Source organism: Rhinolophus hipposideros (assembly GCF_964194185.1).
Source record: "Rhinolophus hipposideros genome assembly, chromosome: 14".
NCBI classification, from domain to species: domain Eukaryota; kingdom Metazoa; phylum Chordata; class Mammalia; order Chiroptera; family Rhinolophidae; genus Rhinolophus; species Rhinolophus hipposideros.
In genome coordinates this window covers 5,273,365-5,334,997 of record NC_138060.1, presented here as the reverse complement: position 1 = coordinate 5,334,997, position 61,633 = coordinate 5,273,365, and the positions used below count along the sequence as shown (strand labels likewise).

General features: G+C 39.7%; 2 protein-coding genes across 2 annotated transcripts; one reads left to right on the top strand and one right to left on the bottom strand.

Moving 5' to 3' along the window:
- Nucleotides 1–2,603: 2,603 nt before the first annotated feature.
- On the top strand, nucleotides 2,604–21,990 carry ARL6IP5 (ARF like GTPase 6 interacting protein 5). Its single transcript, XM_081071554.1, has 3 exons — nucleotides 2,604–3,185; nucleotides 18,088–18,305; nucleotides 20,384–21,990. The coding sequence occupies exons 1-3, from the start codon at nucleotides 3,010–3,012 to the stop codon at nucleotides 20,554–20,556; spliced, it is 567 nt and encodes a 188-aa protein (XP_080927680.1). The 5' UTR covers nucleotides 2,604–3,009; the 3' UTR covers nucleotides 20,557–21,990.
- Nucleotides 21,991–24,031: 2,041 nt separating this feature from the next.
- On the bottom strand, nucleotides 24,032–35,181 carry LMOD3 (leiomodin 3). The gene is made up of 4 exons (XM_081072260.1): nucleotides 35,025–35,181; nucleotides 34,253–34,577; nucleotides 30,635–32,026; nucleotides 24,032–24,460 (listed from the first exon to the last, which is right to left on the bottom strand). Exons 2-4 carry the CDS (start codon nucleotides 34,544–34,546, stop codon nucleotides 24,434–24,436), a joined length of 1,713 nt encoding a protein of 570 aa, XP_080928386.1. The 5' UTR covers nucleotides 34,547–34,577; nucleotides 35,025–35,181; the 3' UTR covers nucleotides 24,032–24,433.
- Nucleotides 35,182–61,633: the final 26,452 nt, after the last annotated feature.

The window sequence follows — 61,633 nt, the reverse complement described above, 5'->3', positions numbered from 1 at the left end:
TTGTTAGTTTCAGGGAGCCCAGCCCACCATCCCTTGGTGGGAACCAGCAACCTTGTGGTTGAGAGCACGCGCTCCAACCAACTGAGCCATCTGGCCATCGGAGAGCTCAGCGGCGTCTCATTGACTCAATTCTAGTTGTGGAGGGCGCAGCTTGCTGGCCCATGTGGGAATCGAACCGGCAGCCCTGTTGCCCAGAGCTCACTCTGTAACCGACTGAGCCACCCATCCGCCCCAGATAACTATAGTTTAATATGAACTACTGTGTGATAGACAGAGAAGAACCTAGCAAGGCCCATTTGATCAGTCTTCTCTGTGTACCTTTGTTAACGATGGCCCAGAAACATTTGTTTACTAAACATTTGCTTTTCCATCTCCATGTGAATTGCCTTCTTCCCTTTTGAAGTCCCAAACCATTAACCCCCTTTCTCCTTAACTCAATATGGCATATATGCCTTGATTGCGGTCCCATATTCTTATGGAACCCCTGTATGTACATATGTAATTAAATTTGGTTGTTTTCTCCTGTTTATCTGTCTCATGTCAATTTGATTATTAGACCAGCCAGAAGCACTAAGAGAATGAGAAGGAGGAATTTTCTCCTCCCCCACATGACAAAGGTAGAAATGTACAGTGAAAAAAAAGTCCCATAATCCAACCAAAGAGGGAAGCATAGTTAATATTTTGAGAATTAGGGAAAAGAGGATCATGCTCTATACTACTATATCTGTGTTTTTTTTCATTTCTTTCTTTATTTTTAAACTTCTATGGAGGTTTACACAAAAATTAAAAATACACTGAACAAATGTTTATTGGATGTCCATTGCCTGTGATCAATGAGTAATCATATTATTAATAACACACACTTGACAGCTTATGGTCATGCAGCACTGAGTAATTTGAAGGTAAAAGTTCATGATCACAGTTCCTAATGTTCACTGATCTCACCAACAAGAGGGGGCCCTGCTGGGGCTTCTACACTGGTCTTGACCAAGATCATTTACTCAGCTCGCCCACAGAGCGGCTTCATGAAACTTGTAAAGCTCAGGGAATTCTCCCACACCCTCTGACTTCCTATAACTGAACACCAAGGCCTGGCACCTCTCTAGATAGCATTCCTCTCACTGTTTTGTATTTAAGTTAGTGTTTCCACTTCACTGCAAGATCCTTGAAGTCAGGGCAAGGCTAAATTATTCTCAACTTTTTTTTTTTTTTTAATCTCTCACAATGCTTTCACAGAGCCTTGAAAGGACTCAAAATACCAGTTGCCATAATACTGAAAAATTTCAACCTTTCCTCCCCATCAAGTCTACTCAGATATACCCACAACAATAAAAATTGCAACAAGATAGAGAAAAGTCAGTGGATGTTCATTATGAAAGTATAGAAAACAAATCAGGTTAAAGCACTACGTTGTAATACATATGTAATACTATGTTATCAGATGAATCATGGGCTGTACTAGTATTAATTACATTAACAGTAATATCTAACTGTGAGCAATTACTGTATACTAAGCATTCCCCATCCACTCTTCAACTATATGGCTGATGATCTGATTATATCCACTTTACACAGGAAGAAACTGAGGCTGGAGTAGATTAACTAATTTCTTCAAAGTCACCATCAAGAAATAGAGGAGCTTGGACTCTAATTTTGCTCTCCCTGACAGTAAATCTCATTTTTCCAGAATCAAGAAAATGTGAGCGCTCGGGAATTTTTTCACATTTTAAACTTTATTCACACCAATGACAGGAGTATTTTCTTAGTGTCACTTTAAGGTCTTTAACTGACTCTGAATCATCAGAGAAAATTAAATCATGTCTTCTAGACTTCGAATTAGGTATATTTTATTGCTTTTTTTCTCTTTTTTTGAAAATTGGTGATCCGAGCAGAGTGAATTCAGTTTCTTAAAAACAGTACCACTTGCAGGTTTTAGAGACTGCTATCTTAGATACCAGCATCTTAGAATTTATCTACCATACTATGCAATTAACTAAAATATTTTTTCTCATGCATTTGAGATAAAAGGAGGTTTTTGTATCAACCAGCCCCTTAACTGAAAAAAATAAGTCCCTTTGGAAGCCTTAAAAGGGAATTTACAATTAAATTGTTTGGGCTGGGATACAAAGCTATCATATTATCTTTTAAAGTACTGTGCTCCCTTAGTGAAAGTGGTCCCCAAATATTAGGATAAAACTAAGAAAGCTCTTTTGGAGTGGAATCCCTGTTTCTGCCCGGAAAATACTGGGGGCAGAACAAGTAGTTGACTGCAGACCATTGTTTGCTTTGAAATGTAAAGCCCAGAATAGGGCTGAAGTGACCAGAGTGACACTTTATCAGAATGGCACAATAGTGCAATAATTTTGCCCATAGAGAATAGAGGAGAACGAAGAAGAGAAGTAAACCCTTCCATTCTACACATTCTTCGTTCTGATTTTGCCAATCTGATTTCACTCCTAGTGATTCATGGTGAAACAGAGAAAACACAAGAATTACATTCAGATGTGTAGAGGTGAGTAACGACTTAGTTTTCCAAACCAGCTCATCCTCCAGTAACACTATAGTTGCCTTCCATTCCATTTCACTTAGATTGGCATCTGAACAGCTGCAAAAATTTTCCACAAGGTCTAGAACATATCACCAGGGTAAACACTCAAAGGTGGTATTTTAAAGGCAGCTGTTTGTATTTGGCCTGCCAGAGATTGCCATTTCGCAGCAGGCAGGGGATTTCCGCTGGTTTCTTTCTGTCATTTCATCTCTTTTTTGCATTCTGCCTCTTGCTCTGTCGCCGGGCCCCAGCTTTCCGGTAGCGAACCGCTTAGAGCCAATGAGGAAGTGAAGAAGAGAAAAGACGCCCTCCCGCTTCCAATTTCCTTTGCTCCGCTGCCTGCCAACCGCAGAGCCGACCGAGCGCGGCCGCTGTCACCTCCAACCCAGCTCAGCTGATCGGTTGCCGCCGCCGCCGCCGCCAGATTCCAGAGGCGCAGAGCGAGCCGCCGAGAGAGCAGCATGGATGTGAATATCGCCCCGCTCCGAGCCTGGGACGATTTCTTCCCGGGCTCTGACCGCTTCTCCCGGCCGGACTTCAGGGACATTTCGAAATGGAACAACCGCGTGGTGAGCAACCTGCTCTATTATCAGACCAACTACCTGGTGGTGGCTGCCATGATGATTTCTGTCGTGGGGTAAGTGGGGTCCGCCTCCCGGGCACGGAGCGGGGTCGGGTACAAGACCGCGGCCCGCAGCGGCGCTGCCCACGCCCCGCGCCCGCCCGGCAGCTGCGAGCGGCCCGGCCGCCCGAGACGCGTTCGCAGGGCGAGGCCGCAGCCGCCGGCGACGGGAGGGGCGCCGGGCGGAGAGGAAACGCTGCCGACCTCGGCGGACAACGGCCTTCGGTTCCTCCGCTCCGACTCGGCTCCTGCTCGGGGACGCTTTGAATACACGGGGCAGGAGTGCCGCACCCTCGTCCTGGGCTGGCGGGGGCGGGGGCTCTGCCTGCGGGGCTGGCCGTGGGGGGGGGGGGGCGAGAGGCGACGCGCGCCCGCCGCCAGGCCGGCCCCTTCCCCGTCTGGACTCCCCAGCCCCTTCAGTGCCGGGTCTGACGGCTAAAAGCTGCGCGGTGCGCGGTGCCCCACGGGCCGTGCGGACGCCGCCGTGCGGGCCGCCTGGCCCCGGGCCTCGCCTGCGGGCGGCGCCCCGCGCTCCGACCGGCCGCGGGGCGCGGGTCTGCGTGTAACTCGCCGCGTGCAGCCAAAGGGCCAGCGCCTTCGGGCTGCGCCGTGCGGGTCGCGTCCGACGCCTCCAGCTCGGGGGAAGGAGCCGGCCGAGCCGCGGGGAGGAGCACGCCCCGCCCGGAGGCTGCGGGCCAGGGCTCGGGCCGCCGCGCCGCCGGGGGGCCACCTGCACCGCGGGCCCGGGCGGCCCGGGACGGCACGCAGTCCCCACGGCGGCGCCTAGCCCACAGCCCGGGCCGCTCGGGGTGTCGGCCCCTCCTGGTCCCCTTTCCAAATGGAAAGACGTTGTTTGGCAGTGACATTGGTGAAAGGGAATGTGAAAAATAGCCGTGTTTAGTTTTTATTCGTAATTTTAAAACTTTACAAAAGATACAGGCCAGTAGCAAATGGCTTTGAAAACTATGTACAAGATGCGAGACTTCCTTTATACATCAGTAAAAATATAACGCATGACCTTCGACCGTCTTTGTGTCTGCAGTCTGTATTTTTTCCTCCACAAATTGCCCTTTTCTTTCTTTACAATCTAACAATAATAAAGGCAGCATTTTTGTGAGTGTCCTGTGTGCCGCATACTCTTGTTCTTACCCGTATTCCCTCACACAACCCAAGGAGGTGAATTATTGTTGTTATCATTACGGTACTATTGTTAAACCTGAGGCTTGGGGACCTTAGATGACTTGCCCAAAGTCACAGGTTCAGACTTGTCCTCTTAACTACTATACCATCTTCTCTGTGAGCTCTGAGACTTAGGATTATAGTCCCTTAAAGCTGGAAGAAACAAAATGTCTCCAGGGTCAGGAAGCTTAGTGGATTCCGGAACATTTCTCAGTGTCCAGGGGACTTGCCTCTTTGAGACGCCAGCAGACGGGTGGCTTGGGGCCGTGCTGGCAGCCGTGTCTCTGGGTCCTCCACTAGCATGGGGCAGTGCCTCCTGATGCCTTGGTGGAGTGTGCATGGAAACGTGGCCTGGGTGTAGACTGGGGTGGGCACTGTGTTCAGAGGGTGTTCTCTTACGGCTCTGCCCCTGCTGGGGAGGACAGGCCTAGGGCATGCTTGGGGGCTCTAGGCTCAGCTTGGAACGCAACTCTGTGTGTGGAAAATCCGCGTCACTGAGGATAGGGAACCTGCTCTTCCAGATTGCAGGAAGGGAGAGGGAAGGCCAAGAACACACCATCTAGCTCCAAAAACACTGGAAAGGGCAGCGCATACCAACACGAAAATTAAGAGGGATTAGGGTATCAGTACATCTGTGTGTGGGGCCTGACCAGGCAGGGGCTGGTAAAGCGTGGTTTACCGGGCACACGACTGCAGCTCGGTAAGGCCTCTATGGCCCTTAGGTCACCTCTGAGTAAGTCTCTTAGTTAATAGCCCTGTTGAACACAGTTGCCATATCTTCTGACTCTTCAGTTGGTGTAACGTAATGGTTAAGAGTTCAGGCACCAGGGCCACATTAAGTAAATTTTGAATCCCAACTGCCAGTCACTAGCCGTGTGACCTAGACACTGGAACCACCCTGAGGCTCAGCTTCCTTATTTGTGAAATGAGACTAATTGTAGTACCTGCCTGATTGGGCTTCTGTAAAGATTCTCTGTGTTAATATAGGCAAGGCTCTGAGAACAGTGTCTGGCTCCTAGATCTTTCTCTGTAAATGTTACTTATTATTTTTATCAATATTGGTGTTATCATGAGATTATTGAGAACTATAGATAGCATTTTTATCCCAGCAGCTCTATCTACCCAAGCCCCAGTCCTTACTTTACCTCCTCCTGCTTCTACAAGATTCAACCTTTGGTACCATCTCTTTGAGGAAACATTTGCCTTTTGTCCCTTGTTCCCTTGTATTAATTCGGTCCCACACCTGTGCCTGTATCTTTCGTGGTACTTACCTCACAGGCTTTTAAGTTTCCTCCACTCTGGACTATAGACTTCTTGAGGCCAGAAACTAGGTTTTTTTGTGTGTTTTTTTTCCCTTCTTGTTGTAATTATCGTTATTGTTATTCTCTGTATCACTGAAGCCTACTACTATATAGCAGATGCTTAGTTGGTGAATGCAAAAGAATTAATAAATGAACATAAGGCTTCAACATGATCATAGGGGCAACTTTTCACCTAATTCACGGAACAAATTATTCTGAAGCACACAGCAGCATGCCAGTACATAACAACATGCTCCTAAATTGCTCCTAACTGGGCCATTGCCGATGGCTCTGGCTGCATGCTGGTCAGGATAACTCTAGTGTAAAAATTCAATTTAAAAAAGTTTACAATTCAGACTAATTCATATCTCCCTTGTAGAATTTTGCTGAAATATTCTCCTGCAAGATTTCTCAACCTTGGCACTATTGACATTGTGGCTCATGTAATTCTGTCTTGTGGGGGCTGTCGTGTGTTGTAGGATGTTCAGCAAGATCCCTGCTCTCAACTTACTAAATGTCAGTAGCATCCTCCCCTTAAGTTGTGACAATCAAAAATGTCTCCAGGCATTGTCACATGTCCCCTGGGAATCACAGTCACCCATGAGTGAGAACCGCTACTCTACTGCCAAGAAAATTGTGGTGATCCCTCAACATCGTCTTCATGAAATGCAAGTTGCTTTCTAACAAGTTACAAAAAGTGTTCTTGGCAATTACAGAGCCAAGCAGTGTGACTTTAGCTCCTGGCTCCTGACTTTTCAAACATAAGAATGGAGTAGATTTGAAGCTTTTCATAGCTTTGACCATTTTGCTTAATTTATTAAATTTGTTATGCTGTCATTCTTTTATTACTCTGCTGGGAAGACTACTGGTCCTTTTATTTTTTGACAGAATTCTGGTATTTGCTTTTACTAGCTTTGTGCTTAAAAGTTCACTTGCTCTTGAGTTCCACCGCTATAAAATAGGAATTAAATGACTTAATTAATATAAAGCACATTAAGGTTTAGCAAATGACAACATTCACATGTTAGATGTTGTTAGTATATTAAATCCTAGGTTACAGATGTATTTAAATTTTCACAACTTGTGTATTTTCTTAGGCAGAAGTATTAGGTGATGGATACACTTTAGTGGTTTTGTCATAATTGCAATTTGTATTTCTTATAAAACTTTGTTTCCTTTGAAGTCTTGAGTTCTCTTTTGAGATTCAGGTATCACTTCAGCAGAGACTGAATGACTTAAAAGGAATAACATGAATAACAACAGTGGGGAATGTGTGTTTTGCTGAAAATGGCTTGCGACCTTTAAATTAAGAAAGGAAAGTTATCTAAGACTGAAGAGGACATGGTTTACCTTCTCCATCCTTGACATGCGACATCGCGGCACTAGATGTCCTTTTTGCATCACATATAGTGCTAGAATTCTGTGCCTGTATTTTTAAAGTGAAAAGCCAAGGTAATAGCCAGTCGCACTTGGAATTTAAGCACTAGCATGTGGTGCATTCTAATTGTGGATAAGAACTTCTATGTGCTTAATGGAATGCCAAAAGATTTGAGCTGGAGAAATTTATCCGAAGTGTCTGGAAACAGAGCAGCAGCCTCTTTCAACCTGGGAGCTAGTTAGGAATGCAGAATCTCAGCCCCTAAACCTACTGGGTCAGAATCTGCATTCTACCAAGATTCACAAATTCAAGTATAAGTCTGGTCTAGTTCAAAGGAAACACCGACAAAATTTAAATAAATGTACCAATACACCCAGGTGTCATCTTCAGAGATTCTAATATAAAGATGGGTGGATCCAGGTATCTGTAATCTTATCTTATATCGTGATATGTGCTACCAAGCTGAAGTTGTGAAGTACTGATCCCTTCTAACTCCCGAACTTTCACAAATGTAGAGGCTTACGATCACGTGGCTAATTGGAATCAAAGCTGCTAATAGTGGCTTCTTTTAATGATATGAAGTGAAATACTTTTTCCATTAAATCATATTGCAAATATTCTAAAGCTCCCCATTTCAACTGAATAGCTGACTCTCATAACATCTATATTATTTGCCTGTCTTATTCTCCCTCCCTACCATGAGAACTCACATTTTCTGGCATGGTATCAGAAGTAACAACCACACTCAGAATTTTGAAACATATGAATACCTCCACCTCATCTCCAGTTAGAAAGGGACATTTATTCTCAATTGTGTACATTCATGCCTCCCCTTTAAGAAAATTGCTAGATGAAGGAGCCCATATTTTCTTATTATAGAAAGTACCACATCACCTTGTGGCCTGTTACCAGAGCGTGGAAACTAGAGTTGCCACTTTATGCTTTTAGTTGTTTAAAATGTGAAGGACTTTCTGGAAGTCCGGTAATTCTCCTTGGAAAAGAACATAGCTGTAATCTTTTCAAAATGAGCGCTGTCTCATAATATGTTCCAGGACTATGGCTACTAGCATCTGATATGAAGAAATGGTTACGTTGTTTTTTTATGCCACAAGATGTAAAACCAAGATTCTAGTTGGTAGAGGAAGAATTCAAGAGAGCCCAGGGATGCTCAGAATGGGAATGTATTAAAACATTGGCGTATGAAATTAATTGCAGCCTGTTTTTGTTAAAACCTAGTGGAAATGTTTTTGAGATCAAGCAGTGTGGACGCCAATTCTACAATATTACGCTTATTTGTGATGCTTCATTCGTTCACTCTACATAGTATAGGAAGCTTTACCGACTTCTCAGTGATTGTGCCACGAGATCCAGTGGAGAATAAGACAGCTGTGATTCCCGCCTTCATTGCAGTCAGCCTAGAGGGCAGTGAGACAACACTGAACACATAAGAATTCTCAGACAAGTATGGCAAGTATACGGGAATATACACCTACATTAACATAGAGTGTTTTCAATCTGACTCATTTGATCTCCCCTGTACATCATGATTCCAAATTCCAAAACACTCAGGTGTCGAGAAGGCAAGAGTCATGTAGTATGTAGACAGAGGAAAGGGTTATTAAGTTTTACTTATTCTCATTTTTCTACTCAGTTGAAGAAATATTTACTGAGCACCTACTTTGTGCCAGAAACTGCGTAAGCCATGAGGATACAGGCAGAAGTACAAGTGCAGCCAGCCTCCCCAAAGCCTCCCAGAATTCATCTCTTCCTGCTCTCCCATTCCCCTATATTTGTGGAGCATGTGACATGCTGGCATATGACTTCCTCTGGTGGATTGTGTGTTTCTTCTGAGTACAGAACTTTAAGAGGTCTCTTAACACTCAATATAATTTTAATCTCAAAAGTGGTCATCTAATAAGGACAGTCATCCATTAAATCATCTTCTGACCCTATTTATGTAACCTCATTCTTCTTGTCTTCTCCTCACAGACTTTTTTTTTTATTATTGGGGAAGGGGAACAGGACTTTATTGGGGAACGGTGTGTACTTCCAGGCCTTTTTTCCAAGTCCAGTCGTTGTCCTTTCAATCTTAGTTGTGGAGGGTGCCGTTCAGCTTCAAGTTGTTGTCCTTTCAGTCTTAGTTGTGGAGGGTGCAGCTCAGCTCCAGATCCAGTTGCTATTGCTAGTTTCAGGGGGCGCAGCCCACCATCCCTTGCGGGAGTCGAACCGGCAAACTTGTGGTTGAGAGGACGCGCTCCAATCAACTGAGCCATCCGGGAGCTCAGCAGCAGCTCAGCTCAAGGTGCCCTGTTCAGTTTTGGTTGCAGGGGACACTGCCCACCATCCCTTGCGGGACTCGAGGAGTTGAACTGGCAACCTTGTGGTTGAGAGCCCACTGGCCCATGTCCTCACACACTTTTTAAAAAATGTTCCCTGCCACTGTCAACCTGAGGTTGGTAGTTTCTGTCCCCTTTTCCTACGTAAGGATTTACAGTCCTTTGGAGTGCAAAATAAGTGAGCATATTTTAGATTCCTGGCCCCTTTCTTAGAGAGTGAAAGCTCTCAGTCAACTAACTTATTAGGGGCAGAGACCTCTGTGTAGGAAATGCAGTTTTAAAAGATGAACTTGACCTATCCACTTAACACCAAATTGAGCAGCACTGTTGGAAATTTCTTATTATCCTTTGGGACAAATGAATTCTACCTTTTATCACTCAGCTTCAGAATATTTACCTATAATATCCTCCCCTTTCTCTTGCAATGAGCTTGGCTTCTTGTTTTAAGGAACACTTTCATGCCCGTGATTTTAAACAAAATCTGCGGGCTGCTTCTCCCTTCTACAGGCACTTATCATAAGTATGTAAGATTTCCTGGCTCTGCCTCCCATGGAACATGTGCTTACGGAGATATCTGGAAGGCAGAAAGCCTATCTAAAGTGGAAAACTGAAGCTTTGGTTCCTACTTCTAATCCTACTGCCAATCCACTTCGGATCCTTTCAGTGCAGCTTCTCCTTGTCTCAGAGGAACAAAAGGAAATGCAGAAATTTGGTGTTACTGGGCAGTAAATAGACAGGAAAGGGCCGTCTAGGAAGGGCATTTATGTATCACCAGGCTTATTAGCATATGTCCAACTCCTATCTTCTCTCCGCAGCTCAGTAAGAACTTGCCATGTGACAATTTAATTTACTAAAAGCATTCAGAAAGAACAGTTTGTAAACAAATATCTTTCCACTTCAGTTTTAAAGCATTTGTTGTGAGAGTAAACATGTGTTTCTAATAGTTGAAGGAAATAATGACTGTACATGAGAGTTCGTTATACCATTCTCTCTGCATTTGTACATGTTAGAAATTTGCCATAATAAAAAGCGTTTGTTGCAGTCTAATCAAAGCCATGTACACTGACTGTTATTTGCATCTCTACTGCTGTGGGGAATATGAGATATATGACTTCTAACCCAAGTCCAACCTGTTGTTTGTTAAAAATAAAACAAGCAATTAGCTTGATACATCCAAAAGAAAACATGGAGGTTCATAAGGTGTTTTACTATGAAAACTTCTACCATGGCAATGGCTGCCAACAGAGTGGATTATTTGGATGAGAGTGTCTAGTTTGTGCCAATTACATAGGGTGCAATGAATTTCAGTACACAGCAAATATGTAGTAAATACCATGGGACTTCCCAATTCATTTGGGTAGGAAAATATCAAGGTTAGGTTTCTGTGACAAGTGAGACAGGCTTCTGTTCCCCCATAACTACTGTGAGACAGATCCTATTTACTCAAAACTGATTTGTATATTTACATTTATACTTTACAGTCAGAAATAGTTCTTACCAGGACAAAAGCCAGTTTGGGGAACCCGAAATAACCAGAAGACTGTTGGGGTTCTCTGAGGTATCAAAGAGCAAGAGGAGTATGAATCTCCCTCTGTCCCACTCACTCTCCCTCCTGGCCCCCAGCCTGCTCTAGTGACGAAACTTACAAATCCCATTGATCATATCATAATAATGATGTCTTACATTTGTATAGGAGTTTAGATGATTTTTTCCTACTTTTGCTTTTCTATTTGTTTCTTTCATCACAGCTCTTTGAAGGCACAAAGACAATTTCTTCAGGAATATTTGGTGTCCAATGAGAATAATAGTGATTTGTCCAATATAAATCTCATGTCACTTAATTTGTGGCCACAGAAAGTTGCTGGGCTTATTTAAATAACATAAAAATATGTTAGATTCTTACTTAGCTTTTTCCCTTCCTTTCAACAAACGTTTATTGAATACTTGCACTGTGCTAGCTGCTGGGGAGAAAATATGATCCCTGCCCTCATGGAGCTTAATCTCCAGTGGGAGACAAAGATATTCATCCAGCACTCATTCAAATAAATGTAAAACTGCCCCAGGGGTAAATGCTATGACTGCAGAGGCATGTGGTGGTATGAGCTGATCAGCAAGACTGAGAAAAGGCTGAGGGAGCAGACATTTGAGGGAGGTAGGAGTGAATCAGGGAAAGAGAACAGCTTGTGCACAGGCCTGCGATGGCTAGAGGCAGGCTGAGTCCTAGAGATTGTTATAATAGAAGGCCCAGTGGATGGAATGCAGAATCAGGAGGAGGTGGTGTGAGAAAGCCTGCAGGCAGAGGGCTGCTACACTTAGGGCTCTCTCATACTAATTATTCAAAGCACCTTATCTCACTCCTAGCACTGCAGCCTGAGCCAAACTGCTGGCGTGGTAAATAAAGCGTGGCTAGCATTTCAGGCCCCACTTGCCCCTCAGCGTTCTCCTCGGCTTCGGTACAAACGTACAAACGACACAACAGTAAGCAGTGAATTTGGCTACAGAGGTAGGCAGGGGCCAGACCCTACAGGGCCTGGGAGGATGTGTGAGGCGTTCTGTTTTTATCCTAAGAGCAATGGGAAGCAAGAAAATGGATGGGTGGCTTCCTATTTGCAGTCATTCCTCTGGTTGTTGAAGGACCGCAGAAAAACATCACCAATTTAGAAAGGTCCACTGTGAGTAAATGAGTAAATTGTTCCCCAATTTCTCGGTGAGTCAGGCTTCTTCAGGAACCAACTGCAAAAATAGCTTTTTGAGTTAGAACACTGGAACTCAGTATAAAAGCCGCTTCTACCATTTAGGAAATATTTCACTGCCTCTCTGGTGCTTGCTGGCATTGCAACATAAAAGGAGTTACCAGACGTGTGCTTGACTTGATCTGGGTTTTGGTAAACTTCCCAACTCTGCAGCAGGTGGCCTTGGGACAAATTTATTAACTTGTCTATTCCTTAGCTTGTTTTTTTTGTAGAATGAGGTAGGTTTTCATGGTTAATCCCCCACCTTCCCCCCCCCCCAGCTCTAAAATTCTGTAATCACAGAATTTTCTGTAACCAAATTCTGTAAGAAATTCTGTAACCAAAATGTTTCTTCCCTTCAGCTGCTTGTACTGGAACCATCACTATAGTTAGCTGAATCACGTTGGCAATTGTAAGGCATGTGTCCACACCCACTAAAAGCCACCTTCTTACAGAGAGAAACGAAAATGCTAAGGGATGTCCCAGAATGATCCTTAGTTGCTTATCTCAACTAAAGAATTGGGTTAGAATGGTTGGGGGTGAGGGAGAAATTCTCATCTGTGTAATGGGACTGAATGGATTCATCTTTAAAAAAATTTTTTTTATTGGGGGAACAGTGTGTTTCTCCAGGGCCCATCAGCTCCAAGTCATTGTCCTTCAATCTAGTTGTGGAGGGCACAGCTCAGCTCCAAGTCCAGTTGCCATTTTCCATCTTATTTGCAGGGGGTGCAGCCCAACATCCCATGTGGTAATTGAACCAGCAACCTTGTTTTTAAGAGCGCGGCCACCCCTCTGGAAGCTCAGCAAGAAGCTCACTGTCTTCAATCTAGTTGTAGAGGGTGTAGCTCACTGGCCCATGTGGGAATTGAACTGGCAATCCTGTTGGTCAGAGCTCACACTCTAACCAACTGAGCTATCCAGCCGACCTACAGGTTTCTGTGATGGGATTCTAAACCTTTTGACAACCATCAGTGATTCCATTAGCATTTTCAACTATCACATTTATTTATTTATTTATTTATTTATTTATTTATTTATTTATTTATTTGAATATTTATTTGAATATTTATTTGGATATTTATATGTGTAGGTGTATATTTTTATTTTTGATCTCACAATAGAAAAACATACTTAATGTTTTTCATTTGTGAAACTATTTCCACCAAGGACAGAAAATTACGTTGTCATGTTCCCTCTCTCTCCGCTGCTCTCCCTCTCTCCTTTCCTTCTCTCCCTCTCCCTCTCTCTAGTATGTATGTATTTTTTTGCTCCAAGTGCAGGCAGGTGCCATGGCATTGGAGTGGCATGCATTTACCATTTCTTAGAATGGACTTGCCCATAAGCAGAATAAGGAAAGAATCATTTCTGCTCTCAGTAACTTGGTTCATTTTTTCCAGCTTAGAACTTGCTTACTTTCTAATTATAGATTGTGGCTGGGTGTGTTGTAAACTAAAACCAGTTCTATAGGATTCTTTGCTCTGTTCTTTTCCCTTGAAAATGAGCAATAGGAACAGGTAAAAAGCAAATCTGGAATTGCTTGACTTGGGCCTGGATTTTTCATTGTTTTTTGTCCTCGGCTTTATTTAGACATTCAACCCAGATGTCTGCTTTCCTTGTCCATCGGAAAATAGAAAAAGCTTGGCATGCATTTTATTATATGATCACTTCATGAATTATTTTAATAGGTATTCTAGAAAGAACCAAGTAGGATACCTTTGACACTTTGCTACCAACCAAGCACATCCTACTTACATTTTGTTCAAAGGTATTTCCTTAAATTTGAATCCTTCACTCTAGTTCTTTGAGTTAATGTTGGTCTTTGCTTTTCTTTACAGCTCAGAAATATTTGGATGGGTTATAAGTCAACGGTCAAGGCTATGTAAAAGAGGTTGTTTTTTTCAGGCACTTTTCCCACTTTCATTTGTTCATTTTTAAATATCCAACTAATATGTGACTCAAAAAAACCCCACAATACATGAAAATAGAAATAAGCAAATGGGAGTAAACTACCCTTGATTCTACTACCCAGTATAACTATTGTAGTCTTTGGTATAATTTCTCTCAGATTCTTTCTGGTGCTAGGAATGAGAAGTACTCATCTGTGAGAGTTTTAGGGTCTCTCCACTTAATCTCCCCACAGACTGCTAAAGAAGGTTTGTTTTTGTCCTTTCCAATTCTTCCCTTCCCCAGGTCTATAAGGAAATTTTTCTCTTTCTCAAAGCAGTTCTGGGGTTAAATCAGGAGGTAGAGTATAATCTATAAAAAATTGTAAAAAGAAAACAAAAAACTACAGAGAGACTAACTAGACCTGGGTAATAAAGAACTGGAGAGAAGGAGGACGGACAGAAGAGCACACGGGCTGATCTTGGGAAAGCTTGGGGAGTGGGTCTTACACGTTGGCGCCAGAGCTTCTGGAGAATGGGCAGAGAAGCCAAGGTTTGAGTGAGAATAGGAACAGGTTCACTGTGGTGTATGAATTGAAATGGCATTAATGTAATTGGAGAGGTGATGGAAGTAAAGATGGGCCGTTGTAGTTGGCCTGTGCCAAGCCTGGGGTTGTGGGGCTAGGGAGCCATTGATTTTATATTTTTATATTTTTTCTTTATATATGGTCATTTCATTTCTTATTACAAAACAATACACTAATTGTAAAAATTTCTACTTCTGAGCTGTATAGCATATGTGATAAATCTACCTAATGGAGAGAATGTTTTATAATTGCTTTTACCCACTCAATATATTATTGTCTTCCCATATTATTAAACATACCTCAACTTTCAAAAAAAATCACTGTATGTACCACCATCTAGTAAACTCTTGGTCATATAGGTTATTTCTAGAAGTTTTTAATCATAAATACTACTCATGTGAATACCTTTACAACTCAATCTTTGCAATTTTATTTATTTCCCTTAGACTCTGTTCTGAGGAGGGGGTTTATTGCCGTGAAGGGTTTAAGTATTTTCAATCAAGAGTTTTTTGTTTGTTTGTTTGTTTGTTTGTTTTAAGGATTTTATTGGGGAAGGAGAACAGGACTTTATTGGGGAACAGTGTGTACTTCCAGGAGTTTTTTCCAAGTCAAGTTGTTGTCCTTTCAGTCTTAGTTGTGGAAGTTGCAACTCAGCTCCAGGTCCAGTTGCCATTGCTAGTTTCAGGGGGCGCAGCCCACCATCCCTTGTGGGAGTTGAGGAATCAAACTGACAACCTTGTGGTTGAGAGGACGCGCTCCAAACAACTGAGCCATCCGGGAGCTCAGTGGCAGCTCAGCTCAAGGTGCTGTGTTCAATCTTAGTTGCAGGGGGCGGAGCCCACCATCCCTTGTAGGACTCCAGGAATTGAACTGGCAACCTTGGGGCTGAGAGCCCACTGGCCCATGTGGGAATCTAACCGACAGCCTTACGAGTTAGGAGCATGGTGCTCCAACCGCCTGAGCCACCAGGCCGGCCCCCTGCAAGAGTTTTGAATGAAATAAGCACTTAATATTGTAGGGTTTAATTTTAAATTATGTACTATTACTCTTGCCACTGTTTAATGCCATGCATTTTAATAGAAATTTTTAACTTTTTAAAAGCAGTTTGACAATATCCTTGATTTCACCCATGAAGGTGTACAATACTTTCACTCCTATTTGAAACTATTCAAAAGTAGCTTTTGTGTTTCAGGAGGCAGAATCAGAGCTAATATTTAAAGGGATTTTTTTAATTAAATTTATTGGGGTGACAATTGTTAGTAAATTTACATAGATTTCAGGTGTACAATTCTGTATTACATCATCTATAAATCCCATTGTGTGTTCACCACCCAGAGTCAGTTCTCCTTCCATCACCATATATTTGATCCCCCTTACCCTCATCTCCCACCCTCCACCCCCTTACCCTCTGGTAACCACTAAATTACTGTCTGTGTCTATGAGTTTTTGTTTCTCATTTGTTTGTCTTGTTCTTTTGTTGTTTTTGGTTTATATACCACATATCAGTGAAATCATAGGGTTCTCTACTTTTTCTGTCTGACTTATTTCACTTAGCATTATACTCTCAAGATCCATCCATGTTGTCACAAATGCTCCTATATCATCTTTTAAAGGGATTTTTTAAAAAGAGAATCTTAGTATCCTACTTATGAATCCCAACATGAGTACGAGGTCCGACAATTAAATTCGCGAACTTGTTGCAACAATTTTGCTAACCTTTTTTGATACCAGAGGGATTATTCATTATGAATTTGTACCAACTGGACAAACAGTTAACCAAGTGTACTATTTGGAAGTGCTGAAAAGGCTGCGTGAAACAGACGACCTGAACTTTTCACCAACAATTCATGGCTCTTGCATCACGACAATGCACCAGCTCACATTTCCACTGTCTGTGAAGGAATTTTTAGCCAGTAAACGAATAACTGTATTGGAACACCCTCCCTACTCACCTGATCTGGCCCCCAGTGACTTCTTTCTTTACCTGAAGATAAACGAAATATTGAAAGGGAGACATTTGATGACATTCAGGACATCAAGGGTAATGTGATGACAGCTCTGATGGCCATTCCAGAAAAAGAGTTCCCAAATTGCTTTGAAGGGTGGACTAGGTGCTGGCATCAGTGCATAGCTTCCCAAGGGGAGTAGTTCGAAGGTGACCATAGTGACATTCAGCAGTGAGGTGTGTAGCACTTTTTCTAGGATGAGTTCAGGAGTTTAATTGTCCGACCTCGTATGAGTCTTTCATCTGTTGCATTTCAGAGACAGTAAGCTCTTGGCATCACCTTCACTTAGCCTGTCTTCCCTGTCCCTCATTTCCAAATCAGTCATGTTGATGCTCAGAGCGTGTTGAAAACACACTGACCCTCTTTGCCCTTCCCAAGTAAAATGCGCATTAGCCTCTCTTGAGGGTAAAAAGTGAGTAATTCGTTGTACTTGCTGACCTCAAATGTCTTGTGAAGGGTTTTGTATACACAGTGGGTAGGAGTGGAGGTGGGGGCTATAATACCCAGTCATTCTTATTTATGAAATACTTGGTCTAAATTTCTTCTTCATCATGTGTTTCCCCCACTATCAACAGTAGAGTAACCTTTGGCTCATGTACCAGTGAATCTGGAAGCTCAATGCTTGGAAACCTCAGTTGGCAACCCATCTCCTAACAATACTCTGGGCCCTTTTAAAGAATTATAATGGACTCTCTATGCCAGGAGTCATAAACTAAAATGTCTCTGAGGCTACGCCAGTTATGTAAGAGAGAGATGCAGGCCAGCTATGAGAAAAACAACGATTAACGACAGCTCACTGGGGCCTCTGTGTCAGAATGCAGATAGTGATGGGGACTGGGGCATTTGTTCTCTCTGAATGAGAAGGTGTCCCAGCCAGTTGCTGACATGTGAGAAAGTAGGTCTACTGTTAGATTTCTTGTTTCCAGGAAAAACGAGAAATCCAAAGTTTAACAGATTTTTTTAAAACACATTGGAATTCAAGTAAAAGTTTTTTTAAAACACTGTACATTTCAAACATAAATTTGACTGTAGACTGGATCTGCCCCAAGGAGATCATCGTGTGACCTCTTCTTTATATTCATCTATCATGGCATTTTCTATAAGGGTTTAAATAACCCCTTAGAGCTCAGGAAATACCATCTAATGTGTACTACAGCCCAGGATGAATGGCAGCTAAACACAGCCCCTCCAAGCAAGTGTGTGTCTTACATTTTCAAAGTCTTCAGATTGTGGGTCTCCAATGAGATGGACTGACAAATTTGGTAGAAGTCCAACTGTCTAGGAGTAAATCTTAGCTCCATCATTTTTTCACCACTGCACCTAAATTTCTTCATTTGAGAAATGAATGAGTAGTATCTACCACTTCAGATTTTGAAGATTAAATGAAGCAGTTTAGATAAAATGCTCAGTAAGTACTCAACACTCATTTTTACTCCTCTCCACTTCCTCATCTTCCCCTTCCTGCTGCTACTACCATTGACCTAGTCTCCGTCTTTTTTTCCCTCCATATTTCAGATTCCTGAGCCCCTTCAACATGATCCTCGGAGGCATCGTGGTGGTGCTGGTGTTCACGGGGTTTGTGTGGGCAGCCCACAATAAGGACGTGCTCCGCCGGCTGAAGAAGCAGTATCCCACGGCCTTCGTCATGGTGGTCATGCTGGCCAGCTACTTCCTCATCTCTCTGTTTGGAGGGCTCATGGTCTTTGTGTTCGGCATCACTTTTCCTTTGCTGCGTAAGTGAACCTGCGTGGACTTTTCTGACATCATAAAAAACATAGGAGCGAATTACATAACCTGCTTCTTATGTGTGTTGGCATGTCTGCAAAATTATTGGAATTTTCTGAGCTAGCAGATCAAGGCCTAAGAGTCCGTTAATTCCACAACTATGCAGTGGGCACCCGCTCGGTGCCACACACTCTTCTGGGGACACCACAGTAAACAGAAGAAAGGCAAATCCCAGTTCCCACGGCAGGAGAAGGGCACAGCCTGCACTGAACTCCAGATTTGTCTGCTGTTACTGTCTGTTCTCAGGCTTGAAGTGGCTGACACAGAAATGAGTGTGTTTCATTTGGAAGTGGACTACTTACTCTCTACTTAGTTGGAAGGTCATCGTTAGTGTCTAACGTTTTATGAGCTTATAGAGATAATTGACCCAGGATACAGAGAGCAAGTCCTCTAATTCTGTGAAGAGAACTAGATATTTTCTAAGTTTTATGTACGTTGTCTACAGAGATCCCAAACACGTGAAGCTTGAAATAGGGAACAGATAAAATTCCAGTCTCATCAGCAGAAATCTGATTAAAATTCTAATGTATTAAGTGACAGGAACATTCTTTAGCTTTTAATAGCCTTTTTCATGTGTGCATTATTCCACTAAATGAAACCCATTGCTTGTTTGGGTTGTGAGATTAAGCCCAGAATATTTACAGATGAGTCCCACACCATGTTAAATAAAATATTTGAATCAGCAAATTCAGACTTTTTGAATTATTCTTCAAGTGTTCCTTATGTGCTGGAGACTTGACATTTCAATTACTGTACTTGTACGCACACCTCGTTAACTTCAGTGCCTTTCCGCATCAGAGCCTGAGAGGCCAGTGTGATGAAATGTATCGTGGGTAGAAAGTCAAGGGTCTTGATGTCTATTCCTAGACCTGCCGGAAACCAGCCATGGAATTTGGACCAGGTATCGTATATGAGCTGTAGTTCACTCATCTCTAGAACAAGGAAATTAGACAAGATCAATGATTCCCAGACTTTGATGATTGTGACAATCATCCAGGATGCTTTTTAAAAATATAAATTTCCCAGCCATGTTTCTTGGATCTCTTAATTCTGTGCGTTGACGGTGCTGCCCAAACACCCTGTATTTTTAGAAATCTCTTCATATGTTTCTAATGGCCAGTCTAGGTGGGGAGCCTCCAGATAGAATGCACATTAGTGTTTCTAAAAATGAGGGTCCCAGATCACCTGTATCAGAATCATCTGGAGTGTTGAAATTTCACATTCTGGAGTCCTACCGCAGCCTTAACAGTCTGAATTTGGGGGTGGGGGTGGAGACTGGGAATTTGTCTGTTTAACAGGCTTCCAGATGATTTGTATGTACACGGAGGTTTGAAAAGCCCTGGTGGAGATCACTTGAGGTGCCTGTTTAAAATACAGATTCCCAAGCCCATGAAAGCTCTGGTCTAGACAAGGGCCAGGGAATCTGTTTCTTAACCAGCAAACTTGGATAATTCTCAGTGATGAAGCAAAATTGGGGAACACGAGGGTACATCAAATCTATGAAACCTTTCGTTTTTACCTACAAATCTATATCCAGCACTTCAGAAAACTGCCTGTTAGGTGGACTTCACCTCCTAGGAGCATGGACTTCAGCACGTGCTTCCGGTACAGATAATCTCTGAATTGAGCCTGGGTTCCTTTCTGGAAACTGTGTGTAAGGTTGATTTTGATGCAGGTTGGACTCATGTTGATTCCCTTTGAATATCAGGGCATTTAGGTAGCAGCTGAAAGATAGCGATATCAGTGTGGGATAGAAAGAGTATGGTTGCCAGATAGGGTCCTTCCTGCTGAATACAATGCTTTTCTTTACACAGAAAGAAAACTGGATGTATGACTTGATGAAGAGCATTATATAAAATGTATATGAAGTCCAAAGATCCATTTGAGGATTTGGACCAATGAGGGAACCACATTGGACTATAGCTAACTGAGGCAGTTTACTGAAAGTGTGGGCAGAGAGTGTGTAATGTTACGTGGAGCAAGATAACTGTTGCTTTGCTGCTAACTGTGCTTCACTTCTCTGTAGTGATGTTTATCCACGCGTCGTTGAGACTTCGGAACCTCAAGAACAAACTGGAGAATAAAATGGAGGGAATTGGTTTGAAGAGGACGCCGATGGGCATCGTCCTGGATGCCCTTGAACAGCAGGAAGAAAGCATCGGCAAACTCACTGAGTACATCAGTAAAGTGAAGGAATAAATATAGTGAACCTGGTGATGGGGCCGCAGGAGAAAGTGAACTGCAGTTTGCCTTGTCCAGACCTACTTTCTGTTTGTATTTTTGAAATTGGAGGTGCACGTACCAGACAGCAATCTCTGGCAGCATGCACGTGTAGGCCAAACTGTTAACATATCTGATGTTACAGAAGAAAGCCTCAGAAACCGAAAGAAACTACCCTCCTAGTATGTCTGCAGTTTCCACTGTGTTTATGAAAACTGATAGGAAATGGGCACACATATCTTTAGGGGAATAAAGACAATAAAAGAATTGTGAATTATATAGCAGCAATACTGTTGTCTTACAAGAAAAAAGTAATTGTAAAGTGTCAAGGCAATGTGAATGAATGGAAAAGACTGTTAAAGTAGATGATGTCACACATTAGCCTGTTTAATCCTCCTCCAAAGGTATTCCCCAGGATTATAGTATGTGGGCTATAAGTTAGTTTAGTTTTTATTATTCTTGTAAAAATCAAAGATGATCTCTGTCACTTTGCCTCCTGTTTGACATGCAGTGGAAACTGGATAAACCAGTTATTTATATTTTGTTTACAAATATAAAGATAGCTGTTTAGGACAATATTTTGTCAAATTTTTGTAAATTTTTGAAATGCTAGTAATGTGTTTTCGCTAGCAGGTATTTGTTGCAAAATGAATGTCATCTTCCTTAAGGAGGTTGCAGTTATGTAACCTGTATTCTTTGCAGTCTTGTTTAAACAAACAAACAAACAAACAAACAAAATAAAAGAAGTTCTGTTTATATTGCACATTTTTTGTGCTTATAATGACAAAAAGGTGTCCAAGATAATGTTTCCTATATTTTTTCATTGTTTAGTTTTTAACTGGAATATTTGGAAAGAAGAAAATGAATGTGCATTTTATTAATTCTTTAGGGGCACAAGAGGACAATAATAACTGATCTTTTGAAATCTGAAAAGCATGATGACCAAGCAAAAAGACTTTTAAAAATGAGAATAAATATGGGAGTGATCACTGGCTTCTGCATAAATATTTTAGATAGCAGCTGTTACAACCATATGTTTTTATAGACATTAGAGTTAAGATAGCATGTGTTTATATATTCTGTTACTTCCTTTCATTTCCCATGTATTTAGAAATAGATTATTCAAAGTGTTTTGCTTGCCAATTGAGTGGTTTCATAGATAAATAGAAAACATTTAGGTTTCCTTACATTGAATTATGAAGACAATTGGAGCAATACTTCTTGAAGGGACTCTGTCATATGTTCTAAAATAAGAAGCAACAGCACATGCTGCTCCTGATTTTTATTGCATTTTAATTTCTCAGCCAATCAGCAGCCTTCATCTCTAGCACAGTGATATCATGATGACTTCGTAGTCATGGTCTAGGAATTGTACCCTCACCTGAATATGAAGAATAAAATTTATCAAAGGTTTTTTTTTTGTGAGACTTCTTTTAATGCACTTTTGTGTTAAATATCTGAGAAACTCAGTGACAACTCTATAAACAATGAGGATATACTATACAGCAAATGCTCAGCTTGTGTTTCAAATACTGTTTAATAAAACGTTACAACTTTATTAATTTGCAGACAGAATAAAAGTAAATTCCAGTGGGATTTTTTTTTTTTTAACCTGACGTGGGTTTATACACATTTTAGCCCCGTCCATTTTACATATGGTGATTTCTGCTGACTAAACACAATAAACTTGGAGAAAGTGACAACTGGAATTTAAAAAATATATTCATTATAATTACTAAGTCAGTGGTCAATTCTGGAAGGATAACAATAGAAAAATGTAGCATGTAAATGCTATAAATTATCACATTGTTTTCTATTTTTATAACATTTTATATAACTCATAAAACAGTGCTTATACAAAAGTTCACACAAAGTTGCTAGAGAGTGTGCAATTTCCAAGAATGTCCTGGGTATTTGTTTCATTCATTTTTCTAAGGATGCACTCATACCATTGGTAAAATGCAGATAGTATGTGATATTTCATTATCTTTGGGAAAACTTTGATTTTCATTATTTTGTTTCGTCACAGTATTAACGCAGATAATCCACTTTGCGTGGGGTCTGCTATCACTAGGATGTCAGAAAAATATTAAGGCTGGATCTATATGAGACAGGTATCTCCAAGAGGCAGTAATAGCCCTTTGGCCCCCACACCCACTTCATAGCGTCTGTCTAAACAGGCAGGGTGAGAGCTCAATGACCTCCAATCAGGTCTCAAGAACACCTCTCAATGGAACAAGAAGCAAACACTTGGGGGAAAATCATTACACTTTAAAAACAGAATCTTCAATTAGGATATGTTTTTGGTGGAAATGGGTGGATAGAAAAAGCATAATGTGAACGACTTCGCCTGACTCTTGATAAAACCTGTGTTTTGAGACAATAAGCTTTGAATTTAGATCATCTTTTCTTTTTGTACATCTAAGATTAAAGTCTTCTTTCAGGACCATTAGCTCTTTGAAATTCCTGACTTTATTAATACTGTGGCTATATGAGAAAAATGCATAAAGGCTTTCCAGAATTTCAACCACTAACATGCATTAAGCTTATAAACATAGTGAGAGTGCTTTGTCCTATCAGAGTTTAGTCTTTAGATTTAGAATATGCTAGAAACTTCAAAATTTTTATTTATTGCAGTCCTTTCTTAACTATCCTGCTTTATATGCAAGGATGTTTTACAGAAATAGTAAGAGGAGAAAACGAAGCTATCAGCTGTTGGCTCTTCTAAAATTAGTTGATAAATAACTGTAACTTTGGATGCTTTTGTACACACTGAATTTTCTTTAAAAAATAGAAACACCGTATTTCTTTACCATTGCTTGTCCTTCTAAAAAAAAAAACGTATTGTTTAAGGGCTCTAGGAACTTGGAAGGAGGAAAGAACACTGGGCTTGAAGTAGTCTGGAAGGTTTTTGTGGAGCATTGAAACCTGCCCTGGGCTTTGAAGATGGGGCAGGACTTTCATTAATGGAGAGCGGGAGGGAAGGCTCTCAGGCATTCCCTGGAGAGTTGGCAAGAGCAAAGGCTCGAGGAGTGCCTGAGGATGTGTCATCAAGAGGAGCATAAGGGGTGTGTGGCACATAAGACTTAGTACATGGGGGCCTTGAATGCCAGGATAAGCAATTCTAGTTTAATCCCGCAGCAAGTTTCATTTAGAAGAATTTTGAAGAGAGCAAGAGGTCAAATTAGATTCACAGACTAAGCTTAAAAACAAACAAAATAGTTAGCTAAAACCAAAAGCTGCTCAGTAACTCTTATTTATATATATATATATGTATATATGTGTATATATATGTATATATGTGTATATATATGTATATATATGTATATATTCTTCCATTTCAACGCATCAAAAGGGCTTGGAGGTCAGTTTACCCTTCACATTTCCATAGAGAGAAACAATATTTGTTTCTTTTAAGATACTGTATGGTGAATTACAGCACAGGAGATGGAAAGAGAGAAAAATGGAAGTAGAATTGTTAACGCTTCCATAGCAATTATTGTTATTTAGCAGAAGAAAGCAATAATAAAGCAAAAGTTTATAAAAAAAAATTTTTTTTAACTTCTGTGCTAGAAACATGACTCTAAATTTCACCTAAGTCACTCAAACTGACTGGAAGTAGAAAATGTTGACACTGAATATTAATATTTTATCCCCTTCCTCCTTCCTTTTCAACCTAGGTTTTGTCACGGGCCAAGCATTCCGCCTTTTACAAAATACTCCTATCAGATATTAACTAGCATTGTTCCCAGTTCCACCACCCGGATCCAGAAGTATGGGGCTGATGTAGTCTCCAAGCTGTAATCCAAGAGTCATTATTTCAATTCCTTGTTCTTCTAGATTATTCTGTCATCTCTTACTCCAGTTCTTTTGGCAGTTGCACCTGTGATTTAAGTATTTGAAGAAAAGGGGAAATATTAATTCTGAAAATTCAAGAACTTTATAGCAAAACGACAACATTTACATGTCTCAGAGGATGCAGAGTGAATTAGAAGTTCTGGCCAGACAGCCCCCTAAATCATGATAAAACAACAACAAGCACAGCTGCCATTCGGCATTTGCTGATCTAGGGCCTGAGCCAATGGCTTTGAGCACGTGGTGAAACATATAGAAACAAGAAGGCAGGTGCTGCAGTTGCCTGGGTTCAACTACTGGGACGAGCACCTACTAGTTGGGTGGTGTTGGGCATTGGTTTGTCAGGCGCAAAGTGACAATAGTGACATTTAACTCACAAGCTACGTCCAGGATTCAGTAATATAATGCAAGTTAGTAATTCACGTTAACACTTATTTGTAAAGTATTTTCTCATTTCATCCTACAACAGCCTTGTAAAGAGGATACAGGCTCAGACAGGATAAGTAGTTTGCTTAAGGTCACACAGCTATGAAGTGGCAGAGCGCGATTTGGACCTATGCGTAGGTCTCAGTACTGCTTTCAGTACTCATGCCTTAACCACCCAAAATACCACCACAGGAACATAAAATGCATGTTCTTTTGACAACTGGTCTTTCCTCTTTGAAGCACATTCCTACTTTGATGCTCACTAAAATTTAAAAACAAAATGTTGTTTAGAGAGCCCTCAGGGACAAAAGGGTAGCATAAGTTTGACTATACATGACCTTGTAGCTTTGTTTCACAGGAACAACCTAAGGCAAGTTCTCAAAGGATTTCAAGTGGTGTTATCTTAGGAGGGTGACTCATCCATTACATACACACCCTCTTCCAGAGGACACTAGGGTTTATATAACAATGACTAGGAATGTTTCTCCTGTTGCCCGTGCCCACCTGCTAATGTGATGGACCGTTTTGGCCATCTGCTAAGGCCCCTCTTGCAGCCAGTTTTCTGCCCACCACCGTTGGCTAGAAAGGTCTCCCAACATCCTGCCTACCAGAGACGCCCCTTGATCTGTTGCTGCTGCCTGCATAACCTTGAAACCAAGGTACCTTTTTGTGTGTCTGACCCTCTCCTTCGCCCTCTCCCTGCCAGGCTTTCAGAAGGGGGCAGCGTGACTGCACCTTGGTCAGACTCACTCATGGGAAAGAAGAGAAAATTGCAGAAGGACAGGATCTACAGAACCCAGTTAAAGAGAAAAAAGATCTTATAAATGAGACGAAGGCTCAATAGTCTTACATTTTGTAATCAGAACAACTGCTCATGCATCATGGAGTCTTTTGGCTAATAAGGCTGTTCGTGATATTATGATACTGAAGTCTTTCCAAAGGAGAAATTTAGCAGTGTCTTTAGGTAACTGGCTGGAAGCACGATTGATAAACATAGACGAGCCCAAAGTGAAACTGAGTGAATGTTAGAATAGTTACCTTGTTTGACTGGCCCAGAAGCTTGCGTGTCACACACATGCAGCTGTCCTCAGAATTAAACAGTTGCTGTAGATGGGATTTTTATCTCAGTGAAAAGTATTAATGCTCATTGGGGATGGTAGGCAGCGGACAGACCACAGAATTTTTAAAGATGGAAGGAAATCGTACATTTGCCTTGAGGATTAAGCCTGTACAAGCCTAATGTCTTTGTTTTGGGCTATTATCATATTGATTTGAAGCTATTAGCTCATAGTCATTACCCAATTAGTTCAGTTTGTTAGATAAGACAGAGACTTTTAAAACACAACAGAAAACAAGAGCAACACAAACTAAAAAATTCTACAGGAGCCAAATAAGTAATGGAAATGAGTGAAGCAGGCCAGGTGGTAAGCAGTAGGGTACGGTGGGGAGTGAGAAAAACGAGAGTACAGGACCTATCTCAAGGAAGAAGCCAGTGCAGTTCCAGCTGATTTGTGCCATTCAAATGCAAGCACTGTGGTCAGATCTCATGTTTTGAGCGGTACCAGATATATGGATTTTTAATGGGATTTTTTAAATGTTTTAAAATTTTATATAATAATACGCATGCCAAAAAAAAAAAAAAAAGCAGGCTTTCAGATCTGGCCTATAGTCCACCAGTTTTCAATATCTGGCCTACAGCATACATCTCTTTTAAATTGAATTAAATAGGCAGCTTCTTGCAGGAGATAGCATTTGAGCCAAGCAAATATACAGATTTTCCTTTATTCTTTGGTGGCAACTTCATTTCAGGGATCTTGGGCCAGAAGCATGTGGTAGGGAGAGAATAAACATTAAAAATGAAAAAATACAATTTAAAAATATAAACTGACTGTTCAATGAGATACACTCTAGAAAATACAAAAATAATATTTCTAAATCCATGAGAGAAAAATAGCTAATCTTTTATTTTTTTAAAAATTTTCTAAGAATGAATAGTTTCTATATACATTTTGGCATTTAATAGTATAGTTGGAAACATCACTTTTAAAAAGTCACGATTTCAAATTGTATTTTAATTTTAACTGCATATTTGAAAATACAGGAATTCAGAGGGCATCTCTGTCCTCCAAAGCAAGATGGGGAACCCCAAAAACCTTTAGTTTCACCTCTCCAAATGAGCACTGTTGTGACTCATTTGACTGGTCCGAAATATTCCTTTTTGCTAGGATTTTGTGATATCATCATTGAGGGCATTTACAGCATTTCACTGAGTCTAAGATGCACATTTGGTGATGTTTCGTAGCCCTGAGATCCGAAAGCATCTTATAGCTTAAGAGAAAGCATCTTATAGCTTATAGCTGAGATCTTAAAAGCATCTTTTACAGGAGTTGGCTGCATGTGCAAGCAGACACATCGCTGCCTGTCTTAGCGTTTGTGTCTCCCTTGAGCTACAGGCCCCATTGGTACCACACATGTGCAGATGCGTGGCCATTTCAAATATTTTTTAAAGAATGGTACTGCAAATGAGGCAAAACAGGATGGGTATGTAAGAATTCTTTTCTATAAGTACCATTTCTGAACTTCTGTAAGTCTAAGATAATTTTAGAATAAAAAAAAGATGTCAGGCTGGTCCTGTGGCTCAGGCGGTTGGAGCTCCATGCTCCTAACTCCGAAGGCTGCCTGTTCGATTCCCACATGGGCCAGTGGGCTCTCAACCACAAGGTTGCGGGGTCAACTCCTCGAATCCCACAAGGGATGGTGGGCTGCGCCCCCTGCAACTAGCAACGGCAACTGGACCTGGAGCTGAGCTGCGCCCTCCACAACTAAGACTGAAAGGACAACAACTTTACTTGGAAAAAGGTATGGAAGTACACACTGTTCCCCAATAAAGTCCTGTTCCCCTTCCCCAATAAAAATCCTTAAGAAAAAAATGTCAAAGTCTTTTAAAAGATTACACCGTGATACAGCAGTAAAGCAGAAATGTATTGTGTATGCAGCAAGTCAGGACAGCCGAGCAGTGGGAGCCACATGACATTAGCGGAGTGAGTTTTCATCCATGCAACCTGCATTTTCATTTTCTCACAGAGCATTTTAACAGGACCACGCGGATAAAGTTGTGTGACACTTTGTATCTGAGATACATGCAGGTGCCTATTGCAGGCCAAGCCAAGGAACTGCAAGCAGGAGAAATTGCCAATCCCTGGGGACAGATAAAAGAGACATTGCAAAGCAGAGGCTCATATGCAAGAACATCATTCAAGGTTAGTTCAGAGGGAACTTTGAAGCATGTTTTTCTTTCTTAGTGGACATTAAAAAATACAACATGGATAACATTTTAGAATTGATTGCAAATGTAATGCAGTATTTAGTAGGACGGTGCATTTTGCAATTACCATCATGAATTTATTTTAATGTCTTTTGCTTTAGGATCTGGACTCAAAATTAAAGTGTTCTCAGTCGAGTAAAAGGCAGAATGTCTTGACTATGAAGATTATAAAACCTACACTCCAAGTAAACTCCATGACGTTGAGACTGTACCTGTTCTATTCACTGCGGTCTCCCCGAGCCCTCTGATGGTACCTGACACGTGGAGTACTACATCAATATTGTTGCATTGCAATATTGTACTCATTGCAATGAGTAATTGAATGGATGGAGCGAACAGACTAGGAAAAGCAGATTTGCTCAGCAGAGCATTCCCACAGGGCAGGGAGTTGGGTCAGATGACCATTTCACCTTCGTCTCGTTTACTCTGAATCCACATGCTCCCTTTAATGTGGATTTTTAAAAAGTTCTCTTCATTATTTTCAGACTAATGTTATTTTCTGACTGTATAGCTAGGGAGGCAGCTTGGATATGCTTTACCGATGATGGCTGGTTACAGAAGTGAGAGAGCTAGTTTCTCTCAAAACAACACCCTCATCCACCCCTACGGAGGTCTCACTGCCCAGAGAAGAGCAGGTGCAGGAAGTCTTGATGGTGTGCCCGAGGGCAGGCAAAGAATTCTCTCCTGACCTCATGTGGCTTCTAGTATGCTCACCATGGCTCCTGCCCCAGCAAGAGTCAGAGTCCCCCTAAGTCACAGACAATGTCATCCTTGAGGTAGAAGAATGGAATGTTGTCCATTCTGTATTACTAGGAGATGGAATAAAGGACCTACATATACGAGGTGTGATCAAACAATACGGTGAACTCTGCTGCCCAGTTTCATCCAACGGAAAGGCAAGGGATCCTTGATTAATTGTACTTTTTGACCTTGATGAAATTGTTCAAGCTGAGATTGTACCCAGGAACACTATGGAGAACTCTGAATATTATAAGGGCTTATTACAGTATTTAAGAAACGACGTGTGTAGAATACAGCCTGAGAAATGGGCAAATGGTTTCATCCTCCATCATGACAACTCCCTGTGTCACACATCACTTCCAGTATGGTAATTTCTGTCAAATAAAAATGTTATGGTGTGTCTTCATCACTTTATTCACCGGTTCTAGCGCCGTGCAGCTTCTGGCTCTTCCCCATAGTCAAAATGACCATGAAAGGTAAATGTTTTGAATTGATTCCAGACATTGAGGCAGCCACAACAGCGCAACTAAAGACACTCACGAAAGAGGACTTCCAGAACTGCTTCAGAAAGTGGCAAGAACAATGGGATAAATTTGAAGTGGGAGGGGGATTAATGGCAATGTATCTTTTACTGTAATAATTTTTTTAAATTTAAACATTCACCATATTTTTTATCTCACCGTGTGTGTGTGTGTGTGTGTGTGTGTGTGTGTGTGTGAATAAGTCACAAATATCTTATTTTGTAATACATAGCTCTTGAAGCAGAAAAAGAAAAAACTTACATGGAAATTTGTAAAACATCTTGAAAAAATTGTAACTATGACAAAATAATATATTAACTATTTTGTCAATGTAATGTCGACTAAATTACACACTAGATTTTAAAATAATAGTTAATTATCAACCACCTGTGTCCTTTGGACACACACCTTTCATCCTCTATAAATACTATCATAGTAATTACAAATTAAATTTATTTCTGTAACTTAATGTGCAAGAAGTAGGACATTTTCATATATGAGGGCAGTAATAGTTAATTGCAGTAAATTTTAAAACGGAAATAGTAAAATAATTTGAAACTTCATTGATTTGTAGAGACACTAACCTGAAGTTTACCATTTGTCTACCTGCCTAAATGCAATTGCAGGTTGTCTCTCTTTATCTACTAAAAACGAACCAGCTGTTTTTAAGCGTTTGGAGAGCTCAGTTTATCTACAAATGACTGGCCAAATTAGGCTTCCTTCTTACTTATTCCTACAGCAGCTTCCGCAGGGTCTCTGACTGTCAGCTTCGAGTCCCTCACCCTGGACTCAGAACTGAATTTCAATGTCAACTCTAGAGCTTCCGACCTGTATCTCCTAGATATATTATTTAACTTCTCTAAGGCTCTTTCCTTTCAATGAAATGGCGAGAATAATAATACCTACCTTATGGGTTTGTTAGGATGATTATATGAATTAATTCCTGAATCTGGCTTACAGTAAGTGCTTAGTAACTGTTAGATGTTAGTATTATTGTTACAGATGTTGCACCTACATAGATGTATGTCCTTGGGGATAACCAGTAACTTAGGTCTACTGGTAACGCTGATGGGCTTCCTCCAGTTAGTCACACTTAGTGAGAATCTGTTGGTGTTAAAATGAGCAGGGAATAGAGTTAGGATACAGTCATTGTAGTGCTTGTTCACCATTTCTCCCTCCTTCTACTTACAGGTTTAAGAAAGGCAACGTTGCTGTGACGAATGTCGTTTAAAAGCTGATCTCGGGGAGTGATTTCCACCAACGGGGGTGGCCTATTTTTCGGCACTGGTTTCAGTGTTTTAATCACATCTTTGAGGTTGGTTTTCTCGGGTGCTTCTTTGGCTTCTTCTGGCATCCGAGATTTATGCTGGGTCCTCTTCAGCTTCACCGTCCGGAAGGAGTCAGGGTTAGTTCTATGCTGAGGAGGCTGCGATGGCTTTTTCATCACGTCATGTCGCCGACTGAAGGGGACTGGCTGGGGGCTGGGAGGATGAGGAGGTTGGAGGAACTCCTGCATTCTGGGATCTGGCATTGGCCCTCCCAACAGCTCCCACATTCCAGGTGGCAGCCCCAACCCATTCTCCAACATGGCTATTAACCTTTGCTGCTCTTTGAATTGCTGCTGTTTCTGTTCATCTTGCCTTTTCTGCCTTTGTTTATCTTGATTCCTGGTGAGCAGATTGGTTACCACCATTCTGGGACCCGGAAGCTCAAAATGGTAGCCCATCTTCAGGAGAGTGCTGTTCGCCTTCAAAAGTCTGGCTATTTCCATTTCGGCCTGGTGGCCCAACATGTGCCTTTGATTGTGAAACCGAAGTTCAGTGAGTGTCTCGTTAAATTGGAGACACCTCATGATGGCTACAATTCCTTTACCTGTGATGAAATTGGACTCGATGTTGAGTGTGGTAATACTCCTATTTTCACGCAACATGATAGCCAAGGCAAATGCTACGTTTTCATCTGCACCCACATTTGCTAAACTGAAGGTTTTGATGTGTTTGTTTTTCTTCATTGCATTGACAAAGTCCAGTAACATTTCTTTGGGGATGTTTTCAATGTTGTTCAGGTTGAGTTCCTTCATGCCAGGATCATTTTGTCTAACTCGCCTCAAGCTCCCATCCAGGTCTGTTTGGTTTCCTGAAGGCCTTGCACTCACTTTCAAAAAGCTGGTATCTAGAGCTAACTTCTTAGGATCTAATTTTGATATTTTTTTCTCACTTTTTTCTTGGGCCTCTTGTCTGTCTTTCTGTTCTTCAAATGCTTTATTAGTTACCTGAGGGCAGTTGTTCTCACCATTTCTGATTTGCTCCTTTACTTTGCCTTTTTCTTCTCTTTTTGTTTTTTCATCACTCCCTTCACTGTCATCTTCTTCTTCATCATCTTCATCTTCTTCGTCTTCATCTTCGTCACCTTCATCTTCTTCATCTTCATTATTATCCTCGTTATCTGTTTCTTGGACATTGTTGTTGCCCTTTGATTCTCTTTTATTTGCAGCAATTTCATTATTGAGCTTTTCTTTTAAATAGTGGGACACCTTTTTATTGTCTTTATCTATTTCTTCATATTCTTCTTGAGCGTTTTCCTAAAAGAGAGGTTTCTGATGGTTAGAATACATACCAGTGAAGAAATATGAAGCAGAGCAATATCTACTGGAGATAATCAAAAGATTCATTATTAAGAAAAAAGTAAGTAAATAAACTATATGTATAGTATTTCATTTGTGTAAGTGTATATGTATAAACACATATACACAAACACATATACAATATACAAAAGTTTATAAGTGTACAGAAAAAATAGTGTTGTATTGTTTACCAAATTAGTAGCTATCTCTTAGGAAGATAAGTTTTATATTATCATTAAGATAACTGAGGAGGGGGAAGCATTTGGGGAAGCAAGTGTAACATTCACTTGTTACAGTATACAATTCTAGAATGCTTGAGGTTTTTTTTTTAAAAAAAAGTTTAAAACACATATTAGTTTTGTAAGCAAATACAACCAAAATAAAGATAATTTTTTTAAATAGACACATATATAAACACACATTTTTGGGCTGTGTTTACCTCCTCTCATACATTAAAATGAAACCTAGTTAATTTTGTGTTCAGACTCTGTATTGTTTTTAAAAATGCTGTACAAGTTCAGAAGCAATTAACAATGATTTGTTTTGAAAATGTTATGGAGTTATCTACCTATACATTGAAGTCTTTGTTTTGAATATTACTGAATAGGCATCTTTGTATTCAGTAGCCCTGGATTACACAATAGTTTTCTTATAGCCATAACCAAAATTCACATTCCCCAGATGCTGGCTAATCTAGTATAATGTATGCATAGAGTTTCCCTAAAAACATAATATATTGTGGGGAAAATGAGAGCAGCTTAATATTTTGGAATATACCAAAACACTTGACTTTGATTTTTGTCTCCTCAGCTCTGTGAAAACTGCCGTGTCTACTGCAGGACAGGTTCACTCGTTCCAGTTTCTTTTGAAGGAAGGTATCTAAGAGGTAGAGCCAGCTGGATTATGAAGAGATTTAGAAACAACTGTTTAGTCTAAGAATGAAAATGGTAGTTTTTAAATCAGCAGTGTTTATTGGTTGCTGCCCATCAATTAGTACACGTTCTTATACAATATATATATCTGAAAGGTGTCATTTTGAAATCTGGTGTAGTAGTTTGAGACATGGGTTTATCCAAATAAGAACTTGATTTTATTGAACATAACATATTGTAGGTTGGAAGTGACAGTTGTCAACACCTTAACCAGCTAAACCTTCACCACTGCATTTCTCATCTTTTCCAGCAGGGGGAGACAGCCATCAAGCTGTTGTTTCAATGATACCAAGAGAAGGAAAACTGAAAAGCACTCAATCGATTTTCTTTTTCTGAAATTGTTCATATAGAACTGGCTTTTACTCCAATTGTAAAATGTCTGCAAATTGTACCTTAAACTCTAACCTGATTAAGCCATCAATTTACTTTTTTGAATTTAGTACATGTTTAAACTCTCCTGACCATGAGACCAATTTATAACTGTTCTAATTACAGCTGGTGTGATAATAATGTGACAAGATATATCTATATCACCAGGCATAACTAAGAGACTTTACCTGGGGGGGAATCTCTGTCTTTTTTTTGCTAAGTAATTTTTAAGCGGAACATCAGAAAAGATTATGCTAATGTACAATAAGTTTATAGATTTAACCACAATTCTACTTTTCATATGAAAACATTTAAGAAAGAACTATCTTTAAAACAACTTAATAGCTATTAATTTCTAAACTCATCGCTGATATCCAATGCACTGTACGAGTATTGGATATTTTTGGTTATTTGACTTGGTTTAATTGTAGCATAAGTGGATGGACTTTAGGGGGACTGTGACACCCTTGAAATTGTATATGAAATATTGAGTATGTATATATGTGTCGGAAGAAAAGGGTACAGAGCTTTCATCAGCTTCGTGAAGGGTTCTGTGAGCCAAAATAGTTAAAGACAACTGTGTCTGCCTTATGATTTAGTTCATTAAATATTATGTCTATAGAATACAGGCTTTTCTACACAGCAACCTATAGCAATTTTTAAAAAGGAGGTATTTACAAGAAATTACCAACTTTCCCCTCACAGCTATACCATGTAAGTATTTCAGGAAGTTCCAATCTGGAGTAGGATTAAATATTATGATTTAATCTTTAAGTGGCAACAAAACAACTCAAGACATGAAATTTTGAGAAGTGACAGTTACAACATGGACACCTGCCATCCCAGGCAGCCATTTCTCCATTGTACACAAATCCCTGGTTACCTCAGATGGCACAAAGGTGACAGGAACACGTTCATCTTCCAGCATGCGTCTGGATGCCTTTTGCCAATACATATAATCGACAAGAGATTTATGGTTGAAGTTTCCTGTGGGTGGTTTGTCGGTTTGATCTTTTTGAATCATTCCCACTGGAAGCCTGGGGTCAGGAGCCATGACTTCCATTTCTGATTGTAGTTCTTCCAGCTCTTCCGGTGACAAGTTGGCCAAGATTTTATCTTCATCAAGCTCTTCATCAAAGCGTTCTTCTTGATCTGAATTCCTGCTGTACTCTGACATGATTATTTTTCTATATTTTTTTCCTATCTTACTAGAAAAGGAGAAATAATCAAAGATGATTAAAAAAAAATACTCAAGAAGTTTTCCCAGGTAACAAGCATTCCAATCAATACCACTATGAGAGATTTTTTTTCCCCCTAAGAACCTCAGTGGTGCTTTCTGATCAGTGAAGAGTGACTGCAGCTAAGCTGATGCCATGTCTATATTAAGCAGGGCTTGGCTGGATAGGGTCAATTTATGGAACTACTATGCTGCTCTCTTTTCGGCAACTTGAGTCAGCTGTGCAAATCCATCTGACATTTCAGTACAGCTGCTTACGTTTGCCAGTATCAGGTCTACAGAATCACTGCAAGAATAAATGAGTTCCCTTCCCATATGCTCTGACACTGTCACACAGAAACTCACACAGAGCTTACACACATATCCCAGTACACAGGGGAGAGTATTTCTTTTTATGTAAACGATTAAAGTAACTTACAGTATTTCAGAAGGAAAATCCAACCAGCGGCTTGGATTCTACTGAAGTGAAAAATTCATTTGAAGGAACTTGACTCTTCACTACAATGTGACTCTGGAAGCAAAGAAACCTGCACACAGCACAGCTGAGGTCTGGCTGTGTTACTCAACTGCGGTGTAAGCTGAACCTTTGCAAGATGTCCTTATTTGCATCTAGTTCCTGTGATCTAACAGATGCGGACAACAAGCACTTGAATTTCCACTATGAGTAGGGAGTTGAACATTTTAAATAATTTGTTTTTCGTATTAAGTATCCATTAAGCCAGGATAAATTTAAATGGATCTAAGCTGAAATGTAAAAAAACCCTCAAACATTAAAGTACCAGAAGAAAGCGTGAGATTTTTCCATAACTTCAGAGTATGGCAATATTTTTCAAATGTTAATGTTTATCAAAATGACAAATGTACATTTCCTTTGACCTAGCCATTCCACTTTTAGAATTTTTTATTCTATTCTTTTTAGTATTAAATATGTTTAGAGTTTTTTTGTCCATGTTTTTATTCTACAGATATATTCCCTCATTGGTGAAATGACAGGTTTATGAGATTATTTAGTAGAGCAAAGTGAAAAACAGTGTGTTCTGTATGCTATTATTTGTGTGATAAAAGGTAAATAGAATATATGTATATGAACAAATTTTACCAACATAATGCATCCTTGGAAAGATACACAAGAAACCAATAACCTTAGATACTGTTGGAGAGAGGAATGGGTTGTTGATAAGGCTGGGAAAAAGACTTTGTTACTGTATACCCTTTTATAATTGCCAAAATTTGAACTTGGTGAATATAATGCTTTAAAAAATATACACATTTATTATGCGAAAATTAGTATAGCAGAGGGAAGTACACACACACAAAAATAAAATTTTCCCCTTATCTCACTATCAGTATTGACATTTTGATTTATAATTGCAGTCATTTCTTCTAGGAGTATGAACTCAATAATCTTTTGTCATCTGTTTTTCTTTTTTCTTACAAAATCAGGGTTGTTTTTTTTTAAAGGTCAGTGTATATTCTGCCACTACATATAGTAGGATCCTTTATATAAATGTACCATAATTTATGTAACCAATCCCCAGTTGTTGGATATTTGGACTGTTTTCAATTCTCACAAGCACAAAGAGTTCTTTAGTAAACATCCCTATAGCTAAATATTTGTACACATACAAGGTTGTTTCCTGGAAATAAATTGGATCCATAAGTGACATTTCTGGGTTGAAGAATTAGAACAAATGAAAGGCTTTTCTGTCTGTATGGCTAAGCGACCCACTTAATGTTATTGCAACCCATCATATATATATATATATATATATATATACACACACATACATGTATATGTATATATATACATATGTATATATATACATATATATAAAATTATTTGCAAATTGTCTACATGCTACTATTCCAATATTATACACAATTTACAAATATTTATAGTATATAAAATATATTTAATGTTATGTAATCAAATAATGTATTCTTAAATATACTTATAATATTAATATTTATACATAAAATTTATAATTTTTGGCATATGTTTTATTTTATATATACACACACACACATATATAATGAAGAATAGGTAAAAAAAAATCAAATGAGGCAAGTTTTAAATGTATGTTTTAATATTTTATTCCTACTCCTGTGGTTTATCTTGAACTCCCCAAGGTGGTGAGGTTTTTCATATACAGAGGGTGCCAAAAAAATGTATACACATTTTAAGAAAGGAAACAAAAGATGAATACAAATCACATTTGACTTCTGTAATTACAAGAGGTGTTCAAAGTGGTTACCATCAGTGTCCAGACACTTCTGATTACGGTAAAAACTACTGCTTGAGCAACATTGACCAAAGTGTCCACTTGTATACATTTTTTTGGCACCCCCAGTATATGGCTAAATTATTCCCAATAAAGGTATTATAAATTTATGTGAATAAAGTAAAGAGCACAGGTAGATAGTGGCAACTTACCATTTAACACCTGTTAGGTCTTCCTTACATCCCTGTAAAAGGGAAGTAAAAGCTTAGCCTCAGTGGGTAGGGAGGTTTGGAAACCACTTTGTTGACCACTAATTTGCAGGCAATTATTTCATAGACTTAGTTTCCAGGACGGTGGTCTAAAAAGACTAGACCAAAAAGAGTTTTGTGTTCAAGGTGGACTGGGAAATGTTATATTCTGCATTTGTCTTTAGAGATTTGTAAAGTTCATGACCTTTTAGATACTCTGAGAAATCATACTGGAAAGAAACCCATTTGTTTAGTCCAATATTTCCCAACCTTATTTAGTTAACTCATGCTTTTTTTCTTTCAAAAGTCACTTATTAATATCTTGTGCAATTAACTTTCCAAAATCTATACTTTGGGAAATGCTGATGTATTATGTTGGAGCAAATAAAATTGCGGTTTTTGCAATCATTTTTAAACTATTAAACCACAATTACTTTTGCACCAACCTAATAACTATAACAGGAAGATCTGGAATCAGTCTACTGGATTTAAGTCCCAGCTCCACTCCTTAGTGATATTGGGCAACTTAATTATCCAAGTTTCTTCCTCATATCAAAGGGATCTGGGAATAATACCCTATGCAATTACAGGGAAAACTAAATGAGTGTGGGGACAAAGCCCCCAAAAAAACAGTTTCCAGGCTCTCGGCCTCACATAGAAAGGTGCTGGCTCGGGTAGTAAATGGCCATCAACTGTGATCAGATGGCCAGCAGCTGTGGCTAGTTGGCCGTCAGCTGTAACCCGTAGGCCATTGGCCACTAATATAACGGCTGTGGCTACGCTAGCAGAAGAAGGAATGAGGGCTAGCAAGAAGATGGTGGCTGGCAAGCGCGGACTGCTGTTAGGCAGATTATGTAGATCCTGCTTCCTGTGTCTCCAGCCCAGCTGCCAGCGAGAATATGTTGGTTTTACTCCCCTACTTATGGCTCCATGGGTGTTCCTTTTTGGCCTTACCGTGTCCTGCGTTCTTGGGCGGGGAGTGGGAGCTGAGACTCTGCACGACAAATGGCGCAGCGAGCAGGGTCCCCTGCGTGACAATGAGGTTATATATAGACATATATGTAAATTAAGTAATATGATGCATGACACAGAGTAAGCCCTCAATAAATGATAAATATTACTATTCTTGTATTTCAGGGATAACAATAGAAACATTGTGAGGACAGAGTCCCAGAGAGCAGTTTCCAGGTTCTCGGCTTCACAAGGGAAGGTGCTGACTTGGGTAGTAGATGGCCATCAGCTGTGACTAGTTGGCTGTCAGCTGTTACCAGTTAGCCATTGGCCACTAATATAACTGCCGTGTCTACGCTAGGGGATTGGTTGGTTGGTTGGCACAGAAGCGGACGGTGGATTGCTCTCCGTGTGGCTCCTGCTTCCTGTGTCTCCAACCCAGCCGCCAGCGAGAATATAGTGGTATGACTCCCCTATCTATGGCTCCGTTGTTGTTCCTTTTTGGCCTCACCATATCCTGAGTTCTGGGGGAGCGGGAGCTGAGTCCCTGCATGACAAACATCTAAAGAACAAAGGCAATTATAAAATGTAATACATTTTCTAAATCGCTTCCACAATAGAAACCATTATATTAATGGCAATAAACAAAAGGGCTTTAAAACATCATGTTGCTTTAAAAAAAAAACAATTCTGAGACTTTTAGGTGAAATTGTTCATAAAGAAAATAGAAAAATCACCATTTACATGTAAATATGAAGCTCTCCCCAGAAAATGATCTGAATTGTTGCTTGTGAGCTTTCAGATTCAAATTCCATTCTGATGAATTCCACTTGCTTTAATACGACCAAATGTTTTTGATGATCAAACAGATTTAGGAATATCTGTAAGAGGCACTCCTTCTGCTCACTTCCATCTAGCTGAATCAGTTTACGAAGTGGGCACATCTCTTCAGCTGTTTCCACTGTGCATTTTATCCACATGCTGACAGGGAGGGTTTTGCTGGTGTAATTAGCCTCATGTGACACACAGATGATTTAGTTGGGCTGTCTCTTAATGATTTTCTGCTGCTGCCACCTCAGCAGCTTCTCACATCAGAAGCTATGATACCAAAAGAAAGTAGCTAGCTGGAGGATAATTGATTCAATGCTATAGGCAGATAGGGCATCACAGATCTGAGTGGCTGGCGGAGGTTATTAAGTGCATGAACACACTGGCCCCTGCCCAGAAGCTACTGAATTGAACTCTCAGGTCTGGGTACAGTAATCTATTTTTGGAAGCTATCCAAGTGATTCTTTTTCTCCCCCCTTCTTCCACCTCTCCCACCCCCCTTACTCCGGTTCAAGCCATTGTTTCTCAGTCTAGTAGTGTAGGATACAGCACCCTAGCCCATGCTGGTATCATGAGCCTTGTGCTTCCCCAGGCTGAGGCAGTCAGTTGCAGGTTGGCCAGTCACAGCAGCTCATGGCAGCACATGGTAGCCCATGGCAGCCTGCGGCAGCTCACAGCAGCCCAGCTCCAGGGAGAGCCATTGTTCACAGTCTTAGCTGTAGATGGTGCAGCTCACTGGCCCATGTGGGAATTGAACTGGTGACCTCGGCGTTAGGAGTATGGCACTCCAATCACCTGAGCCACCGGGCTGGCCCTAACCAGGTGATTCTGATGTGTAAATAAGTGACGTGTAAAAAAGCACAGAACTATTGCAACCCACTTCATTTACAGATCAGGCTTAGAGAGCTTAAGAAACTTTGCATTTAATGAGATTCAGAACATGTTACCCCAAAGTTTGGCACTTTGGCAAACTAAACATTTTAAACTGAAGAAATATGAGAAATCGCACGTCAGGAATTTGAGAACCGGTGCAGGAAGAATTCTCTGACCTCCTCCTTGTCCCCAGAAGTAAGTCAGAAGACCCTCATGTGAGAGGTGCCCTGCCTACAACCGGAGGGAAGGCGCTTCCTTGGCTCTGAAGACAGAGGGACTCAGAGAGGAATCTGAGAAGAGTCCTCACAAACAGGCCTGGCTGAGTTTCCCCAGTCACTCCTTTAGCTCGTACTCTGTCTTGTCAACATTGTCCCATGACTTCCTACTCTTCATCGAACCTAGTATAAAAATGTTCAAATTTAATGTTTCTTGGGGGTCTTCATTTCCTTATGAAGGCTCCTGTATCATGTAAAACTTATATGAAGTAAATTTGCATGATTTTCTTGTTAATCTGTCTTTATTCAGTCCAATGTACAGGGCTCAGCTAGAGAACTCAGGAGAGTATTTGGAAAAAGAATTGGTCCCTCCCCTACATTGAACAAGTCTCAGTTACTTCTGTGCCTCAGTTACTTCATCTGGAAAAGTGGAATAATAAATGTATCTGTTTGAAAAACTGAAATGACATAATCCATGATAATCACTTACTAAACATTAGTTATTATTATACCATCACAAATAAATTGTATGACTCTTTTCTGCCTAGAAATGTCTGATACCTAACTAATATTGTTCAAAACTGAAAACTGAATGGCTTTTCAATTTCATTCCTTCCAAAACAGCCTGTAGAATACATGTACAAGAAATATGTAAAGCTTGGATACGTTTATGAGAAGTCCTGATGGTAAAAGGAAGCCCTTCTTTCTTGGATCCAGTTATTTTTCCATCCCCCTGTCCTTCAGAATGAGGAAGACTGTGGATAAGCCATTGATTTCTCCAGCCCTAACCACTAGCTATACATTTCTATACATGTTTCCTAAATGTTACTGAATAAATAAGTTATGTCCTGTTTGTGGCATGCTATTCGTTTATGCAAATTCATTTGGATCATCAAGCCTCTGCTTACTGGCTCCAAATTGCCTGAAGATTTTGTGAGTTAGAAATAAATGCCTAGCTCTCTCCTCAAATTTCCCTGACCCATGGCTGCATTGCCTCAGGATGGACGCTTAAATTAACCTTGTTTTACAAATATTAAAACTAAGCGTTTGAGCTAAAGACTGACTTCCTCGAAAGTCGGGACTCTTAATCAGTGTCTTGGGTTACTTCCTATAGTCCAGCAGAAGCGGATCTCATATACCTAAAAGACTGGAATCACACAACACAGAAATTGTTCTGCATGATGGTGCAAATAAAAAATGGTGAAAAAACTAGCAGATTGCAGATAATACAATCATCAACAGCAGTGCTGTCATCTTCAAACATCTATTCAGAACATTAAGACATTATCTGAGAAAGATTCTTGGATCCAAATTTGTCTGGAGAATGCTGGGTTAAAAAAGCCAGAGATACCTCTTAATAAAAAAGCTTTGAACATGCCAATGTAAACTGTGAATTTCTATGTCGAGAAAATAGTTTTTTTCTGAACAGATGAGCACAGAAAACTTTTTACATTAGGACATATTTTAAGACTAATGTTACTCAGAACACATTTTGTGAAATGGTGATCTAAGCAAGTCAAATAAAATAATTTATATTATGTGTTTACATAGAAAAAATAATGGAAGGAAATACTTTAAAATGTTACAACTCCAAGGGGAGGGATTACCAGTGATTTTTATTTTATTTCACTTTTTTTAATCTAGTTTTTTTTTCTATTTCTGGAAAAGCAAATAAATGTGGCTTAATTTTTAAAACAGAGAAAATAACCCCAGATAATCTTTAAGTCAATTTTAGGATAACTACCCTAATATTCTTATTAACTTGCGCTATGAACACCTTCTAAGGCAGATGGGGAAAAAATGCAGGTCTGATCAAATTTGCAGAACAAAATACTTTAACCTGTGAATTTTCAGTATCTTTTACAACAACCCATTTATAATTTTCTATGACATTTGTGAATATAGCAGGCAACTGTCAAGTCTTTTTTTTTGGATAACTCATAGATATGACATTTCCCAATTGCTTTGACAAAAGTCCACATTCTCAGAGTCAGAGATATTAAAATACTTAAAAACTGAGAGGAAGCCTAAAATTTCTTGAGAGTTGTTAGCAACACATTTTGTCACAGAGATTTTGTCAATCAACCTGTGAATTCATAGTTCAAAGCCAGGGTGGTTGCACAACAATGTGAATGTACTTAAATGCCACTGAACTGTACATTTAGAAATGGTTAATCTGGTGAATTTTATGTTATGCATATTTTACCACAATAACAAGAAGAAAGGGTAATGAACTATATTTAGGTAGCATATTTTATTTTGAAAGATCCTCACAACTTTAGATATTTAAAAGTGTGTTCATAACATTGTTTGTTATAGTGACCTGGAAACAACCTAAATGCCCAACAATGGGGGATATAGCAAATAAATTACATCCTATTCCTACTACTTAATACCACAAAATCTGTCTTTTGTTATAGAGCTGTATTATTATGGAATGGTATCTACATTTTATTAAGTGAAAATGCCTATTAAAGGGTATATTTTGTTTAAAAATGTAAAACATATAAATATACTCCATATGTATATATTTATTTTGTATATAAGCACAGAAAAAAGTCTGATAGAATCTATATCAATATGAAACACACCCTGTTTTCTTCTTCAAACATTTCAAAGTTACTTGAATATTTTATAAATATATATGTATATATATATACATATATACATGATTTTATAATATAATCAGAAAAACCTTAAACCATATTCTAAGTGTATATTAATATATAAGTAAAATCTTTGCAGGGATCATTGTACATCATTAAAATGTAGACCATTCTGTACTAGCATTATCATGGAGAAGCTAACATACCCCACTGTTTTACTCTGTTTAAATAAAAATGTAAGAATGAAGACAATTTTTTTTAAAGGAGAAGACAATAAGTAAATGGGTCAGGGAACCAAATTATGTGGGGGGATAAACATAACCAGGAAAATCAATATTTTGAATATTTGTTCACTGCAGATTAATTTATAGATTTTGATAGACTTTAAAATAGTCACATTTAAGATATTCAGACAAATTAAGTATAATTTCCATTTAAGAAGTAATTATATGTTGTACACCTGAAACTAATATAATACTGTATGTCAACTGCAATTGAAAAAAAATTAAAGAAATAAGTAATTATAAATTATTAAATAAGAAAATGTAAAAAAAAAATAAAAGCTTAGAAATAAATAATATGTAAATAAACCATGCAATATATGGGACAAACTCTAGCTGGATACAGAGTTCATTTTTTAACTGGAACATAGAATCGAGATGTTTGGAATGTGGTGGGGAGCCGAAGGATGAAAGAGCAATTGAGCTATGGAGAATAATTCCGAAACTCCCACATTTGCTAAATAGAAATTACAGAATAAGAAAGTGGAGAGAATGGTGAAAAAGCAATATCTGAAGAGAAATTATCGCTAATTTCCCAGAACTGAAGAAAGAGCTAGGTCCTCAGAGTGAAAATGTTTTCTGAATACCTAGCCCAGTAAGTTTAACAATGTTTAAAACCATCTGTAATTTTAAAACATCTGCACTTGGCCATACTTAGACAACTTGTAGTAAAACTGCAGGATTTCAAAGAAACCACCAGAGAGAAAAGATATTATCCAGAGAACAACAACAACAAAATATCAGAGTCACAGTAGACATCCTATCCATAATAATACGACATCAGACAATTAAGTTCGTGAACTCATCCTAGAAAAAGGGCTACATATGTCATTGCTGAATATCACTATGGTCACCTTCAAAGTACTCCCCTTGGGAAGCTATGCACTGATGCCAGCGCCTAGTCCACCCTTCAAAGTACTTTTGGAACTCTTTTTCTGGAATGGCCATCAGAGCTGTTGTCGTATTACCTTTGATGTCCTGAATGTCATCAAAATGTCTTCCTTTCAACATTTCCTTTCTCTTCAGGTAAAGAAAGAAGTCATTGGGGGCCAGATCAGGTGAGTAGGGAGGGTGTTCCAATACAGTTATTTGTTTACTGGCCTAAAACTTGCTCACAGACAGTGCCGTGTGAGCTGGTGCATTGTCGTGATGCAAGAGTCATGAATTGTTGGTGAAAAGTTCAGGTCGTCTAACTGTTTCACGCAGCCTTTTCAGCACTTCCAAATAGTAAACTTGGTTAACTGATTGTCCAGTTGGTACAAATTCATAATGAATAATCCTTTTGATATCAAAAAAGTTTAGCAACATCATTGCAATAAGTTTTTGAACTTCATTGTCAGACCTCATAGATGCAAAAAGTTAGTAGAGTAATATAAAAACATGCATGGGCAAGAGAAGCACCAAATTCAGGATAGTGGTTTTCTTTGGGCAGAGAAAGAGGGGAGTGATAGGAAATGGTAACCTAGGACCTCAACTCTAGCTACAGTATGTGACTCCTTCAAAAAATATTTGATGCACTTTTGGTGGGAAAGTAATAATGGTACAGCCACTATGAAAGAAAAGATGTCAGTTTCTTGAAACATTAAACTTAGAACTACCATATGATCCAGCAATCCCATTTCTGGATTTCGATCCAAAATAACTGAAACGAAGATCTCAAAGAGATATTTGCACATCTGCTCTCATGGCAACATTAGTCACAATAGCCAAGAGGTGGAAGCAATACAAATGTTCATCAGTGGATAAATAGATAAGCAAAATGTAGTACATACATCCAAAGGAATATTATTCAGCCTTAGAAAAGAAAGAAAGCCTGTCACATGCTACAACATGGATGAACTTGAGGGCACTATGTGAAGTGAAAAGCCAGTCACAAAAAGACAAATACTGTCTGATTCCACTTATGTGAAGTGTCTGCAGTAGTGAAATCTAGCGTCAGAAAGTAGAAAGGCGGTTGCCAGGAGGTATGGGGAGGGGAGAAATGGGGAGTTGTTTGGTGGGTATAGAGTTTCAGTTTTGCAAGATGAAAAACTTCTGAAGATCCATTGCGCAACAATGTTAATATACTTAACACTACTGAACTGTATGCTTTAAAATGGTTAAGATAATAAATTTTATGTTGTATGCTTTTTATCACAATTTAAAAAATACTTGAAAAATGTTGAATCAAAAATATTAGAAGCAAACAATTAGATGATAAAGATGTTCTTCTCATAAGTACTTATTATGAGAATCTATTCATTTTTTCTGAATGAATTCACAAAATAAAAAACCACTTTTTAAAAGTTGATGGAACTAAGTCCCCCAACAGAACAATAAGTAAACGAATTCTGGTATAGGCATACAAGGGAAGACTACTCAACAATAAAAATGAACTATTAATATACACAGCAACATGATTGAATTTCAAGAACATTAGGTTGAACAAAAGAAGACAGACACTAAAGAATGCATGCAGTAAGTTTCTATTTATATGAAGGTCAAGAACAGGCAAAGTGAAACCATGGAGATAGAAATCAAAAGAACACTTGCTTGCAGAGGGTGAGGATTGACTGGAAAGTTATTGGCACGGGGAAACTTTCCGGGGTGACAGCTATATCTTGACTGGAGTGTTGGTTACTTAGGTGAATACTTTTGTCACAATTCATCTTTTTGTACAGCTCACCTAGACATTTCACTGAATGCACATTTCATCTCAATATACTCATATATAAAACTTTAAACAAAAGGTGAAGCTAGAAAAAAATGTAAGGGCATTCACAAATGGAAAAAAAGAACCACAAGGCGCGTGGCACCAATGCCTGAGAGGAAACGGGCACTTCAGTTGATTGAAATGCAAGGAGAAATTTAGATATCAAAATTCTGTTACTCAAGAAGCATTAGGACATTGGAGAAAAGGCCAGAGCTTCAAGAAACTTTAGATGCATAACCTGAAACCATGTTTGGTGTCTCAAGAATTTTATCAAATCTTACTAAGGTACAAACAAGCCTTCTCTCTAGTGACTTTCCAAAGAAAGGGCTGAAAAATATGGTTGTTGGAAAGAAATTCTTTCTCGCTCTTGAAAATAACTTGATTTTAATGATATAAATCATACATGTTCACTATAGAAAAAATAGAAACTAGAGATAAGAAGAAAGAAAAAACTTGAAATCCCCAGTTAAAAGATAACCACTCTTAACATGTGGTGTTTTTTTTTGTTTTTTTGTTTTTTTAATGCTGTAACTTTGTCTTTTAGGACTGTTCCTATCTTCTTGTTTATCTAAGTGAGATTCTGCAAATCTCACTTTGCAGAAACCCATGCTGTCTTTGCTGGGGAAGACCGAACTGTTAGATCATGTAATTAATCATATTTCCTCCTAGACTCGTAGTGTGATGTTAATGTTTTCTGCAGTTTCTCTTTTTCTAAAGATGAGACTATTGTCATCTGAGAGAAATTAAATTTGTCTTTCAAATGTTAGCATTTATGACTTGAAACGTGTTCTGTAATTTCAAGGTAGTAGTCTTTCTCCATGAATGATTTCTTCCTACAAATATAAAAACACCATTACCTATATCTGTGTATGACACATGACTACAAATGGCTGTAAAACATTGTTTTTAAAAATGAATATACTAGGGCCGGCCCGGTAGCTCAGGCGATTAGAGCTCCATGCTCCTAACTCCTAAGGCTGCAGGTTCGATTCCCACATGGGCCAGTGGGCTCTCAAGCACAAGGTTGCCAGTTCAATTCCTCGAGTCCCGCAAGGGATGGTGGGCTCCAACCCCTGCAACTAAGATTGAACTCGGCACCTTGAGCTGAGCTGCCTCCCAGATGGCTCAGTTGGTTGGAGCGCGTCCTCTCAACCACAAGGTTGCCAGTTTCAACTCCCGTAAGGGATGGCGGGCTGTGCCCCCTGCAACTAGCAACGGCACTGGACCTGGAGCTGAGCTGCGCCCTCTACAACTAAGGTTGAAAGGGCAACAGCTTGACTTGGAAAAAAGTCCTGGAAGTACACACTGTTCCCCAATAAAGTCCTGTTCCCCTTCCCTAATAAAATCTTTTTTAAAAAATGAAATACTAGAGTTTACAAATCCAAATGAGCCTGTACTCTTTTGTAGTCTTTGGTAGAATGTGCACTTGCCCAAGCAGTTCCGCCATTCATCAAAGCATCTTTGCAATATCTTTCTGAGAGCTGCCTTTAGCCTATGATGGATTCTGTTAAATACTTTCAATTTGACTATTCTCCATTAGGATACAAGCAAAGTAAGATTAGAGATTGTGTCTGTCTCATTTTATTTGTTATCCTCAGTGCCTCGAAGAGATAAAGAGGGGCTAGAAAGTGATGTGTTGAATGAATGGAAATACATTCATTTATTGAGGGTCAATTGATTGCTGAAATAATTTATAGTTTCCCAAGATGACTATTCCTCTCCCTCCCTCCCACCTCCCTTCTCTCTTTCCAGTGTGAGTGAGGGTGACAGTGATAGGAAGCAGGTCTGAGGAGGTAGGCAGGAGTCAGATAACATATAGATGGTAAAGGGTTCATATTTTATTTCAAATCTAAGTGCAATCAGAAGCCACTGCAAAAGAATTGCAAGGGAACTAAATGATTTGTGTCTTAAAAAGATACCTCTGACTGCATGAGGAGAATAGGTTTTATGGGGGTAAAGTGGAAACAGGGAGACATTTAGAAGTTACTGAAGAAACCCAGAAGAGAGATGGCAGTGTGAGCTAGAGAGGTCACAATGACAATGGTGAAAAGTCGTTTGTTTCTGAATGAATTTTGGTGGTAGATCAGATAAGTCTTCAGGAATCTAGTTAGCAGGAACCAAGGAGGGTATTTCCACATGCCTTGCAGAGACAAATCCCTACCATTTCGGCCTTTAAATCTCCCAGTTTAAGATTCAAATTCCAAAGAATGGCATCTGATTATCTTAGCGTGGATGACCTGGGGAGGGTGGGCACCTTGGCTGGGCACTCCATAAATACTCCTATCCAATGGGGAAGAAGATGGTGCCCAGAATTTTTGGGGTGCTGTAATCAGGAAAAGAAGGAATGGTTGGCTGGATTGGCAAACATACCATAGATATAGCCTACATGTATGCTAAGTTTATAATCACATTGATTTTTGTAGAAAAAAATATGGTAGCATATCATATTATTGAACATTTTAATACTAGTTAATAAAGAAAACATTGAATTAACACAGATAAAATAGTAGCAGAAAAAAATTAAGATCTTAATCCCTAATATTTTCTTCATAACTAAGCTGCCTCGAAAAACAAGTTCAAATTGCCAAAAGTTGGCTATGTTAATTTTTTAAAAATTTAAATCCCTTGCATGGTACTTTTAACTCTAATTGGCTTTCCAGATCTCAGGTGATAACTCCAGGTTCAGTGATAAAAATCACATTTTCCTTAGAGCGTCCCTGGAGTTGCTTTCTCCATCTCATTCTTTTACTGTTTGCTACTCCGTCAACTGGTAGAACACAGGGCACTTTGTATCATGCCAGCTAATACAAAGTAGAGGCATCTGTAAGTAGAAGAAAAACCACTTAGTTGGGTATTAGAAGGCTGGATCCTGCCTCTTACAAGCTCTTTCCTATGGGCAAATCACTTACTCCCTTTAAGTGAATTTTCCACATTTGTGAACAGTGTGGGGACAAAGCCAGGAGTGCAGTTTCCAGGCTCTCGGCCTCACATGGAAAGGTGTTCCCTTGGGTAGTAAATGGTCATCAACTGTGATTGGATGGCCATCAGCTGTGGCTAGTTGGCCGTCAGCTATAACCAGTGAGCCATTGGCCACTAATATAATTGCCGTGGCTACGCTAGCAGCAAATGGGGCTAGCAAGAAAATGGTGGCTTAGCAAGCAAAAGCAGATTGCAGCTAGCAAGTGAGATTGGTTGGCAGAGAGAAGTGGACGACAGGTGGCGGATCGTGTGGCTCCTGCTTCCTGTGTCTCCAACCCAGCCGCCAGCGAGACTATAGTGGTATGACCCCTATCTATGCCTCCGTGGGTGTTCCTTTTTGGCCTCACCATGTCCTGTGTTCTTATGTGGGGAGCGGGACTAGAGACCCCGCATGACACCCTCCATGACAGCCAGTTATCAACTGTGTATACCTGACAGGTTGTTGGAACTGCCTGAGCATGTCCGTGAAAGCACTTAGAAAATAGTGAAGAACTATACAAATGCAAGTTACGATTATTACTGTAGACCATTTCAGTATTAGGAATCTAATCTCTTTGTATTTCCTGTGAAGTTCTCTGTCTTACCCTTCCTTGTTTACACATTTGACTTGGAATATTGTCAGTACCCTATTTTCCTAGCTGACCTCCCTATTAATTTCAAAAACAACTTAAATGTCACCTCCCCTGAGAATCGTTATCTGTTCTTCCCCTGTGTGTAGGATGCTTCCTCTTTGCACCCTCAATTCCTGTGCTATGTCTATCAGCAAACGATCACACTACTGTGTCATGGGTGTGAGGGTCTCTTATTAATTCCATTTCCTTATGCATTACTGCTTCCATTTCATGACCTTGTTGTCTTCCTCTCATTATGTTAGTTTTTTTCATGCATTCAGTGATGTGTGTGTGTGTGCGTGTGAGTGTGTGTGTGCACGCGTGTCCACTCGCTTTGCATTTGAGATGAATTGTTAGCCTATCATGAATGCTGATACCTTCTACCTGCAACCTGACTCCAGTGGTTAGGAATAAAGTCTGGGCATGTGGCTGGACAGGATATATCAATTAAGTTAGTTCTCCAAATGGAAATATTTTCAGTTTACATAGTTTTTTGCTTTCTTCACTGTGTAAAAGGGAGAAGAGATGACATTCTACATATAAAAAAGATAACTATTACTAAAATAATCTAAAGTTTACTTGGTTATTCCTCAGATTATTTATAACAAAAGATTTGCTACTGTCTCAGGGATCAGAAAGCTTTATAAGGACAAGGGGTGTATCTGTTCTCTGGTTCAGTACACACAAAAAGTTAACTAGCATTTTGGTTGAGTGAGTTTATGAGCCACTTAGGTTGTTGGGGAGAAAAGGAAGCTATGTATGGTATTTATCAAAAATATTTGATGAATTTATGAGGTCGAGAAAGAACCGGAACTCACGTGTACCTTCTCTGTCCTAACATTTAGAACTAGATCTTCCCATCAGAGTCTCTACTGTGCAACAGAGTTTACACAAGGAGATTTCACCTCGTACTTTGTACTCCGTCAGAAGACAGATATCATCACCTTGCAATTGTGTGCAGCCTGGCGAGCAACCGGAGTGTCAGTTTACACAGCAAGGCTCTTGGAGGTTGTGTGACAACTTTTAAAACAACTTGAACCAAAAATAACCAATAGTAATCCAAAATAGGTAACCACACTGTAGCTGGTCTTCAAGTTGCAATTGAAAGTCATAATCAATTCACCGTGCGAACTCTTGTCATTCTAGATAAAAGTATAGCATCAGAGGTGAGAAAATGCCACCGATGACTAGAAATGAGTGAGTCGTTGTTTCTCCAGTTTTTAAGGGCCAGCTGATATGCAGGATGATTTCAGGGCTTTTCAGTTTCACTGGTTCATATTACATTTTTTAGTAAACCATTTCATTGGGCAATTTTCAGTAACATGGTTTTTACTATCTTCAGAATTTCATATTTGAAAACATGTTTTCTTCTAGACATTCAGTAATTTAACCCATCAAGAAAGGAGAAACAACCATAAAACTATTAGGAGAATTAGAACTGGAGATTAATTTGTGGTCACCCTACCACCACCATTTATTTTTTTGTCACAGTGAGGTTGTCTCCCTAATCCTGTGACCAACATCATTCTTTACATGCTTCACATATTTCCTGGGTTCTATTTTTAAATTAATGAAAGTATCAGATGCTAAATGCTTCAAAACAAAATTTGCACTAATGGCTTCAATTTTCCCTGCTGATAAACAAAGTGATCACTGTCTTTGGTTGGTAGACATTCTCTGACTTTGCTCAGCATATGTTTCCGTGTAACACAAACTATCTTCACTTTAAAAAATACTTGTAGGTATGATGGAGGCTTCTAAAATTGAAAAAAAAAAAACCAACATTTTATCTACCTCTGTCCAATTTCAATCCACTGAAATGCAATCTGGGGATTATAGCGGGTCAGATGGTGACTTTATAGTAACAATTACCCAGCAACTAGAGGAATAAAAATGCAAGGCTCTGGGAAAGAAGCAAGGCTTTGGGGACATGGTATTTGAATGTTTAATAGTATAGGCACGGATTTTGGGGGAGAAATGATTCTGCTGTGGTTTTTACTAAAATAGTTTTACAGACTTTTTATATGTTGTGGCATGAATAATTTCTACTAACGTGATCTTTCCCTTTTTTTTCAAAACTTATTTCTAGAATGAAGAGCAATAACATTCCAAAGTTTTATGAAAAAATAAAAATAAGGTAATGACTAGTGTATTTTGATCAAAAGTCAATTTATTTCTTGAATTCATCTTAATAGATTTTCCATCTTTCTTGGCATCAGAATATATTTGGAAAGCTTAAACAAATCTTGAGAGCTCAAATATGTGTGTATAATATATTTGTTAATTAGTTATTTAAATGAAAATACAATTTTATTTAGTTCAAAATTAGTTCTTACACATTAAGCAAGATAAGTAAACAGCAAAAGTACCCAATTGCTACCAAGGCATCTAAATACCTTGCCAAGGCCATGTCAGGGCATGACCCAGCAGAAAATTACAACTACTGCCACTGGCTCAGGATTATATTACAGATCAGGGATGACAAATACATGGCACTTATATTGCCACTCCCCTATGTCTTATGCATGGCAGATATTTCTAAATGATAATGGAATTTTCTCTAAGCCCAGGAGCAACCTCAGAATTTTTCAGAGCCCCATACCAGTCAGCTGCTATCAATCAAGTTGGTGTCTGAGATGAAGGCTATATTCAACCCCTAATTAAAATCATCTATCAAGCAAGATGGCCAAATAAGATGTCCCTCACTTGTAAGCCCCTTCATCAATAATAATGTGCATCTAGCCATGGACAAAAGTGTCTTTGTGGGAGCTTTGGGATCGAGGTAGGAGATTTTGAAACCCCTCGTGCAGTCCAAGACTGAGGAGAGCTGTTTTGAGAAGGCAGGCTCTCACCTTGGTGGCTGACTTGCAGACAATGGTCTCAGCTCCAGATGCAGAATAGCTCCATACCCCTGAGAACTTAGCTACAGCCCCGTCTGGCTTTTGTTGTGTCACCATCACCATATGCCAAGGGACCCAGGAGGAGTGATGCCCACTCATATATCGGGTAATAGGCATACAGAACTCAGTCCCAGCTGTGGACTCTGAAGTATACAATGAATTAGCTCCATCCTTTCTTTGCTGCAGTCTGGAAGCTTGTGGAGGTAACCCTGACAAACTCAGTCAGATTGTACATTCTGAACGGACCCTGAAATTGGGCTCCAGTCCATCCCAGCCACAGTTCAAGAGCAGGTCTGCTGACATAGGGAGCCAGCAGGAGACACTCCTATCTGTGCCACCAGAGTCCTAAAATATCGCTATACTTAGCTCCAGATCCCTCATAGCTAGTCTGCCTGCAGTCAAAATTGGTCATGAAAGACAAAGAAGGTCACTATATAATGAAAAGGTGTTAACTCATCAAAAAGATTCAAACTAAAAAGCTTCTGCATAGCAAAAGAAACTAGCAACAAAACAAAGAGGCAATAAACTAAATGGGAGGAGATATTTGCAAACAAGGTGTCTGATAAGGGACTAATACCAAAAATACACAAAGAACTCATACAACTCAACAACAAAAATAAACAATCCAATTTAAAAATGGGCAGAAGACCTGAAGAGACACTTCTCCCAAGAAGATAAACGGCCAACAGATATATGAAAAAATGCTCAACTTCACTAGCTATTTGGGAAATGCAAATCAAAACCATAATGAGATATCACCTCACACCTGTTAGAATGGCTGTCATCAACAATACAAGTAATAACAAGTGATAGAGAGGTTATGGAGAAAAAGAAACCCTTATACACTGCTGGTGGGAATATAAATTGGCACAGCCGCTATGTAAAACAATATGGAGTTTCCTCAAAAAATTAAGAATAGAATTATCATATGACCCAGCAATCCCTCTCCTGGGTATTTATAAAAAAAAAATCTGAAAACATTTATCCCTAAAGATATATACACCCCTATGTTCACTGCAGCATTATTCACGGTGGCCAAGACATGGAAACAACCAAAATGTTCTTTGATAGATGATTGGATAAAGAAGATGTGGTACATATATATAATGAAATATTACTCGGCCATAAGAAAAAGATGAAATAGTGCCATTTATGACAACATGGATGGATCTTGAGATTATCATGCTAAGTGAAATAAGTCAGGTAGAAAAAGTTGAAAACCACATGACTTCATTCATATGTGGGATATAAAACTGAAACCAACAAAGGAACAAGACAAACAAACAAAAACTCAAAGACACAGACAACAGTTTAGTGGTTACTAGAGGGTAAGTGGGGAGGAGGGAGCTGGGGGAGGGAAAAGAGGGTCAAGTATATTGTGGTGGAAGGAGAACTGACACTGAGTGGTGAATACACAATGTAATATATAGATGATGTATTACAGAATTGTACTCTTGAAACCTATATAATTTTACTTACCAATGTCACCCCAATAAATTTAATAAAAATTAAATAGTATATAACAATTGTAAATATATATGCACCTAACATTGGCACACATAGTATTCAAAGCAAATATTAAGAGAACAGAATGAAGAAATAGACAGTAATACAATAATAGCAGAGAACTTCCATGCCCTGTTTTCAATATTGGATGGATCATCCAGACAGTAAATTAATAAGGAAACAGCAGACCTGCATAGAACCATAGACCCCTTAGACCTAATAGAGACTTGACAATAGAACATTCCATCCAACAGCACCAGCCCGTTTTTCTCAAGCACACATGTAACATTGTCCAGAACAGATCACATGTGGGGCCACAAAGCAAATCTTAACAAATTTAAGAAGATTGAAATCATTATCAGAGATATTTTCTGACCACAACGTTATGAAATTAGAAATCAACAGAGAGAAAAACCAAAAACATCACAAATACATGTAAACTAAACAATACACTCCTGAACAACCAAAGGGTCAAAGAATAAATCAAAAGGGAAATCAGAAAGTATCTTGAGACAAATGAAAATGGAAACACAACATATCGAAACTTATGGGATGCAAAAAAAACAACCCACAAAAAAAACCACTTATGGATGCAGCTAAAGTAGTTCTAAGAGGGAAGTTGATAGTAATAAAGGCCTAATTAAGAAAAAAGGAAGAGCTCATATCAACAACCTAATTTATACCTCAAGGAATTAGAAAAATAAGAACAAACAAAGCTCAAATTTAGCAGAAGGAAGGAAATAATAAAGATTAGAGCTGAAATAAATGACATAAAGACTAGAAAGGCAATAGAAAAAATACCAATGAAACTATGAGTTCATTTTTTTCAAAAGATAAATAAAATTCACAAACCTTTAGCTCGACTCATTAAGAAAAAAAGACAGAGGACTCAAACAAAATTATAATGAAAGAGGAGACATCACAACCGATACCACAGGAACACAAAGGCAAAGTGCAGGTTTATTCATTGCTTGGTAAGAATACCATCCCCTAAGGCAAAGCCTTGTTCCTGGCTCAGGCTCAAGGACAAAATGGGGCTCCTTTGCTACTGCCGCTTTCAGACTGTAAATCTTGGGATTTGCACACTTGAGACCTGTCTAGATGGTGCGAGTGGAGGAAAGAGAAAGGAAATGGAAGGTGAGGAGGACTGCTGAAGAGAAGTGAAAAATGAATAGGTCAGGTCAAGCTCTAAGAGAGGCCCTGAATTAGCTTACTGATTTTACCACATTTCCTTACAAATAATAGTACATTTCCTGAGTGCCTACTATGTGACAGGCGCTGTGCTAAGCTTGACCTCATCATCTCATTCGACAATCCCAATACCCTTCTATAGAAGTTTATCAGTTAGAAATTGTATGGGTGACACTGTCCCAATCCAAGTCCCCCTGAAAGACAGGTGGCACTCTCAAATGAGAGGTGGTGCAGGGATAAGGAGAACTGTCAGGACATACAGTGGGTGAGTGCCGTGGCCCTGGCGGCCAGGAGGGCTCGGCCTGAGGGGGAAGGGCAAGGAGATTGAGAAAAGATGTGGAGACAGGAAAGCTGAGATCAGGAGGTCCACCGTCCACAGATGGCGGAGCAGTGGTGCAGTCTTTATTTCACACATGGTTTATATACAGTGTTAGAACAATTGTCTATACAAATAAGTATTAGCAGAACAAGCAGGTATCAGTAGAACATTCTGTTTTGTGTATTGGCAAGTTTGTATGTCTGTGGCTGCATTAGTGTTATCTTGTTCTTCCTGGGAAGATGCTGAGGTGAGGCTTCCCATGGGAATGTCCTTGCAGGCTGAAAGGCCCTTGTCAGCCTACAGCCCGCTCCCTACAGTGAGTGTGGGAATGTTCTTACACTTCTAGGCCGGTGGGCGAGGGTTGGAGGTTGGTGGAAACTGGAGAAGGAGCTAGCTGTAGCTATTGGAGAGGGCCAGCAGACAGGAGGTATGGCTTTAGGTGAAGGGATGCAGGCACTGCTCCAGAGCTGGGAGGCAGGGAGCTGGGGAATAGATTCTCCCACCTTGCTCTTTCCTTCCTTCTCTCCAGTTTCCTGCCAGTGTCTCCCATTGCCTGAACTCCTTCGATGTAGTTCACAAAAGTCAGACTCCTCTAGGGACACAGCATAGGGCACTAGGTAAAGCTGTATCTGGAAGGGCAAACAGAATACTCACCCCAGGCAGCCATGTAACAAATACAGTTTTAGTAAATGAGACATGATTTACTTAAAAAATACTACCCATTGTTTATCAAAAATAAAATGTAACTGGACATCCTCTGTTTTTATTTGCTAAACCTGACAATCCTAACTTGGGCACATTACTGCCCAAACCAAATTGAGAGTTTTCGTATAGAAGGTGATGCAAATATTCGGCATGGGAAGGCCAAGTTACAGTTGCCACAGAGGGCTATATCGTTGTTCGAATTTACCAGATTCAGAAGCTGAGTCTTAGCGAAACGGAGGAATAGGTTAAATGGCTAATAAGTGCTAAGGCTGAATTAGATTCCAGTTACCTGTACCCAGTCTTCCAGCCATTACATTACTGGCCTCCATGACTTAAGAGGCTTCAGAAAGTGTGAGAGGTCAGTTTAAGAGCTGTTTAACACAGTGACCACACCCTCCCCCCTTCCCCAGTGAGATGGGTGGGTGCCCCCCCCACCTCCGTCCCCCAGTGAGATGTGGACCAATGGAGTTCACTAGTCAGATTAGCACTCTTCCTTTTAGAGCAGTGGTTCTCTCTGGAGTGGGGGTGGGGGAATTTTGTCCCTTCAATGGACATTGGACAATGTTTAGAGACATCTTGAGTTGTCACAATTGGTACTCTTGGCATCTAGAGGGTAGAGGCCAGGGGTGCTACTAAATATCCTACAGTGCACAGGACAGCCCCCACAGCAAGCTATCTGGTCAATGTCAAGAGTGCTGAGGAGTTCGGGAAACCCTGTCTTAGAGGAAAGGATGAGTAGAGAAATGTGGAGGAGTTCCTGCCGGTACGGATTCCCCAAATACAAAGAGGGAGCTTGGACGGAGACCGATGTGTGAGCTATCCCCTAATATTTGTCTTCGAGTAGAACTGATCACATGCTATTTTCCTCTTAGATTTGTACATTTAACTTTGCCTACAACACTGGAGTAAAAAGGAACAATATGCCAGGAGAAGATGTTCTAGAGCCAGAGAGGCCAGGGTCCTACCGAGGGATTTTAGAATTTACAATTATGAGAAGAGTTATTAGCACTACTACGGAACTGTTTGTTTAAAACAAATAGCAGTATGTACCCAAGGAAATTAACGTCATTTAATTCTTTGCTAAAGCCAGGCGTAAGTAGAAGTAAATATGCTACTTAAAAGTTATATTGATAAAACCAAATAGAGATTCTCTTCGGGTTCCTTCAGATCAGCTGCACTCCTCTATATTGGGAATGAATCTAGAAGATTCGGGTGAATGCAAATTTAATCTTTCTAGACTGTCTTTGTTTTTGAGTCAAGAAAATCCTGTGTTAAACAATGATTATTGATAGATCAACCTATTTAAATTCATGTATATCACCTTTCTCACGTATTATCTTCAAAGAATGGAAAACAGTTGCTTCATTAATATCACTAATTGATGACTGAGAGCAGAGAGCTAGATTTGGGGCATTGTTCTACGTGCTAAAAATATATTGTTGATCAGAATCTAGGGACTCTGAGTTTGTAGCTATTTTCTTTCTCCTCCAGGGTTTATCTGATTATCTTGCAAGTCTTATGGTATGGTAATTTTTAATACTGCCCCAACATAGACACTGGACTGAAGATGTCTGTATCCTTTGAGATTCTTGGTAGATCTCCAGCCCAACCTTCTTGCTCTGCTGAGATGGTGCCACATCTCCAGTGGATGTCAAACCACTAGCTTCTGAAGGACAGATTGGACCATCGAGGCTAGTCGAGCCTTATTCATACTTCAAATCTATACACGGGCATTTGATTATCCAGGTGCTTGTGTTAGCTGGAACCAGAAATTTAAACTTATCAAAGACACGAAATCCATGAGGCTTTTACAAATGGGACTGTAGCCAAAAGATATTGATTACTTGAGTGACCAAAGGGGATCTTTACAGAGAGCACTCAAATATCTAAAGTGATCAAATGACATTAACTCTAGGGAGAGGAGCCAGCGTGTATAGATCATCTCCTCTCTTAGGTACTGTGCGTGCATATTTCCTATCCACTTCTCACAACAACAAATCAGCTTCCTGGTCCCCATTGAGGGATGAGGAAAATGACCTTGGGCATATAGCCTAATAAAGCATCAGTTTGTTTATTTATAAAATGGGAATAATGATACTATCTACTTCGTGGGTATATTGTAAAGATTAAATGAGATAACACATATGGAACCTCACTATATGATAAGAGTTTAACTACTGTTAGGTCTTATTACCATTATTTCTACTAATATGACCACAGTGTAAGAAAGTAACCCCAAAGTCTTTGTTCTTTCCCCTATAAAACATGACCTCCATATAACAGGAGCCACAATTTTTTTTTAGTTACTTGCATGTGATCTTAGGGATGGTTCAAAAGGACCATAGACCTTTTCTATTTCCCAAGTTTAACTTATTATTTATTTTTCAGAACCTCCTCCTCCCATCATAGCTCCCCCAAAAAGAAGAAGGAAAAGGAACCATAGACCAAGCAACTTGTGAGTGCTTTTCCCTAGTCTTAAGGCATCCTTTCCTTCAGATTTTAACAAAATCACTATTATTTTAGTCTGATGTGCTTGGATGACAGCAAGATAAAAAAAAAAAATCCGTTACAGTAAGGATGGTTCTGTAGCTACAGCTCCTGGACAGGAACCCATTAACTGGCTGGTGCCCTGCAATGTTAATGCCACAAACTGCTCACTTCTGAGTCTGTTCGTGGATGGCAATATTTTCTGATACTTGATGAATGATAATGATGATTGCGAGAGTAATACATCTCCTCTTCTTCCCCCTTCTTCTTTGAGTATCACAAGATAATAGCAATCTTGAACACACAAGCATGCGCACACACTCATTCAGGAAGGAAGCCTTCTTTGACTCCACCCTGTCTGTCCCCAGCTGCGTTGGTTGCCCACACCTACCTCACAGTGTCCCTGATCATATCACTGCACTATATTATGATTACCTATGAACTCGACTGACTCCCTGATTAGACTGCCAACTTCTAAGGGATGGAGCCCCTGTCTGAGACTGTGGTCTTCCCATTACTTAGCACATTATAGGCAATAATTTATAAACAATTCAGTTAATAAATGAAGAGTGTGTGAAAAACCAAGGAAATAAGAATGAATACATAGTGTGTTTTCACATGCTTGCATGGTGGTGTGGAGAGAATGAGGAAAGAATAGGGAGAGTTTTGAATAGAGTGGATGATGATCCTTGGAGGTTAATTAAGCAGTAAAGTGAGCTATCGTAGATCTTAAGTATTCAGACCTGGTGACTTGCCCAGCAGAAGACTATTTTTTTTCCACTTTGTTTTTATTGTGGTAAAAGATGTATTACACAAAATTTGACATTTTAACTATTTTAAAACTATAATTTAGTTGCATTAATTATATTCATAATATAGTGCAACCATGATCACTACTTGTTTCCAAAATTTCCATCACTCCAAATAGAAACTCTGTAGCCATTGAGCCATAATTCCCCATTTTCCTCCTCTGCCCAGCCCCTGGTAACCTCTAATCAACTTTTGTATCTATGAAGTTGCCTATTCTAGATAATTCATTTAAGTGGAATCATACAGCATTTGTCCTTCTGTGTCTGACTTACTTCACTTAGCATAATGTTTTCAAGGTTTATCCACGTTGCAGCATGATAACCATTTTTAAGCAGGAGGAGACTTAGAGAAGCAATGTCTTCTAAAGACAGTGTTAGAAGGTGCATATTAGCAAAATGTGTACCTATTTACTCTTGTCAAGAGCTTTTAATACTTTTTAGTGGCTAGAAACCTAAACATTTTACAAGTGTGTCACCAGATTTTGGTCAATATATAGAACTAGTATTTTCTAGGACTGAGAGCGCACATGGTTTACAGCAAGAACTGTCAGGAGGAGATACTTGAGTCAGTGACGTGGACAAACAGGGGGTACAATTTCTCTGAGAAAGGAGAGGAGTAATAAGCGTCAAGTTGGAACACAAGTGAAGAGTGTGGAAACTGTGGGTGCTTTTGGAGATGAGCATCATCACGCTGCTGTGACCAGGTGGCCATTATTGCTGGCTCAAATGAGATTTGGCTCAAATACAAATTATCTCATAGAGCCTTCAATGCTTCCTAGTGGCTGCCCAAAATGCTAGAATTGGAGAGTGTGCTACAAATACAAAAGATTTGAGGACCATCATACCTAGCCAAAACAGGCTCACATTCAGTTTGTGAAAAGTCAACTCTAAATGCCAGAGAGAGACTGAGACAGAAAGAGAGATAGAGACAGAGAGCAAAAGAAAGGGAAATAACTTTAAATTGTGCAACAGCAAAGTGATTGCCATTTCATTCAATGAGCTTATGCCTCAGAGTGGACATAAGCTGGGAAATACGCATCTATTTTCCGTAGAGTGATCTTGTTGCACAAGAACAGGAGTCTAGGTTTTAAAAATAAATATTTTTCATAATAAGTGGTCGTGAAAGAGGAGTGACTAGTTCATCTGGGGCTCCCATGAGGAAGTGCCCATGTAACCCAGTCAGCCATATTGGGCTTACTGAAAGATGAGGTGTCCCTCTTCAATGTGGCACAACTCTAATACATTTTCTGGCAGTATTATCACCAGCCACAATTTTCACCTTATAGGCCGACTTTAGAACATCCTCCAATTCTAGATTAGTCTTTGTTATAGAACATGATGGAAAAGCTATAGCATGTTGTGTTTTCTTGAATATAGTCTCCAATGCTATTGAGATTTTTGGGTTATGAATAGCAGAAACTAACTAGAGTTAGCTCAAGGAAAAAAAAGGTAAGGTATTAGTTGAGGGTATTTCATAAAAATTTGCCTTCTTATATTCAGATATGAAGACTCAAAGGTCACAATGGGTGCCTTCTAAGAAGATAGCAGACTTTCCTCTATGTGTGTCTCAGGCTGTAAAGTGAGCCTTGTTAAAAATGCATGCTGGGGCCGGCCGGTGGCGCAGGCGGTTAGAGCTCCATGCTCCTAACTCCGAAGGCTACCGGTTCGATTCCCACATGGGCCAGTGGGCTCTCAACAACCAAAAAAAAAAAAAAAAAAAAAAAAAAAAAAAAATGCATGCTTATTTGGGATGAAGCCTGATTGTGTGTCATGTAACAAGCTCCCAGGTGATGTTGATGGTCCTCTGACAGCCAGGTGAGTAGAAAGATTGAAGCGCTGCTCTTTTGATACCATCCAGTCTCTGAAGCTTTCACTTCTCAATTCCAAATTCCTAAGAGTAAAGATGATTGTCCTAGCTTGTGTCACACATGCACCCCTGAATCCATTAACTACACCTAAAGTGGTCAGACCATGAAATAACAAAATCACCACCATCACTACTAACATTTAACAAGTATTTATTCCGGGCATGCTGCTGTGCTGTGAATTTTATACATATTATCGCCTCTAATCTACAAATCAGCGCTTTGGAGTAAGGGAAGAAAACGGAAACTTAGAGAAGCCTAGTGAACTTCCCAAGGTCACATGGCTAATAGGTGTCATAGGCAGGCTTTGAACCCGCACTGCCTGACTCCAGAGCCCCTGTGCTCTATTAATTTTAAGATTTCAACTTAGGGATTGCGGTCCCTTGTGATTGTGGCGGAGAAGAATCACTGTCACCTGGGCAGTTGTGCCCCAGAAGATTTACTATATAGGCATTACATTAGTATTTGTGAGTCAGCATAAAGGTGAAGACCAGTTAGATTGCTGGAGTTTTATGGCTTCTCCAACAAACAATACTCCTGTTTCCACACAAGTTCAGAAAAAGGACACAGGTGTCATATGAAGACCAAAATATGTATAGTATGTGTAACAATAAAAGTTGAGTTTGAAGGGATGGTTTAGATGCCAGCTCGGACAAGAACATAGGCATATGCTAGGAGTACATTACAAATGTAGATTCTCAGATGCCACCTAGACCTCCTGAAACATTCCACACACCAA

Coding starts and splice junctions, on each gene's coding strand:
- ARL6IP5 (XM_081071554.1), top strand. CDS start 3,010: ATGGATGTGAATATCGCCCCGCTCCGAGCCTGGGACGATTTCTTCCCG. Junction 3,186..18,087: donor ATGATGATTTCTGTCGTGGG/GTAAGTGGGGTC, acceptor TCCATATTTCAG/ATTCCTGAGCCCCTTCAACA. Junction 18,306..20,383: donor CATCACTTTTCCTTTGCTGC/GTAAGTGAACCT, acceptor ACTTCTCTGTAG/TGATGTTTATCCACGCGTCG.
- LMOD3 (XM_081072260.1), bottom strand. CDS start 34,546: ATGTCAGAGTACAGCAGGAATTCAGATCAAGAAGAACGCTTTGATGAA. Junction 32,027..34,252: donor TCACCTTTGTGCCATCTGAG/GTAACCAGGGAT, acceptor CCTCTCTTTTAG/GAAAACGCTCAAGAAGAATA. Junction 24,461..30,634: donor ACGTTGCCTTTCTTAAACCT/GTAAGTAGAAGG, acceptor CTTAAATCACAG/GTGCAACTGCCAAAAGAACT.